The sequence below is a fragment of the Beta vulgaris genome, chromosome 1, assembly GCF_026745355.1.
Source record: "Beta vulgaris subsp. vulgaris cultivar EL10 chromosome 1, EL10.2, whole genome shotgun sequence".
NCBI classification, from domain to species: Eukaryota; Viridiplantae; Streptophyta; class Magnoliopsida; order Caryophyllales; family Amaranthaceae; genus Beta; species Beta vulgaris.
The window spans coordinates 22,977,561-23,029,219 of record NC_079202.1 but is presented as its reverse complement, the minus strand read 5'-3'; the positions used below and the strand labels follow the sequence as shown (position 1 = coordinate 23,029,219).

General features: G+C 36.5%; 2 protein-coding genes and 1 long non-coding RNA gene across 4 annotated transcripts; 1 reads left to right on the top strand and 2 right to left on the bottom strand.

The window, feature by feature from the left end:
* Positions 1-8,617: 8,617 nt before the first annotated feature.
* On the bottom strand, positions 8,618-13,906 carry LOC104899177 (nucleolin 2). Of its 2 annotated transcripts, none has more exons than XM_010686321.4 (10): positions 13,232-13,906; positions 13,081-13,132; positions 12,621-12,967; positions 12,365-12,418; positions 12,151-12,281; positions 10,535-11,129; positions 10,233-10,353; positions 10,104-10,150; positions 9,563-9,706; positions 8,618-9,105 (listed from the first exon to the last, which is right to left on the bottom strand). In XM_010686321.4, exons 1-10 carry the CDS (start codon positions 13,661-13,663, stop codon positions 8,848-8,850), a joined length of 2,181 nt encoding a protein of 726 aa, XP_010684623.2. In that variant the 5' UTR covers positions 13,664-13,906; the 3' UTR covers positions 8,618-8,847. The 2 variants fall into 2 exon arrangements, with proteins under 2 accessions (XP_010684623.2, XP_010684618.2); XM_010686316.4 differs by having other exon boundaries at positions 10,104-10,153; positions 13,232-13,905.
* Positions 9,092-9,937, top strand: LOC125497677 (uncharacterized). The gene is made up of 2 exons (XR_007274695.1): positions 9,092-9,229; positions 9,556-9,937. It is a non-coding gene; the product is annotated as an uncharacterized LOC125497677 (long non-coding RNA).
* An 18,957-nt stretch (positions 13,907-32,863) lies between the features above and the next one.
* LOC104899190 (deSI-like protein At4g17486) lies at positions 32,864-40,122 on the bottom strand. Its single transcript, XM_010686331.4, has 4 exons — positions 39,804-40,122; positions 35,055-35,312; positions 33,645-33,932; positions 32,864-33,539 (listed from the first exon to the last, which is right to left on the bottom strand). Exons 2-4 carry the CDS (start codon positions 35,263-35,265, stop codon positions 33,295-33,297), a joined length of 744 nt encoding a protein of 247 aa, XP_010684633.1. The 5' UTR covers positions 35,266-35,312; positions 39,804-40,122; the 3' UTR covers positions 32,864-33,294.
* Between the last annotated feature and the right edge of the window lie 11,537 nt (positions 40,123-51,659).

Genomic DNA, 51,659 nt, shown 5'->3' with positions numbered 1-51,659 from the left:
AATTAAGTAAGAACAAATCCTAACAGAACTATGACTTCTTCTATACTCCTTGCCTTCCATGTCCACGCCTTCCATGAGCCAAGTTACTACACTTGCCAACACTTGGTTTCTTCCCTTTAATTCAAACCGTAGGTGCTCCATAATCAAGTCAATAGGCTCATGTAAAACAAGTGCTAGATCCGCATCACCATTCCCATTCAATGGCAATTAGAGCTTTTTTGTTCTGCTACCTCTACTATTTGATTCTAATTTACAGATTAGTGAGCAAAGAACCGTGATACTTTTCATTAAAAATGCACAGTCCATTCCCATTCAATGGTAATTAGTGATGTTTCCAAATAATATAGAGGAGAATTGACATCTAAAGGTCAACGAAATTAAGGAATTACCAAAAAAACATATTCCATATATACATTTCATCAACCAACAAACAAATTTTTTTTGTAGTATCACCAAGAAGATAATGCAAAAAAGAAGCAACAACAAACTTCGACAGACCAACCATATAAAACGAACCTATAACGAACTTCCAAAGTAATTTGGCAAAAGTAGAGCTCCATAACAATATACTTCCTCCGTTTCTAAATAAGTGCAACACTTCTTGTTTTCACGTTTGCCAATGCATTATTTTAACCATTAATATCTTCAATTATTAATAAGTAAAAATTATAAAAAGTTGATATTAAAAAAATTCACATTAAGACGAATCTAACAAGATCCCACATGATTATGTTTTTCCTAAAATGTAAATCACCAAAGCTAATTAAAGTTTTAACTGTGAATAGTAAATACTATGCAAATGTTGCACTTATTTAGAAAGTGAGGAAGTACAACATAGTATAAGTTCTAGGTAGCAACAATCAACTCCAGCAGTGGACAAAGTAAAACAACAACAACAACAACAAAATAAAGAAAAAAAAAACATTTCATCAGCCCCGAAACCAAAGTAAACCAACAACAAATTAAAGAAAAAAAAAATCAGTCATTTCAATTAGAAACTAAACTACATAAAAACAAAACAATAGAAATCCACTCGTTATCTGATAAATTGATTCAAAGTTTATCAGCTACTATAAATTCAAAAAATTAGAGCCAAATAAAATTTAGATCTAGAAGAATTCCATAATTTTGAAAAAAAATCTCCGGAGATCAATAGTGAAATCGAATGTAATCGACTTTTTATCTAGCGGAATTAATTGAGGGGCCGCAACATAGAATTACTGAGAGAATTGAAGATATGGGAGAGTGAAGAATTCAATGACACATACAAAAACGGCTTGCTTTCATCATGCTTTGTGTTTACAATAAATACCATGTACCAGAAAAGGTAAACCTAGTAAAACATAAATTAGGCAAGAGAGAAAATAGGAAGTACACCCAAAATATCCTAACCGATATGCTATGAGATAATTGCTAAAATATGTACAACATATTTATCTCAATACCCCCCTCAAGTTGGAGCTTGGGGTTCAAAAATGCCCAACTTGGACACAAGAAAATCAAATTGGGACTTCCTAAGAGCCTTTGTAAAAACATCGGCTAACTGTGAGTCTGTGACTTAGTGGGAACATAGGATGGTGAAATCAAACCCGCATTGATAGCATCTCGAACAAAGTGACAGTCAATCTCGATGTGCTTTGTTCGTTCATGAAAAACCGAGTTTTTAGCGATATGTAAAGCTGACTCGCTATCACAAAACAACGGCACCGCCTGAGGATGATGAATTCCCAAACTCAACAATAAAGCCTTAAGCCATTCCAGCTCACAAGTAAGAGAAGCCATTGCCCGATATTCGGCCTCTGCAGAAGATCTAGACATCGTATGTTGCTTCTTAGTCTTCCAAGAGATGGGAGACTGACCAAGAAAAACAAGCCAACCTGTAAGAGACCGACGAGTGAGAGGACAAGCTGCCCAATCAGAATCACACCAACCCTATAATGTAAGATCAGAATCTGCACGTAACAAAATACCCTGACCCGGAGTACCCTTCAAATACCGCACAACACGTAGAGCCGCCTCCTAATGTTCTTCCCTGGGTGCTTGCATAAATTGAGATAAAATATGTACAACATAGGCCAAATCAGGCCTCGTGACGGCAAGATAAATCAACCTTAAGAAAAACCCTGTGGGAAAAATCCATAACTAGGGAAAAGAGTACAATTATTATGTATCTTTATATGCTTAAAATTTACTGCCTCATTAAAAACCTTGTCAGGAAAAACCCGGTGGGATAAAAACCTGATCGAAGGGAAAAAGAATGCAGCGCATATAATACTCCCCCTGAATTTAGCATACATCACGAAGATGACGCATTCAAATTTCTTCGCCGGAAGGGATTTGGTGAATAAATCTGCAAGATTCTCACATGATTGGATTTGTCGGATGTTGATCGTCCCTTCCTTTTGGAGGTCATGAGTGAAGAAGAGCTTTGGTGATAAATGTTTAGTTCTGTCTCCTTTGATGTACCCTTCGCTTACTTGGGTGATGCATGCAGTATTGTCTTCGTAGATGATAGTTGGATTTTTGTTTTTTTCCATCCACATTCTTCTTGGATATTCTTGATCATTGACCTTAGCCATACACATTCCCTTCCAGCTTCATAAAGAGCAATTAATTCTGCATGATTTGATGATGTGGCCGTCAAAGTCTGCTTTGTGGATTTCCAAGATATTGCAGTACCTCCATAAGTGAACAAATATCCGGATTGAGACTTAGCCTTTTGTGGGTCTGATAGGTAGCCAACATCTGCATATCCAATGAGTGACGCATTGGTCTTGACTGATAGAATAATCCGAGATCTTGTGTTCCTCGAAGATAACGTAATAAGTGTCTGACTCCATTCCAATGTCTCTTGTTGGTGCATTGCTGTATCTAGCTAACAAGTTTACTGAAAAAGCTATGTCAGGTCGAGTATTGTTAGCCAAGTACATTAAGCACCAATTGCACTTAGATATGGTACTTCAGGACCAAGAATCTCTCGTTTTCTTCTCGTGGTCTGAATGGATCATCTTTCTCATTCAGGGAACGCACTACCATTGGAGAACTTATTGGGTGGGCTTTGTCCATGAAAAAACGTTAGATTTTTTCTGTATAGTTTGATTGATGGACAAAAATCCCATTTCTTAGATATTTCATTCCAAGGCAAAATTTTGTCTTCCCGAGATCTTTCATCTCAAATTCTTTCATCAAGTATTTTGCAGTCGCTTCAAGTTCTCTAGGAGTTCCGATAATGTTCAAATCATCGACATATACAGCAATGATCGCGAATCCTGATTTAGATCGCTTAATGAAAACACAGGGACTGATTTGATTATTTTTGAATCCTTCTTTCAATAGGTATTCACTAAGACGATTATACCACATTCTTCCAGATTGTTTTAACCCATAGAGTGATTTTTCAATTTTATTGAAAACCTCTTTGGGCATCAATTTTCTGGTAGTTTTAGTCCTTCAGGAACTTTCATATATATATATATCTGTGTCAAGTGAGCCATACAAATATGCGGTCACTACATCCATCAATCTCATTTGCAATCCTTTCGAAACTGATAAACTTACCAGAAATCTTAGTGTAGTTGCATCGACTACTGGAGAATATGTCTCATCATAATCAATCCCTGGCATTTGCGAGAAGCCTTGGGCTACTAATCTTGCCTTATATCTAGTAACCTCATTTTTCTCATTTCGTTTTCTCACGAATACCCATTTGTACCCAACTGGTTTTACACCTTTTGGTATTTGGGTTATTTGACCGAATACTTCACGTTTTTCAAGTGATCTCAATTCTGCTTGAATTGCCTCTTTCCATTTTGGCCAATCTTTTCTACGGCGACATTCATCAACTGTATTTGGCTCTACATCATTTTCATCGTATGTCATTTCAACCGCTATCGAGTAAGCAAAAATTTCATTCAAGACAACATCTTTTCGATTCCATTGTCTCTTTGTAGAAACATAATTAATTGAAGTTTCATTGTTGTCTATGCTTTCATGTTCCTTTTCTTCTGGAACACGTTTTCTTCATTTTTGTTTCATTGCATCATGCTCGTTGGGAGATTTATATTAATTTCGTTCGTTGTCTCCCCTTGCCTTTTCATTTTTCTCGGTTTTAAATCTTTAGAACCGGGTGGTCTGCCACGTTTTCGACGTGCTATTGACTCATTTTCAATTGCCTTATTGTCATTAGGAATTTCAATCCGTTCCGGAGCATTTGCAGCAGGTACATGTGACTTTGTCACTTTCTTAGAATCTGTGAATGCATCTGGCAATTGGTTTGCAATACTTTGCAGATGAACAATTTTCTTGACTTCTTGTTCACATGAATTTGTTCTCGGGTCCAGAAACGACATTTGCGATGCGTTCCATGTAATTTCCGATTTTATATTTTGTGGGTCCACTTTCTCTCCCCCTAAGGATGGGAATACCGACTCATTAAAATGACAGTCGGCAAATCGAGCCGTAAATAGATCACCAGTTGTTGGCTCTAAATATTTGATAATTGATGGAGATTCAAATCCAACATATATTCCCATCCTTCTTTGTGGACCCATTTTAGTACGTTGGGGCGGAGCAATAGGTACATGTACAGCGCACCCAAAAATTCTCAAATGTGAGATATTCGGTTCTCGACCTGATACTAATTGTAATGGTGAGAATTTGTGATAGGCTGTCGGCCTTAATCTTATCAATGTTGCTGCATGTAATATAGCATGACCCCAAGTAGTAGATGGCAATTTTGACCTCATTATTAATGGTCTTGCAATTAATTGTAGTCTTTTGATTAATGATTCAGCAAGACCATTTTGTGTATGTACATGAGGTACAGGGTGCTCAACAATAATCCCAATAGACATGCAATAGTCATTAAATGTTTGGGATGTAAATTCCCCAGCATTGTCTAATCTTATTTTCTTTATTGTATGATCTGGGAATTGAGTTCTTAATCGAATTATTTGAGCCAAAAGTTTTGCAAATGCAACATTTCTGCTTGACAGAAGGCTCACATGTGACCATCGAGTAGAGGCATCAATTAATACCATGAAATAACGAAATGGTCCACATGCAGGATGAATAGGCCCACAAATATCTCCTTGAATTCTTTCTAAAAACATTGGAGATTCAGTGGCAATCTTATTTATAGATGGTCTGATTATCAATTTGCCAAGTGAGCATGCAGAGCATGTTAATTCATTTGACCGAGGAATTTTGACATTCTTTATAGAGTGTCCATTTGAGTTTTCAATGATTCTATGCATCATTCCTGTGCCGGGATGGCCTAATCGGTCATGCCATAGAGTAAATGATTTTCTATTATCTAACTTCTGGTTAGATATCATATTAATTTCAATCGGACGTATATCTATGCGATATAGTCCCGAGGAAATTGCTGGCAATTTTTCATAGATGTATTTCTTGCCGTATTCTCTGCCGTTAGGCATATGAATTCCTCTTTGTTCACTGTCATTGTTTCCAAATGGTAACCATTCTGACGTACATCTTTGAAACTTATGAGGTTCCTTCGAGATTTACTCGAATATAATGCGTCATTAATTATCAATTTTGTCCCATTTGGAAATATAATGCAAGCTTTTCCAGAGCCTTCAATTAGCTTGGCTGTCCCAGAAATTGTACTAACATTTGCTTGGAATATTGTAAGTTTTGAAAAATACTCTTTATTTTTCAATATGGTGTGTGTTGTCCCACTGTCCAGGAGACATTGTTCTTTGGTTCCAACTTCTGATGAATTCATATCTTCATAAATAATATATACGATGATCAGTATAAGATAAATACATATTTGAATACATGCAAGTGAATATTGAAGCAATTAAAATAAATTAAGCACATTAATGGATTGTGATCTAAACAAATTATTTTCAACTTCAGCATCATCCATAAAAAAATCTGAAACATCAAGGCTGGGCATGGATGTAGTGGCTTCATTAACAAAGTTTGCTTCAGCATTTTTTCCTTTGTTTTTTATTGAAGCTTGATATAGATCTACCAAATGTTTGGCAGTACGACATGTGCGGCCCAGTGCCCAGTCATGCCACATCTATGGCAAGTATCATTTCCTTTATAGGACGTCTGCCTCTGATTTCCAGATGATTGTCCCCAATTTTTATCAGAATGTTTAAAATTATTATTTCTTGGGGAAAATCGGCCTCTTCCACGTCCACGTCCACGTCCTCGGCCACGGTAATTACCACGTCCTCTCCCACGACCGTTGTAATTACCGCGTCCACCACTATGTATAGCATTTGCTTCTGGTGGATTAGAGCTTTCTATTGCATTTATCTCATGAGTGGCTGAAGACCCCGTAGGTCTAAGATTATGATTTTTCAGCAAAAGATCATTATTTTGTTCAGCCACAAGTAGTACTGAGATTAGCTCAGAGTACTTTTTGAAAGCTCTGAACCTGTATTGTTCTGCCAATATGATATTAGAGGCGTGGAAAGTGGAGAGCGTTTTGTTTATCATTTGCTCTTCTGTGATGGGATGATCACAATATCTTAACAATGATACAATTCTAAACAATGTTGAATTGTAATCACTGACGTTTTAAAATCCTGGAACCTCAGATTGGTCCAGTCATAATGTGCCTTTGGGAGAAGCACATTTTTGTGATGCCCATATCTTTCATTTAGGCTATCCCAAGTTCTTTTGGATCATCCACAAGTAGATATTCACTTTTTAAACTTTCATGTAAATGATGTCTTAGGAGGACTAAGGCTTTTGCCTTTTCTTGTACAGTCGCAATTTTAACTGATGCGGCTGTTGTAGTTGCATCCCCTTGTTGGGTTGTCACATCTTTAATTGTATGTTCCAGTCCTTGGGCCTTTAAATTCATTTGGGCGTCCACCGTCCATTCTAAAAACTTTTGCCCAGATAGATCTAGTATGTTAAATTGTCTTTTCACTAGATCTCCCATTCTTTTGACTACAAATAGGTAAATATTTGAAATTAGTAATGATGATAAATCACATATATATTATCTCCCCCTGATTTATATCATTATTATTATAGATAAATAATACAAACAAAAAAAACTAAAATAGCGTACAACTAATAAGAAGCAAAAAAAACAAAAAAACCAAAAATAGAAACAAAATACAACAAGTGAATAAAAAAAAAACTTCCTAAAATGCACTTAAAGACAAAAAAAATTGATATTCATGTGCATTTTTCGCCATTCTTCCGGGGGAAAATTTTTTTTGTATTTGATGATAATATCATTAATGCATGAGGAGGAAAAAGAAACCGGCTATAAGAAATAAGTAGAGTTTTATTTTCCTAAAATCCTCTTCAAAAGAGAAGATGAGGGTGGAGGACGGTTGTCGTGTGTTAAACATGGTGGCCGGAAGGTTGAGGAAGAAGAAAAAAAATTTGTGGGTTTAGAGAAAAAAAATCGGAAGAAGATAAGGGATATGTGGTGAAAATGGGGATGGTAATCCGCTTTTATAGAGGGTTATCCCTAACTGTGCAGTTCATATACAGTTAAACGCAATAAAATTCTAATATTGACAAATATATATTAGAGCATGCTAGTAAATTGGTAATATAATATATGTAACTATAAATGCAAAAAAGTAGAAGATTAGAGACAATAATATATAATAGTTTCTGAATGCTTGTTCCCTGCATACATACGACATATTATTGCACTATAAGAATAATAATGCTATCACTTCACTAGGCCGTCCATATAGGTGGCAATAAAAAAATTAACCTGTCCATATAGGCGGTTTAAGAGCAAAAATAAAATAATAACGTAAATAAAATGTCCTTGCCCTCCATGAAGGTGGCGTTAAAATTATTTGTTTTCTGCGTTAGTAGTATGGTGACGTTTACTACTAGTTTCTTCCTGTTCATCTCTATCTCTTTTATTACTGGCGGAGGTTGATTTTCAGCTGGTTGTATAGGAGGGTTATTATTGGTGTTGGGAACAGGGTTTGTGGGTTTTCTCTGGTATGGTATTTGTACCGTGTTACGGTTACTGGTCGGGGCTGTATTACAGTTCCCCTCGCTGGGTTGGTAGTGAATGGCACATTTTTCGCTCTATCCAAAAATAAACACCCGAGACAGAGACATTGTGTAAAACAATGTTAATCCCGTTACTTTGTTGATTCATGTTCGGATAGTAAAGAGTTGGACTTGGAGAAAAAAAATAAAACTCAAAACAGAATGGATGTAAAGATTTTAAAGATACTTTTTAATTTTTTTAGTAGAACTCTCGTGTTGATAACGTGTTCTGAGAAATATGGAGAGAGAAAAGCTATAAATATATCAGAGAGTGTATTGTATTCGTATTGGTGTAAAACTGATTTCTTACTCCGATATTTATAAGTAAAAATTCTACTGTTTACAATTACAGATTCAACATTTCTACGCGGAAAGAAAACTTTTCCTAACATGCATGTCAAGACATTCATTACACTCAAACAGTGGAATTTGCCATTCCACTATTTCTCAACAGTCTTATCATTTTGGTCTTAAGTTTAGCCTTAAAAACACTATATTTCCCATATCAACCACTTTTAATAGGCCAAATCAAGAGAGGTACAACAATAATGAGAGAGCGAGGGTATGTTACAGAATAAAAGCATGACAAGAAGCGTCAAGAGGGTAAAAGAACCAATAAATAAAGCAGAAACGTAAGCTCATTTACATGATCAATAGAGATGGCCAATAATGCACATGGAAAACACCACAGCCTTCGACTTCTAAGCCATGGCTCCCAAAAAAACAGAAGATTTTTCAAAGCCATTAATGACTAATTCCAACATTGAATATTTACCAGCCAACCAGTACGATAATGCCCTATAAAACTCAAACAAAAACAAGTGTTTATTCTCCTTGAGAAGATCTTCCCTGGAGCTTTAGTTGTTTCTTCACTGATCTAAATGCAGCAAATATTGTTTGGTGATCAACTATGTTTTCCCGAGTATCATAACCAGTTTTCACGGAAGAGGATCTGAGTATATCAAAAAGTGAGTTGCTATATGCTGCATCACCTACCATCTCTGTGTGTTGGGTACTCCATTTGGCTTGGGAGCTCACAAATTTAGTTGAACTACTTTTCTTCTCGTGACTTTCTCTCTGGCCCTGGATATATAGGTTAAATTTGAATAAGAGAAAAGTAAGTATATCAAAATGAAATCTAAGTGTATACGTCTCTGAACATATTTCATGACGGAAATCCCCAAGTTCATTTCATAGAAGACCAAAAGTAAGTTATTACTTTTTTGATTCTATAAAAGTATTTAAGAACTTTTATTAGCATAAAAAATTGCAATTTGTCAAATTTTGTTAAACATGCAGTCAATATAGTTGGGAAATGAAATACTTTGTCCGTTCTTAAATAAGTGAAATGATTCTCTTTTATGTGAGAAATGTTTCACTTATTTCAGAACTGGGGAAGTATAAATTAGTGATATGCAAATGAAGTTCATCTCACAGATGAATTTGGGGTAGGGAACTATAATGTGCAGTAGATTTCAACTGTAAAGTAAAATGGCAAATTGAAAATAGATGTTCGCTTATCAAACACTGCAGTATTTACCAAATTGGGGGACTCTTCAGGCAATGACATTGAACTCCTACTATTGCTGTCATCTCGTCCAAAGATAAAAGATCTTCCAGTGCTTGGTCCACGCCTATGGCTTGATGGCCCGGGATGGCAGGATGCTCGCTGCAGAAAGGAAGACTAGAATTCCAAAAGCAAAGCATCAAGTGAAGGAATGAATATATTTAAAGTATTTCAAGTTAATATAATACACTTGAGAAAGTATAGCATACAACAAGACAGATTAAGTTGCTTGAAAACTATTTCCATCTAACACTCCCTATCCAGCAGCTCATAAGGCTTTCACCTTCCTTTTGTCATTGTGAGTTAAGACATTTTAATCTTCCACAAATGTAATGTTATTATAGGTCATTGTTACATTTTTTTTATTATTATGTCATTTCTTACGAAAGTGGATGGAGGAAATGCAATCTTAATGACAAGCAAACAGATAGGTTTATGATCCACAGCTAAGATCACCACACAAAAATGATAATAAGAGAAAATAAAAGGAAACAGCTAAGATATCCATTATTACCTTTGAAGAGGTATAACTGGTCCCTTTGACGACAAGAGCATCAAAAACTGCTGAAATTAGAAAACAAAATACCAATAAGAAACAGAAGATAAGGTCTTATAAAGCACTAATTGATGGATTTGGCTTTACATGATGTTTTCGCTTTCTTCTTAGTTTCTGGAATGACATTGAGCTTTTTTATACGACCAAAAACTTCTCTAGATGTTTCGTCTCCTGCTGTAGACAAAAAATTTGACTGCTTTTCTACAGCCTAATAAACATACAAGAAATTATAAGTTTCCACACATTTATTGCATAGTCCAGGACAAGCACGGAGAGTTAGGAAGGTTCAAAAGCATAGGACCTTGAACCTTGGTTATCAGTCTAGTAATCAGTAATCAATCAAGTATTGAAACAAAAAACAGAAGAGAAGTTATGATCGTTTTATATACCACTTTCTGAAGTATATATTGCTTCGACAACCTGATTTCTGTTTCTTCATCACCCGATGATACATATCCGTCATCTTCATCTGTAAACATTTGTGGAATCATTTGCTTTAGCCTTTTTGTAGTTACACGAGATGAGGATACGTGATGGTCATCTCTATCATATTCATCTTCTTCATCTTCTATATCCTTTGTTGTGTCAACATCTTCTTTATCTCTTGTTGTGTCAGCGTCTTCATCATCAGAAACGGATGGTTCACTCTGCTTTACACCATAATGTAGCTTTTGCAAGAGCAAATTCGTTTCAGCTTCATCTTGTTGCTGACACCACTCTTGGTGCCGTTGGTTTCCCCTAAGACGATCAATTTGTTTCTCTGCAACATCAGTAGCAATGTAATCGCAATTTTCTTCCATGTCGGAACTATCTTCCTCATCTTTTTCTTGAATGTCCAAAAGATCATTATCACTATCATCTTCTTCAGCTTCTTCATCCAGAAATTTTTTTACTGGATCCTCAGTTGCAGGGGAACTTTCTCTAAGCAGGTGTTTTGGGTGGGGGTTAATATTCTCCTTGTCACTTCCTTCATCATTAGAAGAGCTAGAAAAGTAAACAAGTGTTAGAAAAACTATAAACCAAATGCTTAGGGACGTGTTTACACTGTCCTTAAGATATAATTAGCACCCATTCTAAATAGATTGCTATTGGGTTATGGCTAAGTTACCCCCAGGATTCACCCTAAATCAGTATTTACAAATGGAAGCAATCTCCATAATTAACTCTCCTATGAGCGTATTTATAAAAGAAGGATGCAACCAGAGAGGAATTCTGGAGAAAAATAATATATCTACTGATAGATATTAACTGCCTTTGGCAGATAAAATATCTATCTTATATGAAACAACACCATCTTCAAAAACACCAAAACAAAGACTACCTCGAACAGCAGGTACTTTTATAATACCAAAATCTAGCCTGGCACATCAAAACTAAGGCATTTGGTGACTTTACGGTAATAACTTTTCCATTTAGCAGACGTTTTTCAATTCCGTTTGGTTATCCTTTCACCTTTGTATCCTAGAGTTGAAAAAATATATTGGCCCTCCTAAAAGGAACTGGAATGAAAAACCTCAAATAGAAAATTAGCTATCAAGGCTCATCAAATGGAATTTTCAAGAAAAAGAATATAAGAAATGAGGTGGTTAGATCTAATCTCCTTGCATTATTTTAGCCCAAAGGTTGTAAAAATTCAAGATCTGTACATATTAAGTGAAGGATGGGAGAAAACCAAGAATTTGCTGTCATGGTAATCAACAAGTTGGAAATTAATGCATAATCAAACACTCCAAAGCAATGATATGATACAACTTTATCATAAAACAAGGTATACTATGAGCATGGTACACTCGAGGTTATTTTTTGCTCATTGCTCATTTGAAACCTTCAAATGAGCAAAATTTGTACAATAGAGAGAGCTCCAAATTTTAAAAAAAAAGCCTTGGGTGTACAATGAATGCTCTCAATGCTCATGATATGATTATTCTTGTCGCGTTAATATGAAGCAATTTGTAAATATAAAAAAGAAAAGAAAAAAAAGGAAGGAGAGTCACAAGGCAATTACATGTCATCGGCAAAAGCAGAATCAATTTCCAAATTCAGCGATGGTGCCGATGGAGCTATATCTTCAGCAGGACAGCTAAAGTCATTCAACTCGTCACCTTGTGAATCACTCCTCATATCCAAAAACAGGTCCTGCAGATTGTATATTCATAGCACACAACTTCAAGATTGATCAGAAACAGAAAGGTGTAGTACTAGTAGGTTAGATATGAAACCTGGGTGTCGTTGATTGGAGCTCTAAACGACTGTGTTATATCGTCCACCAAAGGCTGCATCAGATCACAAAGACGCAATCTTAACAGCCCGCACCCAACAAAACTTATACTCAATCACTGAACAAATGCCATAACATAACACCCTTATTACAACATGAAGATCTGAAAGTTAAACTTCTAATAAGAAACACTCTATGAGTTATTGGCCTATGACTATTGGTCGAATAACACTTAGATTGAATCATGATTCACTTACATTGTTATTGGTAATTTGCTTATCTTCAGTTGTCCATTTTAAGGGTGCAGCATTTCCCTGATCTTTATCAAAAACTCCATCTTCCTCTATTTGGTCTTTATCACCAACTCCATCTTTCTTTATCTGATCTTTTAAAACAACTGAATCTTCACTCGCGTGAACTTTATCGGCAACTCCATCATCACTTGCCTGATCTTTTGCGAAAACTCCATCAATTGCTTGATCTTTTTCAGTGAAAACTAACCGCTTTTTCGACAACTCCATCTTCCTTTGCCTGATCTTTTCCAATACTGAAGATATGGATTTCTCAACCATCGGCACAGACTTGAAACCCACGTTTTTCCTCTCTACATAAATGATGAAACAAAAAGAATCCAATTTACAACCAAATTAACGCATAATAGCCAAGGATTAAGTTCAAATTCAAGCGCTTCTTCTAGTATAAACTAAATGAAATCACCTCTCATCACCCTCTGAAAATCAGCAAGCTGGGCTTGATGTGCTTTTCTCTCCTGAAATAATTAAATTTAAAGGGCCGTGTAATCAATGTAAATGACCATGAAAATGACAAAAGAAAAGCAATTCAAAAATCAAATAACAGCTATTCTTACTTTGTTTTGAGTGCGATTCGAAGTTGCCTTTTTTCCTTTGCTCGTCTTCTCGATCTTCTCTCTGTCTGTATTAATTCTTCTCTTCTTATCTTCATTACCCTGAGACGTTGCCCCATTTCGCCTTTTTTTCCCCTTGTTATTATTCTGGTTAGTCCCGTACTCAAAATCCGTTTTATCCTCAGACAACCCACATTCATTATCATCAAATTCTAGAACCCTTTTGGCTTTATACTGATGTGCATCCTCAAATAAAGGATCTAAACCATCTGATGCGTTCTCTCTCTCTAACTCATCAGCTTCAATGGAGGTTTGGAAGTCCATCTCCATCGAGTTGTCCTTTCTTAACCGGTTTGGTTCCGAACGATGATTCGTTGGTGAGTGATTTTCCGACTGGGAAACAATTAATCCATCGAACTCAGCTTCAGTTTCCATTTCTTGGAGAAGGTAGGGAGTATGGAGAGTATAGGGGAGACTGGAGAGGTAGGGGGTCTGAACTCTGAACTCTGAACTCGAAGAGCCGAGATAGTGTTGTTTGCTTTAGGAAAGTCGTAGATAGTAGAAATGGAGGGAGAAAACTGAAATTTTTGTAGGGTTTGGCAAATTTTCGATTTTGAAATTTCGATCTATGCGCCAAACAAAGTTATTTAAGAGTGATGGCAAGGTGCACATTTTACTTGGCGCCTAAAAGAATTGGTGCGAACATCGCGCCTTTAAATATTGTTTGTTTCATATTTTGATGACTAAGGCTATGTTTGGCAAAATCTGACTGAAATGGAGCTGAAACTGATAAGGTGGCTGAAACTCATTAGGTAGTAGCTGAAATTGTTAAGGTGCTGAAAGTGATGAGCTAGCTGATTGCATAACCTGTTTGGTAATATTATTTATGATTGTAGCTGAAATATCTTTTTAGACTTAAAAACAAAAAAAGAAAATATATATTTTTAGGCTTAAAAAGATAACAAGAAAATAATAATAATAAAAAAATTTCAGCACCTAATCTCAGAAGCTATATTTTACTCCAACTCAATTTCAATCAAATTTTAAAAAACCTAGCCTCCCCTCTCCTTTTTCTCTCTCTAAAACCCTAGCCTCCCTTACCCCTTCTTCATCAATTAGGGGGCTGTCATAGATGTTTTCATCCATGGTAAGCCCCTTTTTCCCTTTTATTTTCAGTTTTTAGTTCATTTTCTTGTTTTGTTTAATAAATTAGTATCTCTTTATGAGATTTTCTCAAACCCTTTTATGGGGTTTTTAGTTTCTGTTTTGGAAATCTCCTTCCCCCCTATGGGAGTTGTGAGTATGGTTCTTTTGTTTTTAGGTATGAGAAATTATTCTCATTTGTTGAAGTTCGAGACTCAACATGAAGAATTAGGGTTTCACAACTTCTGTAAAATTATGGAAGACTATTGGAGTACGTTCATCCCAAAATTTTCGCATCTGCAGATCGTATGCCGAACCAGAGCGAACTCACAGATTGCATTGCTTCAGATGAAGATTTTTATTAAGGCAAAATTAAGTCATGCGATATTTACATTTCTAGGGTGATATGTATTTCTATTAGAATTTTATGTTTTTCAGAAATGACTTGTAAGTGCCGTTTGGCGAAATATTAATGAAATCCCTTTTCTTTCAAAAAAAAAAAAAATTTCAATCAAATTTTAGACTTAAATTTTATTTAAGTTCCTCCACCAAACACCACTAATCATATAAGGTGACTTAAAATTGTAGCACCTTATCATTTAAGTCACCTGAAATGCTTCCCCAAACAGAGCCTAAGGTTATGTTTAGTTCACCTGAAATTTTCTAATCTGAACTTATCTGATCTGTAACGTAGTATGAAACTAGTAAACTAATACAACAACTCCCAACTTCAGATTCTTAATTTGGAGACTTGTGCAACAATGATTGGCTCGGATCCCGGTACAAACTTCTGACCAACAACCTGCAAAAAGGGACCCATCCTGGAGGTTTGGGTGGTATTTCCCCCTCCGATGCTTAAGTCAGATATCAGGGATATGAAGGAACTTTTAGAGAGAGAAAGTAGAGAGAGAGGGAGAATTTATGGCAGAATAACGATACCATGCTCTGAAAAACGTACTTTTCCCCTGATTTCAAGGACTATTTATATTGTTTGAAATGACTGCTGTACCTTAATGTCACCCTAATTTGGGAGCATCTGATTGGCTGAGCAATAATATCAGGACACGTGGCAAGTGCTGATTGGTCAATACATTTTACCTTTTAGCTGAATGAGGCTTTACTTTATTGGGCCTAAGTACAATTTCAGGGCCACAAGGGAGCTTTTCAGTACACCTTTTCTTCAGAAAAGTGTACTTTAGCCCAAAGAACCTACAGGCCTTTGTACTTTTCTTTGCATAAGCAAATGCCACATGTAGGGCTGAAATAGTGCCATGTGTTATAAGAGTAGCCGTTGATTTTTAGGCTACAACATTTGCCCCTTAAAAGAGGGAGCTACTTATTAAGTGCCAAGACGGTTGATCTTCCTCTTTTAACCGACCTGGAACTGCCATCTTCTTTTTCAAAAAAGAGATGTCATTTTGCCGGTCTCCACAGGTCAACCCTTAAGGGCAACGGTTAATTTTACCGGATGAGGGAGTCATTTTCACCCTTCTATAAATATGTGACCTTATCGTTTCTGGAATCATTTTAACATTGCTGAGAAATTTTTTAGAGAGAGAGACTCTGCAATTTTTACTGAGCGTTTTAGAGAGAGAATTTACTCCCGTCCAAGCTCTTGCAAACTGCTACTCCGCTCGTCCGAGATTTCAACTCGTCTTTGACATTCGTCCGAGCGTTCATCTACAGGTATTTCTTCATTCATTTCCTTTATATTTTCAAGCATATTTTAAGAAAATGGATTCGTCCTCTTCATCGAACAATCCCGGCCGCTCAAGGGTTGGTGCTAACCCTAGAACATAGGGCCTGACTTCCTCGGCATCTTCTAGAGTTGAACCTATCTTGGCCGGACATGCATTCTTTTTCTTTAGCCATGGACGGCATAGTCAGACGACCAAGTCTTTACCTGTGCAGGGTAATCTGGCGCGCGTCAAGCAGACGGCTCGTATCAGAAGAGGGGTTAACATGCCGGCCTCTAGCTCAGAAAAGGAGGCATCAACTGGACGGATTCCCGCTGACGGAGAGCGAGAAGTTCAGAGCGCTCGTCCTGCCAACCCAAGCCCGTCTCCTGAACTCGTCCAGGAGGAATCTGATGTTCAGGGCTCTCCAGGGCCTAACCCGTCAAATCCAAGAGCGGCCTCTGATGAGTCGAATGAGGCCGAAACCTCTTCTGCCGCCGCTAGCGACTCAGACGAACCATCCACCACCTCTTCTGAGATAAGGCGGCGCCTTGGCCCCTTGTCTGACCCTAGATACATCCTGGCCGAAAGTGGCTGGCTAGGACGAGTAGGTCGCCATCTTGACCATCTTTCTTCAGCCATATCCATGCCGGGGTATAGGTTTCTTCTTCCTGGCCGGGAGGACACTATACTTAGTGCTCCTGCTGGCCATTCGCTGTCTATCGTCTGGCCTTAGATGCCGGACTGCGTTTTCCTCTTCATCCCTTTATCACTCGACTTCTTTATTACTACAACATAGGACTTAATCAGCTTGCCCCAAATTCATGGCAAAACATCCTAACTTTCATAGTCGTCTGTGAGTTTAAGGGCGTCGATCCGTCCATGGCGGCTTTCTCACAAATGCACTATGTCTCCAAGGTTCCCAAAACTGTTAATGGGGTGGGTTAGCGTTTGCAATTGGCAAGGCTACATGACGTCTTGGGACAAGACGTCCAAGATGCATGCTTGGAAGGCCGAGTTCTTGTTCGTCCAAGCTCCGAACGAGGCGATAGCCAGACGGTATCGCTTTACCAGCCGGAGCGCTACCAATACTGGACGAACAACGTCCTTTCTGGAGCTGGAGAACAGCTCGGCTGAGGAGTTGATGGAATATTTTAAGGTCTCAGAGTATTCCATCAATGACATCTCCTTCAAGGGTCCGTCCAACTGGATACCTTTCAAGGTGATGTTTTACAGCGACGATTTCTTGGTCGCGGCCGGTTTGAGGTCGGCCGCGGATAGAGGTATACCCTTCGATAAACTCTAAGTAAACCCCTTCGTCCTAAGTTTGAGAATTTCACCATGCTTTCTTTTCTCATGCAGATTCGGCCAAGGCGAAACTAAAAAAGTCTTGGAAGGGAGATATGAGTGCGTCCAAGTTCACCGACTCCCTCTGGAAAGAATTCAGCAAGACTGGTGCTGAAAAAAGAACAGATACGCTGGTACAGTCTCTTTTTCTCTTTTTTTTTTTTTTTTTGACGAATTACCTTTTCGAAGAAATAGAACGTCCTACATGCCTTAGGACGAGCTCCTGCTTCAAGGAGCAGAGCGTCCTAGGCTATCCTTGGACGGTTTCCTTCTGCCAAAGGCAGACCGTCCTAGATGCCTTAGGATGAGCTCCTGCTTCAAGGAGTAGAGCGTCCTAGATTATCTTTGGATGGTTTCCTTCTGCCAAAGGCAGACCGTCTTATGATTCTTTTTTGGACGAGCTTCTTCGCCAATTTCCTTGAACTTGCCTCAGTTTTCTTTTTTACTTGACGAGCGCCTCCTTTAAGCGTGCCCCGTCCAAGAGAAATAAAATATCCCTTGCCGCTTTCCTTATTAACTTTGCTTTGTGTTTCAGAAAAATGCCCCAACGTCCAAAGTCTGGCGGATAAAGCGGCATCTAAGAAGAGGCCAGCCGGAACTGGCGACGCTCCTCCACCCAAAAAGTCCAAAGGCTTCACGGCCAAGAAGAAGAAGCCTTCTCGGCCGATTCCCAAAGTCGAGATTGTCAGCCCGACCGAGGATGATCCTCCAGTCGTTGAGGAGAGGGCTTTGGTTACCTACACCGGCCCTATCGATCAATCTGAGCAACCTGAGACAGTTGCTCCCGTGGACGGATCCGAGGTTAAACCTTCTCATCCGGACCCGGCTTTGGACGGGTCTGCCTTCATTGGACCAGTCGCCAAACTGGTAGGGCAGATGCCGGAGGCTTTTAGGACGGCCTCCCGTTCTTCTGGTGAGTCCTATTACTCAAATATAGTTAGAACACTGCGGATTGGCGGGCGTCCGATGAGTCCGTCCAACAAACAGGCCGTGGTTATTCCAATCAGAAATATTGACGAGTCTAATCTTTCAGATAAAGGGAAGGGACCAGCTCTTGACGGTTCTCCCATCCTTTCAGACGATGACTCTTCTGCTGCTTTTGGGAAGATGTCATCGACTGATCGTGAAAAGCTCAAGCTGGAGCTTTTCAAATGTTTCCCTGAACCCTACATCAAGGGGTTGCGGGGAGCATCATCAGGACATGTAGACTACATGTCTCAACTTGCTGCCGATGTACACCTTTATTTCTCTTTGGACGCTTGTCTTTTCTACTTGTTAGATTTTTATGTTTGTACAACCGTCCTAACACATCGTCTTCTTTTTCCTTTTTTTTCAGCTCTTTACTCGCAGCATGATAACTGAGGACTGTGCGAGAGCGCTTAGAAAAGAAAACAAGCAGCTCGTCTAGGATGTGACCAAGGTCGCGGACCATGCTTAGTATTCTATGGCCGAGCAAGAAATGCTGCACCAGCAATCCAAGCTGGCTTGGGAAATGCGGTCAGCTGAGCTAGAGTCCCAAAGCAAAGCCTACCTCCTTCGGCTGACGGAGCTGTTGGACGAGAAGGCTGCCTTGGAACGCTCTTTCAAGGACGAGAGAAACTCGGCCATGCTGATGGCCGCGAATTTTTTCAAAGAAAATCTCGTCCTTAGGGTAAAAAACCAAGCCTTAAGAGCCAAAGTCATGGCCACAGTGAAAGCGGCCAATGAGGCCATGAATACAATCATCGATACCTCAAAAGACTGGGCCGTGCAGGCCTTTGGAATGATGGCCGGGAGGAGGATATCCCCAGGTATGCTCGCCGGCTAGAATTTTAAGAAAGCCTGCACAGAGCCAACATCAAAGGGGAGGAACCCCCCGTCTTCCAAGAGTCTTCCGAAGATGAAGAAGAAGAAGATGATGTTGAGGCCCAGGACGAAGGGAACAATGCCCCTCCTGACGCTTAGTTTCTTCATTTTCAATTTTGGCCGCAGGCCACTTGTAATATTTTTTTTTTTGTACTTTTGCTTTAGAATAGGTTGTAATCTAGTTTTTAGATGAGCTTGTAATCCTTTCTTCTATCTATGAAAAGTTATCTTTTTCAATCTCCAATGCTTTATACTTTAATGCAAAAGACGCCTTGTTTCGTGATTGAATATTTATGCCAAGTACAAAAGCAATTCGTCTTAACATACTTCAGACGATCCATCAGCTCCTTTGGCCGAGTGAATTAAGGCATTTATCAATTGCCTAGGCTTTAATGCTCAAGTATGAAAGCAATTCGTCATAACCTACTTCGTCTGAACCATTAATCCATCATAACCTACTTCGTCTGAACCAATAGCTCTTTTCTGGACGAGTAGGATTCAGGACGTGCAAAAACTTGTGAGTTTAAAAACTGCTAAGTTAATAACTAGTTCGGCCTGAATCTGGATAATCATTCGTCATTGGACAAAGACTTAGTCATCTTTAAATTATGCCCCTATATATATGCCCCGCTTCTTGGACGAGGAGGTTTTGATAACCTTCCTATGTTCAAGAAGGAGAAAAGGCCATAATTTCTAAATAACTTGGACGTTTTTATGAGGGTGCATGATTGCAACCCGTCCATCTTTGTTAAATTATGAAATAACTTGTTCCTTTACTAAGGTTGTTATTTCTAAGTTTTTGGCTTTTGAACGGAAGGTAGGATACCTTTAATAAGGCGTCCTAATTCCAGCCGACCTTGTTTAGGAGATGTTTAACTCTTTAAGTAAACAAGCGGCCAATTTTATGTAATTATCCATCTTAGGATGATAACATGTTCAGCCGATCTCCTAATGGAAGGTGTATTTATTTGTTGCTCTGTTGTATTAGTTAGCTTTGGACGATAGTATTTAACTTAAGCAAATAAACCAAACAGAGAGTCATAGAGAAGTAGAGCTGTATTATATGAATTTTGCTTGACGGATAGTCAAGGTACATGTATACATTCTACTTTTTTCATTGTAATGCATTGAGAGTTGATTACAATTTGTCAAGATGCCCTAAACAAAGTATTTCTTCAAAGTATCAGAATTCCACGTCCTAGGAATAGAACGCCTGTCCATGCCTTCCAGACGAAAGGTGCCATTCTGAACTACTTCGATTATTTGTAGGGTCCTTCCCAATTAGGGGTGAGCTTTCCTAGCTCCTTGGCTCGGCCGACTGCTTCCATCTTTCTCAAGACGAGGTCTCCAAGCTTCAATGGACGCCTTGCAACTCTTTTGTTAAACTCCCTCGTCATTCTTAACTTGTACAGTTGCATTCTCAGCAATGCATTGCCCCTGACTTCGGGAACTAAGTCCAAAGCCGTCCGAAGAGCTGCCCAGTTAGCATTTCTGAATACATCATCATCCTCAGGGTTGGTTCTTCAATCTCTATAGGAAGGACGGCCTCAGAGCCATATACCAACATGAATGGAGTCTCTCCTGTGGAGTTCTTGGCCGTTGTCCTTATTGACCATAAGACCAGCTGCAATTCTTCTACCCAAAGTCCTCTCGCATCATCTAACTTCTTTTTGATCCCGGCCGACAAGATCTTATTAAAAGCCTCAACCTGCCCATTGGCCTGTGGATGAGCCACTGCAGCAAAGTGAGCTTTGATTCCTTGATCGGCCAACCATTGACGAAGCTTGGGTGTTTCAAACTGCGGTCCATTGTCAAAGACGATCGACTGGGCATACCAAACCTTGTGATGAGGTTCTTCAGATGAACCCTTTGACGTCATTGGTGGTAATGCCTCTTAATGCTTCGGCTTCAACCCTTTTGTAAAGTAGTCAACAGCTACTATTACAAACTTTTTCTGGCGGCGCAATAGAAAAAGGGCCAAGAATGTCCATTCCCCATTTAGCAAAGGGAAGAGGGAAGAGGATTGGAGTTAAGTAATTGGACGGTTCTGATAGATGTTGCCATGCTTTTGGCAACTATCACATTTTTTGGCATAGAGCAAGGCGTCGTCTTTCAAGGTCGGCCAAAAATAGCCAGTCCTCAGAGCCTTTTCTCCTAACGTTCTCCCTCCAATGTGGAAAGCACAAGCTCCTTCATGCAGCTCTTTTAAAACGTCCAATCCCTCCTTCTGCTGATGCACTTAAGAAGAGGTCGGTTGAAGGTTTTTTGTATAAGTCTCATTCCACAACTCGAACCACTTGTCCCTAGCCTTCACGTACTTAGCTTCTAAAGGATCAAGAGGCAACCGCCAGTCTTCTTGAACTCAATAATGGGCTCATCCATCATCTCCGGCTGAGAATCAGAACTTCTCGGCATCAATGCTCTTGGCCGCCTTGACCTCCCAGAAGACTGTTCTAGGACATCCCCTTCAGCAGAACTGGCTAGCTTAGAGAGAGCATCAGCCTGATGGTTTTCAGATCTAGGCACTTGATCTAGGACGAATCGTTTCAAAGACTTGATCTCCTCTTTGATCAAGTTCATATATTTACCATGGACACCTCCTTACACTCAAAATCCCGTTCACTTGACTGACCCCAGCAGAGAGTCAGTTTTAGCCTCAATCTCCAGGGCCCCACCGCTTTGCACATTTTTATGCCGGCTAAGAGAGCTTCATACTCTGCCTCTTGTTTAGGCCTGGAATTGGAACTTCATTGCATACTCAAATTTATCCCCTTCGGTGATTGGAAAATGATTCCGTCCCACATCCATTCGCAGTGGAGATCCGTCCACCATTAGGGTCCAATGCCTCTTCCCTCTGCTGGGTCTTGGACGCTTTCTACCATAGGCCGGGTAAGCTCTACAATAAATCGCTAGAGCTTGCCCTTGATTGCCTTTCGAGGCTCGAATGTTAAGTCAAACATATTAGCTCAACGGCCCATTTCAACATTCGGCCAGATGCGTCCATCTTATGCAACACTTGCCTCAGCGGCTGATCTGTATAAACAAGAATGCTATGGGCTAGAAAGTAAGGCCTTAACTTCCGGCTGGCCATCAACAGCGCCAGCCGAACTTCTCAATGGACGAATACCTGCCTCCGCGTCTTTCAAGACATGGTAACAAAATAACGGTATTTGTACTAAGTCTCTCTCAGCCAAGAGAACAACACTTACAGCGAATGGACACACGGCCAGGTAAACGTACAGTTTTTCTCCCTCGGCCGGACTGATCAGCCTAGGCAGCTGCCGAAGATGATCTTTAACTTGTGAAGCAGCCTCAGCTTCTTCCGTCCATTCAAACTTGGCATTTTTTTAATGGTTGCAAAGAAATGGTGACATTTGTCCCCTGATTTTGAAAGAAACCGTCCAAGGCAGCCAAACATCCCGTCAGACGCTGAACTTCTTTGACTTAGACGGGAGTCATATTCATGATTGCTTGAATTTTGTCGGGTTGGCCTCAATCCCTCGCTGATCGACCAAAAACCCCAGAAATTTCCCAGCTACTACGCCGAATACGCATTTCTGCGGATTGAGCTTTAACTTGTACTTCCTCAAAGTGAGGAAAGTTTCTCTTAAATCATCCAGATGATCCTTTTCTTCTCGACTTTTGACGATCATATCGTCGATATAAGCTTCCATATTTCTCCCAAGTTGTGGCTGAAACACAGTGTTGATAAGGCTTTGAAAGGTGGCCGGCGCATTTCTCAGGCCGAAGGGCATCCGGAGCCAGCCATAAAGCCCTTTCTCTGTGATGAAGGAGGTTTTATCTTGGTCGTCTGGCCACATGGGAATCTGGTGGAAGCTTGAGTAAGCGTCCATGAAACACAGCAGTGCATGACCTGCTGTAGAATCAACCAGCCGATCAATCTTGGGCAACGGAAAGCTGTCCTTAGGACAAGCCTTGTTTAAATCCGTGTAATCAACGCACATCCTCCATGTGCCATTCGGCTTCGGAACCATCACAACATTGCTACCAATCTGGATAATAAGTTTCACGGATAACTTAGATTTGAGCAGTTTTGAACCTCTTGGTCAACGGCCTGATCCTGGCCGGCCCAAGATGCTCTTCTTCTGCCGGAGGCTTCTGCCCCGCTCAATATTTAGCCTATGCACGCCACCTCAGGATCTATCCCAGGCATTTCCTCTACTGTATAGGCGAAAACATCTTAAAATTCTCTTAGCGTTGATCAAAGCGTCCTTGATCTCAAATTCAGGACGGACCCAATCTTCAATGTCCTTTCTGGACGATCTGGTTTTAAACAGATTTCTACCGGACTTTCTACCGCTCCGGACGTTCTAGTCCCAGGTCATATATTGCCATAACCTCCTCAGATGAATTCTTTTCTTCTTTAATAGCCAAACACTTTCTTTTCTTGCTGGGCAAGAGCATTGACGGCTTGTTCTCAGGAAGAGGTTGCACTTGAACCTTCTCCATCTCTTGCTTTAGCTCAACAATCTGACCCTTTACCTTCTCGGCCGAGTCATCTTCCCGGTCCTTTTGATGCTCTGCCTTTTCTTTCCATGATGATGGTTTGAGAGTGGTAAGGTAGCATTCTCTAGCAGCTTGCTGATCTCCATAGAGAGATCCAATCTTCCCCCCATCACACTCAAACTTCATTAGCATTAAGTGGGTCACAATAACAGCCTTGATGTGATTTAAGGTAGGTCGTCCAAGAATGACTTATAAGCGGTCAAGTCTCGTACTACCAAAAATTTCACAAAAAGCGTCCGGCAGCATTTTCTCCCCAACCCTGACGGGTGAGTGACGGTCCCCATGGGATGGATGATCCTCCGCCGAAACCGATTATAGGGTGATTTACAGGCACCAGTCATGTTTATCAAACTTCAACGAGACAAACAATCAGCACTGATTATATCAGTAGAGCTTCCGGTATCAATCAGAATTCGCCTAACCCTGAGGTTGGCAATCTTCATTTCCACAACTAGGGGTCATCATGCGGCGTCCTTATCTTCCTCGGTCCAGCTCGCTGACACTATTTTGGGGAAGGGATCAGACTCGGCCTGGTTGGTGAGCATAACCTGACTGTGTTCCCTTAAATAGTTTTTGTGGCCGCGATTTGTTGGACCTCCGGCCGCAAATCCTCCATGACCATTACAACATCATCATCCGTGCTATCACCATCCATTTCTTCCTTGACGGTTATCTCTTTTCTGGAATTTCCAGCCTGACGAAGGTAGGTAATTGTTCATCTTACCCTTTCTGGCCAAATCTTCTAATGCTCTCTTCAAGTGCTTGCATTCATTGGTTTCATGTCCACAATCCTTGTGGAAATGACAATACTTGCTTTTGTCTCTGTTACGGTAGGGCGTCTTCATTTCGGCCAGCGCCTTTAACTCATGCTGATCTTTAATTTCCATAAGAATGGAATATTGATCTTTGTTGAACTCTATAGGTTCAACTGAGGCCGCCGGCTCAGACCGCCTACTCCTCTTGGACGAGGTGGTCAAAAAAGTCATTGCCCAAGTTTCAGCTTTTTTGGGCGGATTCTTTTTTGGCTGAATAGCCTCTTCTACCTTCTTTACCTCTGGCTGTTTTGCCTCAGCACAAACCTCCGTGGCATGAATGAATGCTTCAGCTTCCTTCAAAGCTTCCGTCAATGTGGTGATTTTCTTCTTGACCAAATCAAACTTAAAGCTTCCTGGTCTTAAGCCTCTGATGAAGGCGTCAAACACCACTCCCGCATTCAGATCCTGGATCTGCAACGCTTCTAGGTTGAATCTCTTCACATAACCTCTCAAGGCCTCTTTAGGACCCTGAACCACCTTACCTAAGTGCATGCTTGTTTTTTGTTTCTTGACGATTAGCCACAAAGTGACTAGTGAACAGGATACTGAGCTCAGTGAAATTGTTCACTGAGTTAGGCGGCAGATTGTTAAACCATTTCTGAGCTACTCCCTTCAACGTAGCTGGGAAATTCTTACACCAAGTAGCATCGTCCACCCCTTGGACATACATCTGATGCTTATAGGCTGATAGATGATCGTCTGGATCTGTTGTTCCATCGAAAGGTTCGATGGTTGGGAGCTTAACCTTTGGGAAAGGAGGGGACTCCATAATTCTGATCGAGAAAGGAGTTGGCCAATTGATCTGGAGTTCCCCAACCTGACCCTCAATGGGTATGTGCTCCCGGCAGTACTCCTTTAGTACCGGATTAGAAGAGGTATTAGCTAAGGCTTGACGCCTGTACACCATTGGCTGCAAAACTGTTTCCTCTTGCCTTGGCTGAAAAGCCGAAGGTCCATGGCTTCGTCCTACTGTTCTGGACGGGAGCCTCAATGACGGGTCCTTCATATAAGGAGTGGAACCAGAGGCTGAACGCTGTTGGGCTGCCACCCTCTTGGCCTCCAGATATTCCCTAGCATCAGTTTCCATTTTGTGGCCAGTAGGGGGAATATTGTGTCCTGGATGGACTACCAGTCTCCAGTCCATCTTCCTCCTGGAGTCACTAACAGCTGGCTGCTTTCCCTTGGAAAGCGGCCTGGTCAACTCTGGCCGAGGTGGCCGGCTAGTCCCTGGACGACCCTCTTGGGACCTCCCTTTGAGTGGCTCTGCTGCCTCTCCTCCTGGACTTATCTGAAAGAACAACATATTGTTCTTAATCTGCTCTTCCATGACAACGGCCATTCTGGCCAGGAAATCATTTAAGACATTCTCCAAGTGACCAGCTGTCACCGGACGATCAAGGTTTTCCTGGATGACTGGAGTCGCAGTCCTACCCTCCAGATGGATGGCAACATGGCCTCTTTCCCGTCCACGGGGTGGCCTCTCGTCGTCCATAGTGTCTTCTACCTGAACTCTAAAACTTCTGTTCCTTGCGACATTGGATGAATGACAATCTGTCATCGTTGCGTCTCCCCACAGACGGCGCCAAATGTTACGTAGTATGAAACTAGTAAACTAATACAACAACTCCCAACTTCGGATTCTTAATTTAGAGACTTGTGCAACAATGATTGGCTCAGATCCCGGTACAAACTTCTGACCAGCAACCTGCAAAAAGGGACCCACCCTGGAGGTTTGGGTGGTATTTCCCCCTCCGATGCTTAAGTCAGATATCAGGGATATGAAGGAACTTTTAGAGAGAGAAAGTAGAGAGAGAGAGGGAGAATTTTATGGCAGAATAACAGTACCATGCTCTGAAAAACGTACCTTTCCCCTGATTTCAAGGACTATTTATACTGTTTGAAATGACTGTTGTACCTTGATGTCACCCTAATTTGGGAGCATCTGATTGGCTGAGCAATAATATCAGGACACGTGGAAAGTGATGATTGGTCAATACATTTTACCTTTTAGCTGAATCATGCTTTACTTTATTGGGCCTAAATACAATTTCAGGGCCACAAGGGAGCTTTTTAGTACACCTTTTCTTCAGAAAAGTGTACTTTAGCCCAAAGAACCTGCAGGCCTTTGTACTTTTCTTTGCATAAACAAATGTCGCCTGTAGGGCTGAAATAGTACCATGTGTCATAAGAGTAGCCGTTGATTTTTAGGCAACAACATGATCTAATCTGAACTTATTTTTTCTGATCTGAACTGATCTAATCTGAACTGATATGATTTGATCTGATCTGATCTACAAGATTTTATCTTTTATAAAATATATTGTTACTATTATATTATTACTTTGTAATTCATTATTATGCAATACAGTACATTATAAGATCTTATTTATAGTATTACTGTTATTATCATTTTATTTCTATTACAATTTTTACATAACTTTTATTATTAACAATAACAATTATTATCATTATTATAATAACAACAACAATGATTATAATCATAATAATTATTATTATTACTAAAATAATTATATAATCCAAATCATTAATTTATAAGAGCACTTATACAATGTTTCACACTTTCTCTTATAAAAAAATGTTTCACACTTGAGAAGTCGGCAGACTCAACTCCTTTTTTTCATATAAAATAAAATAAGATACACAAACAACTATTGCGCAAGAAAAAAAATAGCGTGCAACTTCAAATAGCTAGAGCGATTTGGAATTCAATAGGAAGAGGTATACCGAATCTAAATTTATAATTTGTATCTCACACTTAGCTTATTTTGAAATGTAATCCGAACTTAGTAGTTTCATTGTCATGAATCTAAGCTATCATATTTTATATATATCTCTTATTTTTGCGTCAATCTTATGTTCTTAACACGTGGCTTTTAATTTTCTATTATTTAAGAACAATAAAATAACTTAAAATAATGATAACAATGACATTTATAATGACAACAACAATATTAATAATAATTACCAATATTAATAATTAATAAGTATAACAGCAACAATAATAATCCTTTTAAACAAATGTACTAGTAAATAATAATATTAATAGTAATAATGAGTTTTTAAATATAAGCATGATATGATCTGAACTTAATTTTTCTAATATGATTTGATCTGATTAGATCTAAAATAAGCAAAAATAAGGTGAACTGAACATAGCGTAAGAGCATATACAATGGGTAGGTGGGTTTTTGTTGGTCTTTATATATTTTTTTTCATTCTCTCTCCTTTCCTCCTTCTTACCCCTCACATTTCACTAACTTTCCACCAATTTATCTTTTTTTTCTCACAATGGGTAGACTAGTCCTACTGGTATACTCCATCATACACTCTTTTTCCTATCAAAAATATTCTTATTCTTATATAGAATAGATAATTTTTATTCATGTTTTAATTAGTGATATATTAATTACTTTATATACATTTTGAATAATTTTAGGTAGGAGAAAGTTATTAGAAAGAATTGTAGGTTGTGTAAAAATATGGTAAAATATATTAAATTTAGGCTCAATTTATAGATAATTTTTTTTTACAGTTGTAATGTAATTTTTTAGATAAAATTATAAGCTAATTTTATTTTCTTTAAAACAAAAAAAAAAAAAAACAATCTGGAAAAAAAAAACAGCAATAATAAAGCAATATTGATACATATGACAACACCCCATTCGTTGCTATGCACACCATCCAAGCCATGGTTGGTCTAGCATTCCAGACCAACCAACTCCAAGGACCAATTGCTCCAATAGTAAAACTAAGTAAAACTAGCTTTACTTTTTGCTAGACCAACCAAAACCAACTCCATTGCTCATGCTCTAAGGCTTTGTTTGGTAGGGCGTAAAAATGAAAAAAAGTTGAAATTTATGCGAATTTCAAATTTTCACAAAATGTAGAAATTGATTTACTTACTTTTTGCTTCTTTACTTACTTACCGTTCCTACCTATGTTCCTATAAATTACAACTTTCCTTATGACTTTCAAACAACTTCAGGTAGCATTTATAAGCCCGTATTTCATTTTAATTGTAGAATTTTAATTTTAGAAATTGAAATAATGATATTGAATTCCAATTTGAATTTCTGAAACTTGTTTGGAAAACATGGGTATTGAATTCCAATATTTCAAATCCATGTTATTGTTTGGAAAATATTGGAATTGAATTCCCGAATTCTAATTTCATGTTATTGTTTGGATAACCTTGTAATTGCATGCAACAAAAAACATTAAATTCTTAGCAAATAAAAGGCATTTGACATTTCCAATAACCCAAAATTATCACAACAAAAGTTATCTCATCATAGAGAGCAACTTTTATGAGTAGTATTTGATAGAAAGAATGGAAAAAACCTACGACATATGGAAGTATATCAAACTACTCAACAAGGCACACAAGTACACAAACAAGTTTATCATCCTATGGTAGATCTTTCAACATTACAAACTCATCGGGATTACGATTCATAAACCTTTTTACTGCCCTCATAATCTGATTCCTATAAATGTCATACACTTCAGACACAAACAATATGTATCTCTTGACAAGTGGGGTTCAGAGTGTCTTATATTTTGCTATGCACATATTCTCTGAAGTACTCATCGAAATTGTTGACCGCATCAGCTTACTATCTTTTTGCGCTTGCAAGAGAACGAAATGGTTGGATCCTTGGATGAGCTCTTTCCTTCACTAATCATTTCCTCATCCATGGCATAAGGCTGCCTCATCATGTTGTTCTGAACCATCCCAATAGTTCTATCTACACCAAATAAAAGTGCATACATCTTTCCAATTCTCTATGCACTTGTTGCGATAGAGCACAAGTTAAGGCTCTAAACTAATAAAATATAAAAATCAAGCTAAAAGAATCTAGGGCAATAGTTCACCATGTTTATAACTAACTATAATGCATTTTATTGACCATAACTTTAGTATCACACATAAACATTCTCTCTTTCTTCTCTAATCCATCGAGACATCCTAAAACCTGTATTGTTTTTCTCCTTCATTCTTTGCATACAACCTACATTAGATGTTTAATTTAGATTTAAGTCAAATATTTGAGCACGAATTTGCAATGACAATGTCCACAAACACATACTTTGTTTTTTCATTTGATAAGATGTTTATCATGTTTGGAATGAAAGAAGAGTTTGACACATATTTATCAGAAAGGGTAATATATACTGCCCATTGTTAGATGATAACTTGCACTTGCAAAAACTTTGAAGAAACAAATCAGATCACTTTTGGTACCGAAAACTTAACTTTTGCATTGTGATATGATTTGTTTTAAGTTATTTTTTCAGGTTGTCTTTTGTATTTGACATTTTATTCATAATAGTTAAATAATATGAAGTAATAGTTATGTTGCTAAAATTGTTGTATTTTCATGCCATGAGAATCATGCACATGCGTTCAATCACAAAAATACTACATAAGTATATGTGCAAAAGGTGGATTAGATATGTAAAGAGGAAAGTGTGGAAAAGAGAAATGAACAGTAGGTAAACCAATGTAACCCCATGGCGATATGAAACCGCGAGAAAATTAGTTCTACTGTCTCATTCTCAAAAGTCAAGATAATGAAGATGCAAGAAAGGCACTTCAAGAAGTCTACGAAAATACTGCAATTATAAACAAAGTCTTAACTACAAAACTAATCGTAGAAGAACGATGCTCATCATCAAGTACAACTACATTGGTTATTTTATACTCGTATGGTTCAAAAACAAAAAGAGGAAGTGCAAGAAAGAAAAGTCATTTTGAGAAGACTACAAAAATAAATTTCAAGTAAGAACCAAACTGAAATTGGTACAATAAATACTCCAAATGCTAGGTTGTTTTAAGTTATTTTTTCAGGTTGTCTTTTGTATTTGACATTTTAGATTTGTAAAAAAGTTGTTTCTTCGTTTATGTTATATTAGAAACCAAAATAATGCTCAATTAACCTTAACTAACTATAGGACAACACTAACTAATGTATTGAATATGTTAACTAAAAAACAATGGAAGTCTACATACATATACTAGCTTTAAACTATTATGCTAAAATACTTAACTAATTCGCCAAAATATTATCGTGAGAATTTGTAAGACGCGGTCCGTTTTCTAAAATATATATATCTTAGGCTGGTCAGGTCTCACGTTAAGACTAACGTGAGACCGTCTTTTTTAAGACTTTGTGTTGTTTGGAAAATATTGGAATTGAATTCCCGAATTCTAATCTTATGTTATTATTTGGATAACCTTGTAACTGCATGCAACAAAAAACATTAAATTCTTAGCAAATAAAAGGCATTTGATATTTCTAACAACCCAAAATTATCACAACAAAAGTTGTCGTATCATAGAGAGCAACATTTATGAGTAGTATTTGATAAAAAGAACGGAAAAACCTACGACATATGAAAGTATGTCAAACTACTCAACAAGACACACGAGTACACAAACAAGTTTATCATCCTATGGTAGATCTTTCAACATTACAAGCTCGTCGGGATTACCATTCATAAACCTTTGTACTGTCCTTATAATCTGATTCCTATAAATGCCACACACTTCAGACACAAACAATATGTATCTCTTGACAATTGGATTTCGGAGTATCTTTTATTTTGCTATGCACATATTCTCTGAAGGACTCAATAAAACTGTTGACCGCATCAGCTTAGTATCTATTTTGTGCTTGCAAGAGACCAAAATGGTTGGATCCTTGGATGAGCTCTTTCCTTCACTGGTCATTTCCTCATCCATGGCGTCTGCTGCCTCATCATGTTTTTCTGAACCATCCCCAATAGTTCTATATACACCAAATAAAAGTGCATATATCTTTCTAATTTTCTATGCACTTGTTGCAGTAAGGGATCACACTTTTGTTTTCTTGAAAAAGGGAGTAGAACATGATATATTTCAGCTCATACTATAGCACATCCGTATATATATATATATATATATATATATATATATATATATATATATATATATATATATATATATATATATATATATACACACACACACACACACAATCGGGTTGCGTACATCATCCTTGTATCATTAATGGTATTTTTTGCAATTATGCAACTTCTCAAACTAGCTCCCAATTTTTTTACTTTTACATAAATTTCATTTACTTTTTGACCAAGTTTATTTACTTTCACTAGTTTTTCCCTTACTTTAAATATCAAATTAAATTTATCCAAAACGATACTTTCACCAATTATAGATTGAAACTAGTTCGTGTTCCGAGCTATATGCTCCCTACTATTTACCAACATTCATTTGAAGTTTTAAAAATAGAAATATTATCTTGTGTTTGAATAATTCCCCCCCCCCCAACAAAATACCAATTAAGTATTGTAGTGTAGTTGGTTAGTATTTTAACATACAAATGAGAACTTGAGAAGTCAGGGGTTTGAGTCCTAAAAAACACATTTTTATTGTATGATTTCTCATTTGATTGTGTGGAAGAGGGGAGGATTCATGTGGCAGCATGTCATTTATTTGTCTTGGATCTTAGATATAAATAGATATTAGTTGTCAATTTTGATATTTTATGGTCAATAATGCAAGATATTGTTTTACAAAAAAAAAAAAACAATTGTAGTAGAACTTGGATTCAGTGAAACAAAATAGCCTTTGGTCATGTGGCTCCTATCGCCACCAGGATTGTGCAGATAGGGTATGAAACAAGATCTCAGTGGCGAGAAACGTTTACTCTCTTGTCATTGCTGCCTAGTATGGAAAAGTTTTTACTATGGGATCTCTCAATGCAATCGAAGAGATCACATGGGTCTCTGGTAAGAGGGGCCATCAGTAGGAATCTATCAAAAGGGCAAAAAAAAAGGGCGAGACAAATTTCTGTTGGAATCAGTTGGACCTATTCATCTCCTGCACTCTTAGCAAGCACTAAGAGAAAATCTTAGCAAAATCTCCGCTTCAAGCTGAACTCCAAGCTGTTTAGTGGGCTATTAGAGAGGCCCCATAAGCTAACAGCTATCATTTGGACTGACTGCATAGAAGTAGTAAGCAGTCTACGTGAACCACAAGCTTATGACAAATTCCCCGAAACTCTCGTTGACAGTATTCAAGAGGGAAGAAACCTTCATTTGAATGTAGGAAACTCACCTCTAAAGATGTACAAAGAGCCCAGATCTGGCCATTATGGGCCAGAAAGGCTTGTTGTGTTTCCTTGTTTCCCCGTTGCCAACAAAAAAGTATTGTAGCACAACACACTCATAAACTAGTAACAAACATACAGAAGCTGACATGCAGAAATTGAGATTGCAAGATCATATCCAATCATTATGACTGAGATGCATCTCATCAAGACCTTTTCTTAAGAAAAACAGCCCTGAGAACTACAATTTAGATTATGAATCTTAAGCCACTGAAAGCTGGTCATTTGTTGGATAATCGTCCAGCAGAAAATAGAGACCATAAACTTGGTCTGTTAGCAGCAGAATAAGAACTAGATTACAGTAGTGAAGCAAGATACAAACCAGTGACCGCGATGAATACAACAAGATAGGGAAACCATAAAAATGACATAATTACAGCTTAAATTACACTTCCCCTTATCCTTGCTCCTACAAGCTTACAGAGCTAAGATTAGCATAGCAGATGCAACTAAATGTTCGAGAACGAACCTCAGAAAAGGCCCTACAGGGATTCTTTTTTTCTTTCTCCTTTTTTAGTTTTTTACCTTTCGGTTAAAGAACGCTTTTTGGAACTCTTTAGTTCGCATGAAGGCAAACAGCTTTTCAGTGGAGAACATAGAAATAATGAAGAGGCTGACAACTGCTTTTGACGCATAGAGATGGATGACAGACAACTGAAGGCATTCTTTAGTCTTTTCTTATCACTATCATATGTTACCAAACTTGTATCTTCTTGAACAACATTAATTTTTAGAGTTTCAGGAAGTACACAGTTGCATGCTGAACCTGCGAAGAGAGAAGTTTTAAGATAAAATGTGAGGAATTTGCTGCTATATACCCACAAATACTACGCATTGTACTTGCAGGTGGTATGTACCAAGAAAACCATACCTATCTTGGCTAGTCGATTAACCCAATTCGGGATTTTCTTGGCAGTTAGCTTGTGGCACACATCCTTGCAAAAGTGGTTACAGTTTTTGACGATCAAGTGGTATGTATCACCATTGTAGCTTGCAGCATGCCTCTCCATAAACTCTCTGACTTCCTTTGTGTCCAAGCAGGTCATCCCGATAAATATCGACTTCCTAAACTTGAACCCTGGACATTGTCGTGGCTCAACCTCAAAAACACCACTAGTTGGGTAATCATGTGCTCCAAATGCATATTCTACGCCATGAACTATCATGAGCCAAAAATTATATTATTCTCTTCTGTTCATAAATGCAGTAGGAAAGGTGGGAAACCATAGTGAACATATAATTTTTGTGCATCACCAGCATTGCATCAGAAATGGACAAGCAAGTTAAACATCATAATACCTAGATCTCTGGTGTATATCTGAAGCAACTACTCAGATTCCTGAGCTATATAGTTCAGCTAGTAAATTAATCATACACGTATTACACATCCAACATTTTGTATACCTGTCTAGGGCACAAAAGGCACATTAATTGAATTACTCCAAAGTCCAATGTGGTTAATGCAAATAATAAACTGATAAGATTGTATTTGGCCTTTTTGGGTATCAAAATTTATATAATATTTGAGCTCCAGAGATATCAATAATTCCCAAACCACCAATACCCATTCGCAGTTAATCACATTAGTCATTCTTCCACAAAAACAATGACATATTTTCACAAACTTCATTTACATTTATCAACTGGAACCTCCATTTTATTTTAGAAAGGCAATAATAAAGATTCAAACTTTACACCACTTCTTATATCAATCCCACCTTTGAGATGAGTCAGAATAAACGCAACTTCAGGAGAAGTATTTTCATTATAGTGACATATGTTTTGTGACTATTCATCAGACAAGTGAAACAACACCTGAAATAATCATGCACATACAAGCCTGAAAGTTGGATTTATCTAAGTAAATCAGAAGATGAAATCAATCTAAGAACGTGACAAAAGAAAATTAATGCTAATTTTCTCACGTTCTACTTTCATTCAATAAAAATCTTTGTTTATAAAAACTGGGATAGGAAACAAGATCCTGCAGGCTATATAATGCGGAGTAGAAAGTATATAGCTTATTTCTCTTTTTTCTCTTTTCCTTTTTCCATTTTGAGAGGCATTATTTCGTTATGAAGAATGCAGGACAAGCATTGATAGAGGAATCAATATGCTGTCATCTAGACTGAACATATCACCCCCATAGAAAGCATAAATGCAATATAATTTTCCCTAGCTTACATATTTTGCTATTGTGAAAGGAAGGAGCCTAGAAAGTTCACCCAAAAATACTACTGTTGGCAAACAAGAGTGCATTAGTTAGATAGTAGGCATCTACCTTCCACACCAGAGTGAAATATACCAAGGCCCGCCCAATAGAGATATCCATTCATCGGAGTAAGGTCATAAACATTGAGGTAAACAGGCGTATTTGCCGGATCAGAGCCAGATGACTTCGCTTTGGCAAAGAAACAAAATCTTGTTCCTGGTTTACCCCTTAAGCGCAGAGGCATCAGAGACTTCCATCCTTTCTTTGTTGCAAATTTCATTGTAGTGATGGCAATGGTATCTTAATTTCTCCACCTACAGTTGAGATCTGCAAATGCGGAAAAAAGAAAACCCCACCATAATCAGTGTCAAAACAAATAAAATCAAATAAACAGTACCAAAAAAGTTGAAGAAACTTTCTTTAAATGGATTTTTCACTATTCTCTTCCCGTTATAAAGGAAATTTGTAATATTGCTATTCATCCATATTGGGGAGTCAATTCTAGCCAGAGTAAAATAGGAACATATGATTCATCCTTATTTAAATGCTATATGATGGTGTCATCAACTAGTTAACTAACAACACAAAAATGAAGATGGTTCACTCACTCTGTAATTTAAACCAATAATAGATCCAGGGTGTATATAATATTCTATATTTCTATGAGACACAAAGGCAGCTAACTGGTAGTTCCCATCTAATGGCTGATCTTAACATACTAGATTTTACAACATTCCACTACTCTGGAAGAGAGGGCGATCAGACAACCACCCTAATGTGTACACGATGAGAAAAGCAGTCCATCTAATGGCTGATCTTAACATACTAGATTTTACAACATTCCACTACTCTGGAAGAGAGGGCGATCAGACAACCACCCTAATGTGTACATGATGAGAAAAGCAGTCTCATCAGGTTAGTAGAAAAACAAAATTAATACAGAAATTAAAAAACATCACCCTTTTGAGAGACTACAATAAGTATGCAAAATAGCATTTATATCCCAATGTAGGCCGATCAGCGAAAAAGTGTCAACAAGGATTTACGGAAACCATCTCATCCTGAAATTTATACCCATTGTCTTTATCAAATTACTATAATGTACATATCTATCCACAAGGACCATTATATAACTAAAAGGGTTTTATGTGAATGAATTTTTACGTATGGATCCAAACTCCCTTGTCCAGTATTCAAGCGACTAATCCACATGAACAGCAACTCAGCTGTACAGGAAGAGATGTCGCTTAGAGTCTTAGTAGCTCCATATTGCAGGAAACATACACATTATGGGAAAAACATCAACGAAGCCACTAAATATAGAATTCCACACACTACTCTAAACTAATAAAAGATAAAAATGTTGATATCTACTATGTTACCACGTTCTAAAATATTCGATTTTTCCACCACGTTAAATTGTTCAATAATAAAATAGTCAAATAATATACATATTTTTCACCGAATACACTTGAGTAACTTTTTCTTTTTCAACAAATATCCTCCAACCTTTAAAAATTCACTATATACATTTCAATTTCCTTAGATTTCACCACACCCCTAATGACTAACGAACATAAATATTATTAGTCATTTACCCTAACTTACTCTCATAGACCACCGTTAGAACACCAATTATGGCCAAAAGAAGGAAAGAGAGTTATGAAAGAAGAGAGAGAAAAGGAGCCATGGAAAGTGTTTCAATGGTTGTTAAATGAGCCAAAAGAGGTTAATCAAAAGTTTAGTCACGGAATTAAATGACAGGATCAGTAACAATCTTCAGTAATTAAGGACACAAGGTGAATTTCAAAAAAAAATTGAGAGGATATGGTGATTTTAAAGAATATGAGGGGCATATGGTGAAATTTTACAGTTAGAAGGTATTTGGTGGGAAAAAAAATTAGTCGGGGATATTTGGTGGAAAAAATCTCTCGGGGATATTTAGTGAAATAAAAATTTACCCAAGGATATATGGTGAAAAATCATTCTAAATATTTGTCTACTTAATTAAATTTCCTAAGTCTATATTGTTGTCAAGTAAAATACTAATGCAATTTTAGTTGTGAGTTTTGAGTACTAATGCAATAGCTAACTCCTCAAGTGATGCTTATTTTACAAAAGAATTCATACTCAAGTTGCAAAAAAGCAGTCTATGTAGGATTGAAACATAATATACACTCAAATCACCAATCTGTTAATCTTCTAGAATGTTAATCAATCATTCATAAGAAAATGACATCTATTGAGGTTTTCAGATCCATACATAGGAAGAAATCCAAATATGTTGGAAGAGCATAGTTATCAAGTTCTAACACTAGAGGGAAGGTAATAATGGCAATATGCATACTAATTCAATATTAGAGCTTGATAGAATCGGTTTAAAAACTTTCAAAAAAGGGAAACCTCAATAAAGAAGCCTAAGAGAAGTGAAGGAATCAAGGTGATTTAGCTATTTAAAGTATGTTCAAGTTGTAAATCAAGCTTCACAGTAGCTAATTACGTATATTGGGATTGAACCTGCAACTTGGATACTTGATTGATGTAATTGAAGGTTTGCAAGTAAGAACTCGATAAATTTTTTGGCCAAGTCAATTTCATTGTTTTGTAAGTTTGATCACAAGATGCAAATATGTAAGCATGTAGAAAAACACACCCAAATTAAAGTAAAGCTCAAATTTGGTCGATTATGAAAGGGTGCTTTGTCTTGTTCAAGCAAACTACTCAAAACATTTCAAATTTTTAAGTCAAACAGAGCTAATGCTCAACTCTAGGAAGGTCATTGACATTTTTTACTTGCTTATACAGGTTCCCAGTATTAATAACTATTAAGTTCCCTTACCAAAAAAGAAAGTTTAAGAATGCCCAAGCCACTTGTTTATCTGATTTTTGTAGGCTATAAATAGTCAACTAGATTCAGTTTCGTAATCAATTTGGGTATGGGGTATGAAATTTGCCTCGATTCGCGAGATCATCTTTCTGTAAATCTCTAAAGTTCTTATATCCTCAGCTTGTGGCATTGTATTCACACCAAAAATGGGACGAGGTAACAAAGAAACCCCCACATCACCGTAAAATGATTTATCCTGCAAACAATTCCATAACTTGGCTACTCAAAATGCTGCAATAAACAGACCTAAGGGAGAAGGGTACTATTGGTAGTGCATTATTATTAAGTTGGAGGTTAGCTTGAGGAATATGTTAGAGAGTTAGGAAGGAATAAATCCTATAAATAAGCATATTAGGTAGAGAAAAATTATGTTGAAAATTGTAGTAAGAAGTTAATAGTATTAGATTTGGAGAGTGTCATTCCTCTTGAAACATTGGCATCAATGGTGTTTAATCACCTTGATTACCATTAATTCAATCATATCTTGCTTGTTTTCTTCTTAGCCCTTGTCCTTCCTCCCTTAATCTCTCAGTTATGTCCATAATCTCTCTGTTTTGGTCACTCAGCTACGTTCATTCATAGCAAATTTCACCCTCGCTAACACCCATCCCATTGCCTTCATACAGGGATACAACTATACAAGTAGGAAACATAAGCTCACAAGATGAAAGCAATGATAATCTTATTAAAATGTGATCTCATTATTGATGCATGAGCAGTAATAAAGACCAATCTCAACAGTCCAAGATTATTAGAAATAATCTGCTAATATAGTTTCAGAAATTAGAAACCTATTAACTGGAACAAGGACATAAGCCAAGTCTAACCAAACCCAAGTCTCTGTTTGAACAGCAACACCCAGACTAGGCTAAAATTGTATTCCAAGTTGATAATGACATTTAAAATTTCCTTGAGCAGTCATACATGAACTTTTTCTCTTTCATTTAGAGGGCGACCACTATGCCTTACTTGGCCATAGTATTAAAGATTTCTTTCATTGTAATGATTAGAGCAAGAATAAACAATTAAAATAAGAACCATCTTTATTTTGCTTATGACTTTAGATGGCTTTCTATATGCTGACATCTTCCAAGAGAAGAAAAGTAAAACCAAAAATAAATATAATTTGTGGTTCCTAAACTAGAAAGAACAAGTATTACATTACATATAATTAATCACATATAGTTGGGTTAAACTTGCTCTATATAATAAAAAATAAAAAATAAAAATTAAAAAATAAAAACTGAAAAAAGACACAAATTATATATAATCTCTAGTTCTGTACCAATATAAGTTGGGTCAAACTTAAAATAGAAAGGTTCAACTAATCCGCAGTTTACCAACTGGCTCTGACATGTCAGGAAACATATACTATCAATTGAAAATCCGTTCCCATTATATAAAAAACCCCAACACCAAACAAAAGTGGTCTGCACGTTCATCAGAAGACCCTACAAGGTGGGTGGACTAGCAATACTTGGGGGCCAAAACTTATGAGAAAGATGAAGGGCATGAACCAAACTATCATGAACATACCATGAGCAGTAATAGCAAAAATTAATATATAATACAAACAGTTACTGGTTTTGACATGAATCAATTGAGTTGAGACCCGATTTCGAACTACCAATTGTAACGCAGAAATTAAAGGAAAACACACAATACAATGCAAGAGCAATGGATATATTGGGAATGCTGAGTTTAAGCTACTAATACCAGTAGAACTCATATACCAAATAAAATACCAGAACATCACTATGTTCAGGATTATCAACATCACATTTGCAACAACAGATGCTTCAGATCTGCCTAAGCATAAAGTGAACTGTTACTGAAATAGTATTATAAAATAAAATTCAATTGGAATATGCACCCAATAGCTGAAATAGAGAAAAATCAAAGAAAATACATACAAGAGAAAGGAGACTTACAGGGAATAGGAAGGAGATGGCATTGGAAAGGGAGCACCCATTAGCATTCTCATCCTATGCTAAAATGGGATATCTTCTAGAGTAATTAATTACTAGCTTCTCTGACCAAAAACTTCAGATATCTTCTAGAAAAATCAAAGTAAAACAAAATCTTCAGATATTTTCTGCTGGGCAAAACTCAAAAGCCAAATCCAAGTTGCCGTGGTAAATCCTCTCCCTCTCTCTCCTTCTTCCTCTGTCACCCTCTAGCCTCTACAAAATTGAAATGAGAAGCAGCCCTTCGGAGTTCGGGGTGTGGGTCTTTGAATTCTAGTTCTAGCCTAATAATACGGGAATGGACAAGAGGGAGCCGGAATAAATTAATAAAATAAATACTTCATCCGTTTTATACCACCTCTGCTATTCTTTTTCTTTGTAATAATACAAAAAAAAAAATTAAGACCTATTCTCCCTAACTTATTTTCAATTCAGCTTCATTTTTTTATAATTATTTTGTTAAATATTATAATTGTTATTATTTTGGTTTGATTTATTTTACTAATTACTCTTATTATTATTATTATTTATTTTTATATCATTATTATTATTAATTATTATTATTATTTTTATATATTATTTTGTTTACTATAGCTTTACTCATTAATATTACTATTATTATTAGGAGAAACATGGTTTAGGTCAAAAGCACAATAAATCCACGTTTTTAGCCTATAAGCCAATCAAATCACGTCGAAACGGATTATGATGCAATTTTGCACGGTCCGAATCCAATCATTATTTTTACGATTAAATATTATTATATTATTAAATCTAATTATTAATATAAATTTACTTCTTTGATATTATTGTTATTATATAATATCAAGTATTAATATATTAATACAAATAATATAAAATAATTATTATTAATTATCATTATTACCATTAATTATTATTATTAATTTATGATTATTAATATTATTTATTTATAACTATCATTTAAAAATATCCAAAATACTATTATTATTATTCATTAAAATAATTATTTAATACTCCCTCCGTTTCCTAAAGACCTTCCCTCTTTCCGTTTAAGCGTGTTTCCAAAAGATCTTCCCTCTTTTACTTTATTCCTTATTTGGAATTTTCTTTCCCCTTTTTACCCTCTCATGTCCCTATCATATGGTCCACCATTATATTATTAATTCAATTTTACTCCCTTTCTCTCTCCTACTTTACCCACCCCACACCCCACACCCCACAAAAATGGATCCTCCTTGGTATCTGTAGGAACAGTAACAAGGAAGATCTTTAGGAAACGGAGGGAGTATTCGTATTATTATTGTTTAAATATTATTTATATATTTATTACATTCAATTTAATTCAGTTCAATTCAGCTCAGTTCAGTTCAGTTTAGCTCAGCTCAGTTCAGTACAGTTCAGCTGTTTTATGTCGAAGAGAACAAACCCTTAGGCAGAACCCACCCTAATTAAGAGATCAACCTAAAATATCCTTACATATAATGAGGGAAAAATCAATACAATAACGAAGAATAATCATACCCCTTATAGGCCATAAAACCTACAGCTTCATTTACCTCCCGACAACAATGCAAACCACTCTAGACTTCCAGCTTTACAACCTTCGCACCTGCATCAACCATAACTAGCATTATACACATGCAATGCTTGCGTTAATTTGAAAACTTATTATTTTATTAGAGAAATCTCCGCCTAAAACAACCAATAGAATTTATAATCAATACTCCAAATAAATTTTAGAAACTTTAAAATACTTTAAATCCCCTTTAAAAATATTTAAAAGTTATTTTAATCATTAAAACTTCAATTACTTATATTCCCTAGCATAGTACTACTATACTAGTCATTAAAATCCATAAAACTTCATTAATAACAACCTTTCTAATAAAATTCCAGCAACTTATAATTTATTAAAACTCCCTTTAAACATACTTAAACATGCTTAAATTCATAAGTTTAATCAATTTCATAGTTTATAACATGCTACTATGATTTTTCAATCTTTAACACCCTAAAAATTCATGCTTTGATGATTAAAAATCCAATTTAAACATAATAATCAAATATGAATTTTTATTTCAATACATAATTTATGTAATCATAGATTATCATTAAAATAGTAAATTAGGCTTCTAATCATAATTAGTACTAACACAAGACATAAAAACATAATCTTTAATCAAAACTTGAGGAAGAAGTAAAGTAATCAAACCAACACAAGAAGAAGAACAAGGGGAAGGAGTGCCGGCAGCAGTGGTCGGTCGGTGGTGGTGGTGGTGTGGATAGTTGAATTTCTTGTTGAAGAAGAAAGTATTTCTTGAAATAGAAGAAAATAAGAGGAAGAAAGAAAATCGTGAAGAGGGAGAAACAAGGAGGGTGTCTGGTTTTCTTAAGTGGGAGGAGAGAGAAAAATTTTTGTGTGGGTAAAAGACCTGGGTTGGTTTGTGGATAATGTTGGTGTGATCGTGAATCCAAAGGGAGAGATGAAAGGATCTGCTATCACATGCCCCCATTAGAAAGGAATGTGCTGACCTCTGGCCAAGAATTGCAAGTGTTGCGAATGCAATTATTTAAGAGAGAGCTCTTGCTCTCTAGTGCCATATGCCGATATCTACAATTTCTAGATAAATTTGTGTTTAGAAGAAATATTTCAATTTTTGTTAGGGTTATACTTCCTTTTCCGGGTTGAACATTGAAAGGATCTAAGTTGTCCATGCTAAAGAAGGAACTTTGTGTTCAATTGTTGTGTCTTAAAGTTCAAGGTATTTATAAATATGTTTTCCTTTTAGGCTTAGGAAAAGGCAATTGGATGTTAAGTAGGATTGAATGATGAATAGGATTGATGAATAAACTCCTAACATTACTAGAAGTTCTTTTTCCTAGTCTAATTAGTATTTGGATTCCTCAAGCCCATTTAAAATCTTTTCCAAATAAAATTTCAATTTTTTTTAAAGCATGCCTTAACAAAATATTTTAACTTCCTTAAATCCTTAAAACAATTCTTTTGACTTTCAAAATAGTCAACCTTTTAAATAAATAACTTATTTTAAACTAAATTATATTGAAATATAAATATATATATACTAAAATATATTTATAAAATCCATAAATTTAGGGGAGATTACAATAATTCTCTAAGTTTTATATTAAAAAGGTATTTTGAAAAATAGATGATTCGAGGTGTTACAAAGTGGTATCTCGGAGCGTTGGGTTTTATTGGCCTTTCGTGCGAACCTTAAATTTTTAGGCGCCTAGTTACTTAAAATGAATATCATAGAAAACGAGCTTCTACTTATTCGTTGTGCTTAAATCATTTTCTCGAAACATGTTTCAATTTCAAAAAGGATTCGAAAATGATTTTTGTTAGGTTCAATTTTTTTATTATTATTTGGTTCGAATTTTTTTATTTTTAGTTCTTTCTCATTATTTATTACTCCCTCCGTTTCCTAAAGATCTTCCTTGTTACTGTTCCTACAGATACCAAGGAGGATCCACTTGTGTGGGGTGTGGGGTGGGTAAAGTAGGATAGAGAAATGAGTTAAAATAAATAAACAAATAAAAAGGGTTAAAGTAGGAGAGAGAAAAGGAATAAAATTGAATTAATAATGTAATAGTGGACCATATGATAGGGACATGAGAGGGTAAAAAAGTAAAAAAAAGGTTCGAAATAAGGAATAAAGTAAAAGAGGGAAGATCTTCTGGAAACGCACTTAAACGGAAAGCGGAAGATTTTTAGGAAACGGAGGGAGTAGTTGTTTATTTTAGTACTCTTAGCTTATATTTTATTTTACTTTATTGATTTGTGAGAGATGGGTAGTATAGGAAGGACATATAGTATAAAAATATTATGTCTGTATTTAGATATTTAGTTCAACATGTTTATATATTTTTTTCTTCCCTGCTTAACTGTTTAATGTTATCCCTAGCCTTAAATTATTTGTTTATTCTTGCTTATTGTTTATTGTGGGAATATATGCTAAATGAGGGTATTATTTAAATCCAGATGTCGTGTTCATTAGTTAATGGACTCCTAGATATAACTGATAGAGAAGCTACTCGAGTATGAAGCTACTCCAACCCAATTGTATTGAGTGATGATGAGAATGATGAAGGTCTGATAACGAGAGTTACACTAGCCTAGAGGTACTCATACATCATGTGTTAAAAGTAGGCATTCCTGATAGCAATGATGAGGTCATTCAAGAGCTTGATCATTCTAGAGGGTAGACCAGAAAGGACATCTACCATGTTGTTGAGAATTGCTTCTACTATGACAGTGATGATAATGAAGACTTTGAAGATGAGATGTTCACTCCAGAGAAGTACAAGTAAAATAAGAATAGGACTGATAATGTAACTCCATCGACTATTTATGTATGTGTTTAAGATTAGTTGTTGAATAAGTAACTAAGCTACATTGGTTTGAATTTCTTTCTTTGGTATCTTTACTTTATTAAGGAATAAGTTTGGTTTACTATGGATCGGAAAAATATTCACTAGTGGAAAAACCTTATATGTCACTTAGTAACAAATGCGATTTTTATAAAACCGCATCCGAAAATCAACATTAAAAATGGGAGGGAAAGTTGAGAGTACAATCTGATATGATCCTCTTGTGGACCGCATCAGATTAAATAAACTGATGCGGTTTATTTAAAATCTGATGCGGTTTGGTGGACCGCATCAAATTTTTGTTATTTTTCCGCTCAAAACCCACGTTTCCAACCTTTGGCCCAACATGCTCATTTATGGCCCATCACACTTATAGCCCAACACGCGAATTATAAGCCTCTAACACTCTCCTCTCCTCTCCTCAGACCCAAACTCTCTCTCTTCCCTCATAATCCTAATCACCCTCCTCTCCTTAGACCCAAACTCTCTCTCCTCCTTCATAACCCTAATCTTCCGCCTCTCCCCTCTCTCTCTCCTCTCTACTCCTCCCTCACACTACACCGTCAAATCTCTCCTCTCCCCTCTTTCCTCTCTACTATCATGCTTCCCTAATTTCTTTTCTCTCTACTCCTTCACGAAACGAAGAAACGAAGAACATTGAATGAAGAAAAATCAGAAAATGATGAATGAAGAACGAAGAAACGAAGAGCGAAAATGGGGAATGAAGGAGCGAAGAACGAAATGAAGAGCGAAACGAAGAAATGAAGAGACAAAGAATCGAAGAACGAAATTAGTTCGTTTGAGTTTTGATGGGATATTGTTTTTGGATCTGCTTGTAGCTGTTGTTTTTTTATTCGTTTTTTCGTTTCGTTTTACTAGATTTTTTCGTTTTTTTTTACCAGGTTTCTTCGTTTTTTCACCAATTTTTTCGTTTATTTACTAGATTTCTTCGTGTTTTCATTTTTTTACCAGATTTTTTCGTTTTATTCGGGATTTAGTTTTTGCATCTTATTTATGATGTAGGTTTTTATTTGGTTTTTTGGGCTGCCATTTTCGTTTCGATTTTTTTGGTTTTAGGCTCTTAATTTTTTCGTTTTTTTTTATCTGATTTAGTTTTTTTAGGTCTTAATTTTTCTCTTTTTCGTTTTCAGGCTCTTAATTTTCGCTTTATTTTGGTTATTTTTAGCTGTTTATGTATTGTAATTTTTGTACATATATTAATTCGGATGGTATGTTTGTTACTTTTCTGTATACATATATTTTGTAATTTTATATATATTAATTTTCTATACACATATTTCTGTATTTATGTTGAAATGTTGTTTCTATGTCAATTCTCTATTTCGGTTATTTCTATGTATAATTTTCTGTGTTCATGTTATTCCTCTATATTTTCTTTAATTATCGTACATATATTGTTGTAATTATCGTGGCATAAGTTGAGTTTTTTGTATAATAATCGTACTATATTGTTGTAGATTGAATATAGTTGGATTGTTAAATATGAATTTCTTTTTTTCTTTTCTTTTGGATTTTTAAATGTTCAACTTGGCTAGATTTGTAAATGTTTATTTTGGTTGGATTTGTGCCTCTAGCCTCTACAGAGTACACAAAAAAGTACTATATATACAAATCACAATATTGTGCTTTGTATAAAGTGCTTTTTTTTACCCTCACAATTACCTATCTGATGTAGTCATTGTACATAATCGCATTAGTTTTTGGACTTACCGATGCATTTCTTATGGAAAACCGCACCAGTTAACATAAGTAATTGATGCAGTTTTTATGGAAAACCGCATCAGTAAATCATTTATTGATCTGTATAATTTGGATCTGCTGCGAACCCATCTAATGCGGACCAAAACCGCATTAGGAAGCCCGATTTTGACCGCATCAGATGGGCTTTTTTCCACTAGTTTTATTATCATCATTTTGAGGAATAAAAGTGATTATTTAGCTATTTAAGTTGAGTAAGATTTTATTTTAGTATGCAAATGGGGAATATTTTATTCTATTGTTGTGACTAAATTTTATTTGTTATTGATGTGAATATTATTCATGAATGAGTATAACATTGATGATGGTTTATAGTGATTGAAGTTGGAACTATTATAATTCCATAGAATTTTATTGTGATGCAATCTTGTATGATCAAGTCGAATTGAGGTAATAATAGTATATGGCAAGTAGTTGTGAATTGAAACTTAAAGTAGAGTTACATTAAATTTTAGGTTACGAAGTAGAATGACTAATAACGATAATGCCTTAGCCTCTGCTATTCGCCTATTGGCAGAGAAATTGACACAAGAAAGCGATGACCGTCCCAATCCTGCAGGGGATATGTTTGAAAGACTAGCTAAGATTAAGCCATCGTACTTTAAGGCGCAAGCTGACCCTGCATTCTTAGAGAGCTGGATTAGGGAGTTTGAAAAGATTTTTGGGGCTGTTAATTGTCCAAAAGCAGTGAAAGTTGGTCAAGTTGTGTTATATATCTGAAAGATGAGGCTAACTTACGGTGGAAAGGAAACCGAAATAGACTTAGTGATGTGGAAGGGTTTAATTGCGATTCCTTTATTGTTGCTTTAAGAGGAAAATTTTACCCTACTTTTATGAGAAAACAAAAGGCTCATGAGTTCATAAATCTTAGGATGGGGAGCACAACCATCTCTAAGTATTATAGCAAGTTCAAAGCATTTTCTAGGTTTGCACCACATGTAGTAGCTAATGAAGAGCTAAAGGCTTAAGGATTTGAGCAAGGTTTGATTGAGGAAATCCAATTGGGGTTGGGCGGTGAGACTTTTGCATCCCTAGATGTTGTTTATGGAAGAGCCACCTATATTTATGGTCTTCAGTCGAGGCGTGACAAGAATGTTATAGTGGGTGAGAAAAGAAAGGATTTCAATACTGGGGGAAATTGGGAAATCTTTAAGAAGAATATAAATGGGATCGGAAGTTTTCAAGGAAGGAACAGTCAAGGCTTTAATAATAAGGGAAAGTCTAAGAGGAGTTACAACTATAAGAAGTGTAACAAGAACCACCCTGGTAAAGACTGTAAGGGAGATCTAGTAACCTGTCATTATTGCTAAAAGAAGGGGCATAGAGAGTTTGTAACACCCCAGAATTTCAAAGCGAAAAAGGAAGAAATTATAATAATAGTATTATAGGACGATGGCGGAAACATCGTCTTCTGGGAATGTCACTACTACAAGAAATGCGTTTAAATATCTAAGTGATAAAACCAACATAAATAAATAGTATAAATAAATTAAGTTGATAGCCAAAAAGAAAACTAACTCTTAAATTAATAAAAGAGTAGGCCTAAAACATCTAACATTTTAATGCTCACATCTCAACCCGAGCCCAAAACCAAATAAGATTGTCATCAATAACATATCCTGCAAAAATAAATAGCAAACATCCACAATCAGTGGGGAGTAACTAACAGCTCTCCCAGCTCAATTAGGATCCATGTAGAAGTTATCAAGCGTTAATAAATAAGTCCCAATCAACATAAAAGATCAAACTGAACCAAATAACAGCAAAACAACAACTAACAGTTTAACATGGTTCAATAAAATAAATCATGAATCGTAAACTTAATATAGACATACAAGATCAAAAACATAAGCCTCCAAAATAATATAAATAGCTTTTGAGAAAGAGCAGAACGCTAGTGGATCGCAACCCACTTCCTAAGGTTTGCCAGATCGAAATCTCCAGACAGCCTATGGGCTTACGTTCCCTACTGCCTGTGTCTAAGAATGGCCAAACTCCCGATGCAGGATAGTACCCAGCTCAGTACTTCCCAACCTCTCGGATGACGACAATTAACCCAGGTAATACCCCTAAATCGCAACCTAGGTGGTTGACATGTTCTTCACCGGGGACTACATCTATCCCACCGGATATCTTAATCTTAGTAAAATATTTCTACAATTAAATACTATAGTTTATTCATCCATTTATTCATCAAATATAAATATTAAGGATGCCCTTAAGGCCTTACACCCAAAATCAGCAGAAACTAGGATCGCAATCCAATAGTCTCAATTCAACGATATTTATTCTTCTCAAAGTAATAGTAATATAATACTAATAAAAATTATTTCACCCAACTGAAAAGAATAAATCTTTCTTCAAACATAAATATACACCAAATACACAATATAATCAGATACTCCAATTACTACACTCTCGTTGTCTGAATTTGGGTACAAGGTTAATTACAACGTTAGCTATAATACCCCCGGTACATAACTCTTGGCGAAACGGTACTAAAGACAGTATTATTCTCCCTCGAGTATTGTAACGTCGACAACTTAGATATTGATATATAAAACTACAATATTATTATAAATCCAATATCATACAAACAACCAAACCATTATAAAATAATTAAAGCACTCATAATATAAATATATGTCAATAATAAAAAAAATAATTATAATAATAAGCTCATGTAAGCATGCATATAGCAATAAGAGTAAATCATCATACCTGCATACATTGACACATAAGTATACATAACTATAACACCAAAATCTTATACATCTGATACGCCAGTATACTTGAATCATATCTAATCATTCAAACAACCCAACATCTTACAACACCATAACTACTAAGATGTAAATAAAAACCGTAAGCTTGCCAAACTACCCTGCTAATACGGAAGAAGCATCACTCTTATGTTTGTGGCAGATAATAACAACAGATAACAAGCCATGGACATGAATCTTCCTCAAGCGACTTACACCGGCAGACAACAGATATTCATACTCTCATATTATAATCATTTTGATCATACTTAAGCAAACCAACATAATAGGCGCATAACAATATGATTTACAATGTCCACTAACCAATATGTAAACCATAAAGACATAATGAAACAAAAATTCTAACCATTAAACTCTAGCAAGGATAATAAAATAGTAGAATTAGTTTCCTTCCACATAACTATCACTCATAAACATTTAAGTATAACAAGTATAACATCAATAATATAAAACTTTAGCAACCCACAAATCTTAACATAAAAATCAACACAACTTAGATATTAAGAACTAAATAATTCCTAAACGAATTCTAATTGCACTAGGTTCGCCGTTAGTTACCTTTGAAGACCTCCAATTGCTTGCATTTTCATCACGTACTGCTCTGCTCCGATCTCGATTCCTGTCAATGTGTAGCTCCGATTTAAAATCGCTCTGGTCATAATGAAGGCCCATATGTCCTAAACGTTCTTCCCAAATATCAGGGAAATCCAACGGTTCGATCTTTCGAGATGATCAAATTCGTGAAGGTACGACAGGAAAACAAAACCGGGTGACCCGTCTGATTGAAACAGAAACTGCTACCAATTCCTCCAGTATCTTCAAAAACGAATGACACCACGAGCAAGATCTCTCTGGGTAGATGAATTTCGACTACTCACACGTCCAATTCCGATAAGAGACGAAGGAGATATGGGGCAAACAAGATGAGTGTGCAGAAATGGCCGAAAATGCGAGAAGGGAGGACTCTTTGTTTTTTCTTTGTAAGGCTGGCGTGAAGGGAGTGTGCAGCAAAAATAATGTGATGGTTCATATCATAAAGCAAAGGTTAAATTGCATTAAGATGGGTTAATAGGGAATGACTCTTCACCTTTTGGTGGTTACAAAGAGGGATAGATAGAAGATGCTAATACTATGCTTAATACTTCTCCTCTAAATTTTGGACAACATAAGAAGGATATGGGTTTGCAAAAGAATTCTTTATGTTGGTCGACCCATATTATATAAAACACTTAAAAACTAAAATCACAAGCTACTTAAATTTATCGAATTACTAACTATATGATAAAATAAATACGCACATCATATACACTTTAAATTAATAAACACAACAACATAACAAAATATATATAATTATACACTTTAAAAATAGTTTTTAATAATAAATTATTTTATTTTAAAAGAAAATATCATTTTAATGTAAACAACACCAAAAAAATAATGAGTGAAAATTACGTGGTGTTACAGAGTTTGAGTGCTTTACCAAGCAAAGGAAAGAGCAAAAGAGTAGTGGGAGTGTTAATCAGGGAAACCGCACCATTTGTTTTTGGACTTACCGATGCAGTTCTTATGGAAAACCGCACCAGTTAACATAAGTAATTGATGCAGTTTTTTTAAGAACCGCATCAGTAAATCATTTATTGATCCGTATAATTTGGATCTGCTGCGAGCCCATCTGATGCGGACCAAAACCGCATTAGGAATCCCGATTTTGACCGCATCAGATGGGCTTTTTTCCACTAGTTTTATTATCATCATTTTGCGGAATAAAAGTGATTATTTAGCTATTAAAGTTGAGTAAGAATTTATTTTAGTATGCAAATGGGGAATATTTTATTCTATTGTTGTGACTAAATTTTATTTGTTATTGATGTGTATATTATTCATGAACGAGTATATGATTGATGATGGTTTATAGTGATTGAAGTTGGAACTATTATAATTCCATAGAATTTTATTGTGATGCAATCTTGTATGATCAAGTCGAATTGAGGTAATAATAGTATATGGCAAGTAGTTGTGAATTGAAACTTAAAGTAGAGTTACGTTAAATTTTAGGTTACGAAGTAGAATGACTAACAACGATAATGCCTTAGCCTCTGCTATTCGCCTATTGGCAGAGAAATTGACACAAGAAAGAGATGACCGTCCCAATCCTGCAGGGGACATGTTTGAAAGACTAGCTAAGATTAAGCCACCGTACTTTAAGGCGCAAGCTGACCCTGCATTCTTAGAGAGCTGGATTAGGGAGTTTGAACAGATTTTTGGGGCTGTTAATTGTCCAAAAGTTGTGAAAGTAGGTCAAGTTGTGTTATATATCTAAAAGATGAGGCTAACTTACGGTGGAAAGGAAATCGAAATAGACTTAGTGATGTGGAAGGGTTTAATTGCGATTCCTTTATTGTTGCTTTAAGAGGAAAATTTTGCCCTACTTTTATGAGAAAACAAAAGGCTCATGAGTTCATAAATCTTAGGATGGGGAGCACGACCATCTCTAAGTATTATAGCAAGTTCAAAGCATTGCACCACATGTAGTAGCTAATGAAGAGCTAAAGGCTTAAGGATTTGAGCAAGGTTTGATTGAGGAAATCCAATTGGGGTTGGGTGGTGAGACTTTTGCATCCCTAGATGTTGTTTATGGAAGAGCCACCTATATTTATGGTCTTCAGTCGAGGCGTGACAAGAATGTTATAGTGGGTGAGAAAAGAAAGGATTTCAATACTGGGGGAAATTGGGAAATATTTAAGAAGAATATAAATGGGATTGGAAGTTTTCAAGGAAGGAATAGTCAAGGCTTTAATAATATGGAAAGTTTAAGAGGAGTTACAACTATAAGAAGTGTAACAAGAACCACCCTGGTAAAGACTGTAAGGGAGATCTAGTAACC

Excerpts from the sequence above, each read along its gene's own strand:
- LOC104899177 (XM_010686316.4), bottom strand. The coding sequence starts at position 13,663 with ATGGAAACTGAAGCTGAGTTCGATGGATTAATTGTTTCCCAGTCGGAA. Across the intron at positions 12,419-12,620 it reads AGCAAATTACCAATAACAAT|CCTTTGGTGGACGATATAAC; the intron begins GTAAGTGAATCA and ends GATCTGATGCAG. Across the intron at positions 9,106-9,562 it reads CTGAAGAGTCCCCCAATTTG|GGCCAGAGAGAAAGTCACGA; the intron begins GTAAATACTGCA and ends CTATATATCCAG.
- LOC104899190 (XM_010686331.4), bottom strand. The coding sequence starts at position 35,265 with ATGAAATTTGCAACAAAGAAAGGATGGAAGTCTCTGATGCCTCTGCGC. Across the intron at positions 33,933-35,054 it reads ATTTCACTCTGGTGTGGAAG|TTCATGGCGTAGAATATGCA; the intron begins GTAGATGCCTAC and ends GGCTCATGATAG. Across the intron at positions 33,540-33,644 it reads TAATCGACTAGCCAAGATAG|GTTCAGCATGCAACTGTGTA; the intron begins GTATGGTTTTCT and ends CTCTCTTCGCAG.